The sequence below is a fragment of the Arachis ipaensis genome, chromosome B4, assembly GCF_059453495.1.
Source record: "Arachis ipaensis isolate K30076 ecotype BB chromosome B4, ASM5945349v1, whole genome shotgun sequence".
In the NCBI taxonomy this organism is placed as follows: domain Eukaryota; kingdom Viridiplantae; phylum Streptophyta; class Magnoliopsida; order Fabales; family Fabaceae; genus Arachis; species Arachis ipaensis.
The window spans coordinates 857,240-928,031 of record NC_142439.1 but is presented as its reverse complement, the minus strand read 5'-3'; the positions used below and the strand labels follow the sequence as shown (position 1 = coordinate 928,031).

General features: G+C 31.4%; 8 protein-coding genes across 21 annotated transcripts; 5 read left to right on the top strand and 3 right to left on the bottom strand.

Moving 5' to 3' along the window:
* Positions 1–1,505: 1,505 nt before the first annotated feature.
* Positions 1,506–3,174, top strand: LOC107638350 (uncharacterized). 2 transcript variants are annotated; one of them, XM_016341585.3, is made up of 2 exons: positions 1,506–2,725; positions 2,824–3,174. In XM_016341585.3, coding segments are annotated over exons 1-2 (1,137 nt in total). In that variant the 5' UTR covers positions 1,506–1,589; the 3' UTR covers positions 2,825–3,174. The 2 variants fall into 2 exon arrangements, with proteins under 2 accessions (XP_016197071.1, XP_016197070.1); XM_016341584.3 differs by having other exon boundaries at positions 2,816–3,174.
* Positions 3,175–11,822: 8,648 nt separating this feature from the next.
* On the top strand, positions 11,823–14,850 carry LOC107638351 (strigolactone esterase D14-like). Its single transcript, XM_016341586.3, has 2 exons — positions 11,823–12,232; positions 14,193–14,850. Exons 1-2 carry the CDS (start codon positions 11,832–11,834, stop codon positions 14,635–14,637), a joined length of 846 nt encoding a protein of 281 aa, XP_016197072.1. The 5' UTR covers positions 11,823–11,831; the 3' UTR covers positions 14,638–14,850.
* A 2,218-nt stretch (positions 14,851–17,068) lies between these two features.
* Positions 17,069–20,966, top strand: LOC107638352 (Putative methyltransferase family protein). Its single transcript, XM_088483091.1, has 8 exons — positions 17,069–17,515; positions 17,596–17,663; positions 17,999–18,118; positions 18,237–18,310; positions 18,401–18,461; positions 18,541–18,648; positions 19,413–19,524; positions 20,132–20,966. The coding sequence occupies exons 1-8, from the start codon at positions 17,436–17,438 to the stop codon at positions 20,259–20,261; spliced, it is 753 nt and encodes a 250-aa protein (XP_088339217.1). The 5' UTR covers positions 17,069–17,435; the 3' UTR covers positions 20,262–20,966.
* Positions 20,967–21,860: 894 nt separating this feature from the next.
* On the top strand, positions 21,861–28,955 carry LOC107638353 (Holliday junction resolvase MOC1, chloroplastic). Of its 2 annotated transcripts, none has more exons than XR_015881411.1 (6): positions 21,861–22,307; positions 22,954–23,059; positions 23,941–23,993; positions 25,686–27,199; positions 27,671–27,743; positions 28,673–28,955. XR_015881411.1 is itself a non-coding variant. In XM_016341588.3 (6 exons), the coding sequence occupies exons 1-6, from the start codon at positions 21,954–21,956 to the stop codon at positions 28,771–28,773; spliced, it is 819 nt and encodes a 272-aa protein (XP_016197074.1). In that variant the 5' UTR covers positions 21,861–21,953; the 3' UTR covers positions 28,774–28,955. The 2 variants fall into 2 exon arrangements, 1 of the variants encoding a protein (XP_016197074.1); XM_016341588.3 differs by having other exon boundaries at positions 25,686–25,817.
* Positions 28,956–29,924: 969 nt separating this feature from the next.
* Positions 29,925–42,317, bottom strand: LOC107638354 (UDP-N-acetylglucosamine transporter UGNT1). Of its 8 annotated transcripts, XR_015880856.1 has the most exons (12): positions 42,201–42,317; positions 38,444–38,574; positions 37,214–37,290; positions 36,177–36,338; positions 35,907–36,040; positions 34,517–34,647; positions 34,400–34,444; positions 33,669–33,766; positions 30,576–30,683; positions 30,426–30,482; positions 30,178–30,338; positions 29,925–30,127 (listed from the first exon to the last, which is right to left on the bottom strand). XR_015880856.1 is itself a non-coding variant. In XM_016341589.3 (11 exons), exons 2-11 carry the CDS (start codon positions 38,544–38,546, stop codon positions 30,264–30,266), a joined length of 990 nt encoding a protein of 329 aa, XP_016197075.1. In that variant the 5' UTR covers positions 38,547–38,598; positions 42,201–42,307; the 3' UTR covers positions 29,925–30,263. The 8 variants fall into 8 exon arrangements, 7 of the variants coding, with proteins under 7 accessions (XP_016197075.1, XP_016197076.1, XP_020975975.1 ...); XM_016341589.3 differs by having other exon boundaries at positions 29,925–30,338; positions 38,444–38,598; positions 42,201–42,307; XM_016341590.3 differs by having other exon boundaries at positions 29,925–30,338; positions 37,232–37,290; positions 38,444–38,598; positions 42,201–42,299.
* Positions 42,318–46,914: 4,597 nt separating this feature from the next.
* On the bottom strand, positions 46,915–50,922 carry LOC107637501 (uncharacterized). Its single transcript, XM_016340910.3, has 3 exons — positions 50,762–50,922; positions 50,188–50,427; positions 46,915–47,220 (listed from the first exon to the last, which is right to left on the bottom strand). The coding sequence occupies exons 1-3, from the start codon at positions 50,774–50,776 to the stop codon at positions 47,143–47,145; spliced, it is 333 nt and encodes a 110-aa protein (XP_016196396.1). The 5' UTR covers positions 50,777–50,922; the 3' UTR covers positions 46,915–47,142.
* A 4,992-nt stretch (positions 50,923–55,914) lies between these two features.
* LOC107638355 (uncharacterized) lies at positions 55,915–62,316 on the top strand. Of its 5 annotated transcripts, none has more exons than XM_088485949.1 (5): positions 55,915–56,503; positions 57,637–60,249; positions 60,884–60,991; positions 61,099–61,186; positions 61,901–62,316. In XM_088485949.1, the coding sequence occupies exon 2, from the start codon at positions 57,978–57,980 to the stop codon at positions 60,213–60,215; it is 2,238 nt and encodes a 745-aa protein (XP_088342075.1). In that variant the 5' UTR covers positions 55,915–56,503; positions 57,637–57,977; the 3' UTR covers positions 60,216–60,249; positions 60,884–60,991; positions 61,099–61,186; positions 61,901–62,316. The 5 variants fall into 5 exon arrangements, with proteins under 5 accessions (XP_088342075.1, XP_088342078.1, XP_088342077.1 ...); XM_088485952.1 differs by having other exon boundaries at positions 55,917–56,503; positions 57,642–60,249; XM_088485951.1 differs by having other exon boundaries at positions 55,918–56,503; positions 57,642–60,249; positions 60,884–60,926.
* Positions 62,317–64,865: 2,549 nt separating this feature from the next.
* LOC107638356 (syntaxin-22) lies at positions 64,866–68,696 on the bottom strand. Its single transcript, XM_016341594.3, has 7 exons — positions 68,156–68,696; positions 67,895–67,988; positions 67,471–67,607; positions 67,198–67,272; positions 65,964–66,121; positions 65,755–65,855; positions 64,866–65,423 (listed from the first exon to the last, which is right to left on the bottom strand). The coding sequence occupies exons 1-7, from the start codon at positions 68,341–68,343 to the stop codon at positions 65,358–65,360; spliced, it is 819 nt and encodes a 272-aa protein (XP_016197080.1). The 5' UTR covers positions 68,344–68,696; the 3' UTR covers positions 64,866–65,357.
* Positions 68,697–70,792: the final 2,096 nt, after the last annotated feature.

Below are 70,792 nucleotides of genomic sequence, written 5' to 3'. Positions count from 1 at the left end.
GCTGTGTGCCTCACCAACTCACTTTTTTCACTGTCTTCCATTTTTCCTCACATTAGGAACTTTCGTTCTGACCTCCTTTGTTGACCGAAAGCCGCAAGACATCATAAATAAATGTTTCCAATGGTAGAACCCTATCTCAACCATTGAAAGCCAACTTGGCCCCCAAGACACACTTGCGACCGTAGATGCACAACAGTGAAGAGTAGAGATCATCTTTCCCATGTAACCCAGAATGGATAGGCAGAACGTTGAAGATGAAGAGAAGAAGATATGATGCATGTATAAGGAAATGAAATCACCTTTTAGCTTCTGACTTCTTGATGCAGTTTGATGTGGGTGATTAGACTTCAACATTTTGCTTAACCTTCTCTTTCTTGCTTCTTTGATGAACAACTTAAGGACTAAGCTTTCTCTTTCTCTTTCTGAGTTATGACTGAGACAGGAAAAAGTGAACGTTGCTATGAAAGAAGCAACTTGGAGGGATTTACTTGCTAACGGGCTTGGATCGGATATCCATCAAGCAACCCGTTTGATTTCTTTGGCTTAGCTGGTTTCATTGCCTTGAATCCTTTTAGGTTGTTCAATGATTTATAGTCCACCAGCCTTGTTTCTTATTTTCCATCCAGTTGGACTGCTGTTGTATTGATTTTTGGCCTGCATCACTAAACCAAAATAATCAAAGACTAATTGGGTAATTAGCCCAATAATCTAATATTTGTCATCATCAATTATGTTAGTTAATTTCTTAACTCAACACAACCAATCGATTAAATTGTGAGATCTCATATTGCTTTGAAGCCTTCAATCGATTGGGTAACATGAACAAGCGGTTGAATTAGAAAAAACTCACATTCTAAGCATCGTTCAATGGATTGTGTCGATTGATATTTGAGAAAACCATGCTATCGTCTAACATTCAATCGATTGTTTTGGGAAACCTGAATTCCAATCGATTGAACTATGGGAAACCTGAAATTTAATCAATTGTTTTGTGAATTCAATCGATTAATTTTCTAAGAAACACGATTTCACAACCCTATATGGATGTAATCGTTCAAAGATAAAATTTTAATAGAAGATCAATAGAAGATCAAATTCGTTATTGTTTTTGTTTTTTATTATTAATAAATATGATAGGTGAATGATAAAATAATAATTTATAAAATAAAAAATAGATGTTATAATTAAATAATATATAAAAGATTAATTTATAATTAAAATTAGATAAAAACTATTTAACGTACGAGTTATGCTAAGTAATCAATGACTTTCTTAAACAACATGAACAACCACCAATTAAATAAAAACACACTATACCTCCAAATTATCCACCTAAATTTTAATATTAGAATAACTATCCGCTCACATAGTAAAATGAACATCCAATATATTTATTGTTCACATTATTTAATATTTTTATTGTTTACTTATATTTTTCCTTCACGTTATTAAAAAACTTAAAAAATATATTTTGTAATGAGACCATTAAATAGTCCAAACCGTTCTAGAACCATCAAATCCGGAGACACCCAAACCTAGGTTGCTACTTTCTTCCTTCAATTTCTGCGTTTTATCGAAACGTAGGCACAATGAGAATCACAAGGTACGCCGCCAATCTCCATTCCGCATTCCTTCTTCGTTTGTTTCCCTCTGTTCCTTTGAGGCTTTATGCTCATTCTCCTTTCCCAATTGCTCTTAACAATAATAATACTAACAATAATAACAATGTTGATTATGCTGTTGCCTCTTTCATTACCCTTCTCAATAATCGTGATGCACCCTCCCAAGTTGAATTCGATCAGATTTTAGGGTCTCTTGTTAAGATCAATCAATACCACACTGCTGTTTCGCTCTTTGCACAAATGGATTTTAGGGGAATCAGTCCTTCTTTGATCAATTGTTTCTGCCACTTGGGTCTGATGGATTCTGCTTTCTCTGCATTAGCCAAGAATATCAAGTTGGGTCATCAATTAGACGTCTTTACTTACAATGCTTTAATTGATGGATACTTTCTAATCAATAGAGTGAATGAGGCAGCAAAGATGTTTGACAGCACGATCAAAGCAGGTTTGGCACCCGATGTTCACAGTTATAGCATTATGATTAATGGTTATTGCAAGAACAAAATGGTGGACCAAGCAATCACTTTCTTTAAAGAAAGCGAAAGTTTTGTTCCTAATATTGGAATTTATACCCTTATTGATAGATTATGCAAATCAGGGAGAATATCATGTGTACAGAATATTCTTGATGAAATGCATGAAAGTGAACAGCCCCCTAAGTTAGTCGGTTATTGCATATTGTTAGATGCTTTATGCAAAATCCAACATCTTGATGAGGCAATTGCACTATTTCACAACATTATTCACAAAGGGTTTCGTCCAAATGCGTACATGTGCAGTATTCTTTTGAATGGATTGTGCAAATGTGGAAGAGTAAGGACTGCAAGAGAGCTTTTTGAGCATCTTTTGGCCAACAACTATTGTCTAGATGTTGTGAACTTTAATATTATGATGAGTGGATTTGTTAACGAGGGGCTGATTGATGAAGCAATAGACTTATTTTTAAAGATGAAAGGACATGGTTGCCTTCCAAATACTGAAACTTATTCTCTATTTTATGAAGCATTTCGTCAATTTTCTGCTAGAAATAAGCATATGCTTGCAGTAACCAAATCAAAAGAAAAAAAGATCTTTGAAAAGATCGGAAAGGATCCAAGAATATGGTGAGATGAGTTGTTTCAAAGTTAATTGAAATAGAATACATTATACATCCATTCACTTACTAAAATTTTTTTGTTCTCTTTTCTATTTAGGATTCCAGACTTAACTGTGTGGTGAGATTCTTTCTTGAAAGACGGCTACATGCTCCTGGAACCAAAATATCTCCATTGTTGCGTAAAATCCTCAATTTTCCATATCCTTAGGTTCATAAGGATAAGGATGGTTTGTTAATTTGATATTGACTACTATGGTATTCACTGAAGAGCTGAGTGACACATGAATGCTTGCTTGGAAGCTATCTATTTCTTGAGTTTCATTGTTTCAATGATGTTATTTCCCTTCTATTGAGGATTAAAACAAAATCATAAATCTTTTGTTGTGTAATAGATGACGCTTTCTTTCTATTTGAAGAAGTGAAATTACCTGCCCTTTGTAATCATTCCTAATTTAGTACCGATCCATCTATGCTGGTATTTTTAGAGTGTGTTTGGCGTTATAGAGGATAAAAGTACGTTTAAATTCTTTGAACGCTGTTCTTTGGTGTTTGGTGAGTCTTTTTCGCTAGATACAAACTGTGATTTTGCATCTAAATGTTCACTTTGAAGCAAGAAATTGTAGCTTTTGCGTTCATAACGTGCTTTACGTGGTTGTCATTATTGGTTTTAGTAGTTTTTTCCATAAGAATTTTTAGATTTATTTTCAGTCTTTTCAAATATTTTAATTTTTTATTATTTTTTGTACTTCCTTTTATATTTTGATTTTTTTATTAAATTTTTATTATAATTTTATTATAATATAAATTATTGATCTTATTTAAAAGGACAAAGTAAATAAAAAATTGATTATACATAACAATAAAGTCATAAGTAATAAAATTTTACTGTCTAAAATAATACTAAATAAAAGAATACTGATAATATTAAAACAATTATAAAATATTTTTTTGTTTGACATTATAAAATTTATCATTGTAATTCTTATGCACGGTTTATTATTTTATTTTTTTATAATATGTATTATTGTTCCTATTAGAAATGATAAATTAAATAAAAAATAAACAATAAATAATAATAAAAACATAATTAGTAAAAAGTTAGAATCTAACACAACAATAAAAATAAAATTATTAAAAGTACTTAAAAAATTATTAAAATATGTTATTTTATATGTTATTTTTAATTTAATAAATAAATATTAATTTTTATTATAAAAAGAATACTTAAAAAGTTCACAATTTTTTTATGTTATTTTTAATTTAATAAATAAATATTCATCTTTATTATAATAGTAAAACATTATAACATATTAAAATAGAGTATTATAAAAAATATTATATAAAAAATATACTAAAAGAAGTATAAAAAAATATTAAATATATTTAAAAAAATAACATTATAATTTAATATTATAATTTTTTAGTAATTAACTAATTATCCATCTAAAAGTGATTTTAAGTAATATTATTCAAACAATATTTATTTTATCAAAATCAATTTTAGTATAAAATTGCCAAATATAAATCATATTGACATAGATTCACTTTTACCCAAAATCACTTCTACAAAATTACTGCCACTCAAACTCTAGTTTGACAAATATAAATCCAAACACACACTTAGTATTGGAGTCTACTCTCTAGGCAATGAAATTTGATGTTATTTTGTATAGTGTTTTTGGAGTGGCATTAAGAATTAAATACGCAACAGAATTAAACAAGACATGCTAGAGGAGATGACAATTCAGCTATTTGTTAACTATTTGGTTTATATATATATATATATATATATATATATGTTAGAGGCACTCTTTGTTTCTCCAATTGATTTTATTGAAACATTCACTATAAACATGGATGGATAAAAGTGGAATTTAACTTCAATGTCTCATTGATATAATATGATTTAAGGTTTTTGTGAGTTGAGAATCAGTTAATTGTGCAGAATTTTCTAGATTTATTATCTTCGAAAAAAATTTATAACATGATTATCAAAGCTCTTCAAAAGTATGATAATTTTTTATATGATTATTCAATTCATTATAGCAGAGTACCTGTGCATTCGAACGGTACATGTGTATTTCTTTAGTTTTAGAAGAGATAAAACCAATTTTAGAAAAACATTGGTTGAATCAAAGAAGTATAGCATAGGTGCAAAGCATCATAAATATCTGATGATGGATCTATAACTCCAAAGAAGTATGGCATTTAAATAAATCGAACAATCAAGTAGCATATTTGAGACAAAAGAATATTCATATATCACTTCTTATCAATATTTGAGATTATATATTTTCTTAAAATAGAACTTGATATAATGTTAAATAAATTTGTTGCAAGAGACTGATTTAACCGCATGGAATCAACTGCAAAGTAAAATAAAAAAAATATATGCAAAATCTATGATATCATACATAACTAATTTGGGAAAAGAAAAAGATATAAAATATAATACTGTCTAAACAAATGACATGTTATCACTTAGTGTGAGAAGTGTGAGTTTTTTATGTTAGAATTTTTATTCTAATTGTGGTCCAATTTGTTAATATAGAAATTAGTTTGGGTGGTATTGTAATTATTCATTATTATATTGACAGTTGGTCTGTTCTTTGATGGAAAGAACACGACTGTTCATCATAAACTTTATAAAATTTGGGTCCCCAATTCTGATCATTAGAACAAAAAAAATACACCTTGATTCCATCTGGTTCTCTGTGATTCAAGAATTGAAAGTTCCAAATTAAATCAAAGAATTTATTGGCAATGGCTGAAGGTACGTAAATTACTGGTTTTATGAAGAAATCTAACATTTTAAGCTAAAACTCTTGGCTTAACAACTATAGAAAAAAAAAAAAAATCAAGAATAGATAGAAGAAATTATCAGCCACAAGATAAGATGCTTGAAAAGAACATTAGATCATTTAACATATCCTCATTTTGTAAGCTAATAAAAAAAAAAAAAAACTCACCTTTTTCTCTGTTGTAATTTTACTGCCCTTTTTTTCCTTTAAAATACTCATCCTGTTCAATCTTGTAGTAGCATAATCATTAGACATGATTTAAAATGATAACGAAACAAAGAAACAAATGGATATTTCTTTGTTTACGTAACAACTCAATGATATAATATGCTCTTTTGGAGTTCCTGCCTTAGGGGGAAAAAGCGGAAAGAGGATAATACCACTGAAAAAAGAGGAAACCAACCATATGTTTACCTTTATATTAAAAAAATGATCAAGTCTATAAAAAAATTTCATCATGTTTATTTCAAAAAATAAACTGCATAGGGCTAAAAGACTATGAGGTAAAGTCAAAGTAGACCTATGAAAACAATCACCATAAATAATTAGTTAGGCACAAGTCAAATGATTTATCAATATTTTTTTAAAGAGTAAATATCCAAAATGGTCATGAATTTTAAATCGCTATTCAATTTAGTCTTCGATTTTTAAAAATGACCAATTAAATTTTTGAAATTCGAAAAAGTGCATTTCTGTTAGTTCCTTGCAAAAATGTCATGTAAACGTTGATGATGTGGAGCGTGAACTGCCATATAGGCATTCTAATTGTATGCTGACGTGTACCAATTTTGACTTTAATTCAAATTAATACTGAAATTACTTAATAATATCCAAATTAGTCCATTTTCAATTATAAAACTCTAATTCCTAAATTATTATCTTCTCTTCTTCGACTTCTCTATTGTTTTCTTCTCTTCTTCAACTTTTCTGCTATCTTCCAATTTATATTCATCCTAAACTATAACCTCAGTACACCTACCTAAAAACTATTTTGATTGCAAGTTTGATACTTAGAAAAAACTATCCTTTCATGTCACAATCTTTTGGTTTAGTTGCTGCGTAAATGGATGGAAGAAGTGTGGCATTGTGGAGAGAAATTGCGAAAATAGGATGAGTTGAAGTTGATGCAAATCTAATTTGTTGCTTCTCATACTTGTATCTTAGCTACTAGGAATGCTATTATTGAATAGACAAAAAAAGTAGTTAGTTTTGGTTGCTGACGAGCCAAATGTGATTAATTTGGTGAAGCGAGGACCACTATGTCAGCATATTTGGAAGAGGACATAATTGTATGATTAATATGGTTGGATTGATTTTAAGTTTAATACAGATTTAAATTATATGTATTTTTGTAGGTTTTTCTATTAAGCTAAAATATATTTTTCTACTTTTAAAAAAGTAATCATTGTCATCATCTTCAATGTCTTAATATCACTTTTCAAGTTTATCATTCTTCAATTGAATTCATGCAAAACTTATTGTAAAATAGATGTTGTACAAACGAGTTCTTCACCTCTATCAATCCAACAAAAAAATTACAATGGATTCCATATTGTAAAGTAAAAGATGCAGGTGAATCCAAATTCAAAGTGAAACATCTTAACATTTTTTTAGAGCCATAACCTTACCTCATAGTTTGGACAACTATAAAATAGTCAACTAGGATTTTTTGTCGTCGTTGAGTATTTCATTACTATTCGAAGTCCGCAGTTACAGAAAATGGCGTTTTTACCTCCCTTATTGCGCATTCCTTTGCTGTCACAAGGTCTCCTTGCAGAGTTATTCCTACTTGAGCTACTTTGGCTTCTCTCTCCACTACTTATCATCACTCATGCAGACGAGAAAACAAGATGAATTGGAAGATAGCGGAGAAGTCGAAGAAGAGAAGACAGCAGAAAAGTCGAAGAAGAGAAGACAATAATTTGGGGATTAGGGTTTTATAATTGAAAATTGACTAATTTGAGTATTATTAAGCAATTTCAAGTACCAATTTGAATCAAATTCAAGTTTGGTACATATTAGCATACAGTTGGAATGCCTACATAGCAGTTCACGTTCTACATCATTAGTGTTTAAACGACACTTCTGCGAAGGGCTAATGAAGATATATTTTTTCAAATTTCAGAAATTTAAAAAGAAGAAAAAATAGAAAAAAAAAGAAAACATTTTGATGTCTAAGACAAATGTATCTATTTATTTTTATTATATAAAAATTGATACTAAATTATGAGATGATCTTATATGATATAATTATTTTTTATTGTATTATATTCACTATTTTAAACATGTGGCAATCACTAAAAAAATTCATTTGCTATTAGACCATGTCATTGATTTAAATAGGTGGCATTATAATTTTTTTTTAACAAAAAAGTATTCCATCAATTAATTTATTTAATTATTTGAATTTACTACAAATCGTTAAATATTTTAATTACGTATTGTTATGATATACTTATATATATAATTAACAACACCCGTATTACTATTAGACCATTACTTTATCCATCTCATAATTTCTCATAGAAATTGCCAAAAATCTCTTCCGCCACTTTTAACTTTGACACAAGATCAAAATTACAATATAGAATATTATTCAAGGCGAAAGCTAGTGCACTCCAGGTAAAGTAGAGAGTGCAGCACTCTTTAAAAGTTAATCTACTATTAAAGGTTATCAGGTAAATTAAATTTATTTATTATTGTTATTATTTTTTTGTGATGGGCTGAGTAAACAAATTGATACCGACAAAAAAACTAATTCCCACGTTTAACACAGGACCTTTACACCACAAAGGTACTCAGAAAAACTTGATCTAATTCTTCCATTACTTTGTTATTGTCGATGCAATGTCTTCAAACATCTTCACTGTTTTGTTTGCTGACGGTGCTTCCATTATCGTTCTGGCTAGCCACAGAACCCACTCCCTTCCACCTCTGCCATGAAGCCGAAAAATCGCTGCCATAGAAGAGGAAGAAGTCTTTTTGTCGCCGCTGCTGGCTGGCTAACTCAAAACACAAAATCGATTCTGTAGAAGAATCCCGATCTCCATAAAGGTGTCATAATTCTCAGATGACGGCGCAGTCAAAGCACAAAATACATAGCAGTTACAACAAGTCTATTATCTTTTATTTCAAATTATCCTCGACGTGTGCGTAATAGAATGAAAAATTAAAATACAATTCTATTTAAACAATTATTTGTATTACTTTTTATTAATTTATTCAAAAAATAATTAAACTTTAAAGCTAATTGATATAAAATATTACAGATATAAAATTAAGAGAAATTTTTATTTGTATAAAAATGAGTTAATAAATAATTATTCTATTTAATATATAATTAAGAGTATTTTTTTGTTTGCCAACGAGTTATAATTCAAATGGTATAGTCTTCTTATACTCACTTAAAATGTTGCGGATTTGAGTCTTCCTATTTTGGGTAAAAAAAAAATGAGTACTTCTTTCTTTTATTAACTTATATAATATTTATTGAATAGTCGCAGTTACGTAAAAAAATTTTTGTTATAGTATTTGAACAAAAAAAAAGAAAATATTATTTTAAAAAAAAATAATAATATATTTTTAATACAAAATAATAAATTTTAAATATAGTAAAATAACATATTTCAATAAAAAAATTGTTAATAAAAAAATTATATAAATATTTTTTTATATGAATTTTTGTTTCACACAAAATAAGAGAAATTTTTATTTGTATAAGAATGAGTTAATAAATAATTATTCTATTTAATATATAATTAAGAGTATTTTTTTCTTTGCCAACGAGTTATAATTCAAATGGTATAGTCTTCTTATACTCACTTAAAATGTTGCGGATTTGAGTCTTCCTATTTTGGGTAAAAAAAAAATGAGTACTTCTTTCTTTTATTAACTTATATAATATTTATTGAATAGTCGCAGTTACGTAAAAAAATTTTTGTTATAGTATTTGAACAAAAAAAAAATATTATTTTAAAAAAAATTAATAATATATTTTTAATACAAAATAATAAATTTTAAATATAGTAAAATAACATATTTCAATAAAAAAATTGTTAATAAAAAAATTATATAAATATTTTTTTATATAAATTTTTGTTTCACACAAAATAAAATTATTATATATTTGTTTACTTCTTACGTTATATATATGTTTTTTAAATTAAATTTATATAATACAAAATATGTTATCATTCACTTCATATTTAATGTTATAATTTTGTTTCACATAAAATAAAATTATATATATGTATTAATTAAATTTATATAACACAAATTTTTTTATTATTGTGTTTATATTTAATATTATAATTTTGTTTTACACAAAATAAAATTTATTTAAATTTTAATATTATATACATAATATATATTTAATATTATTTTTTTTATGATTCTAATATATCTTTTTTTATGAATTTAGTACATAAATTTTCAATTTATTTTTCATATATTATTTATTTTAATTCTAAAGTCCAGTAATTTTTTCTGTTGTATATACATGTTGTTTTTAATATTTATATACTTATTTTTTTTTGTTTGGACTTCAGCTCAATATCTAAAACTTAAAAAAAATCTAAAATTTATAAAAAAAAATGGTTAACCTGATTAACAGGTTACCTTTTTAAATTCAGACCATTCAAATAAGATATAATAAATGAAGAGTTCAGATTTAACGAATTAACAAGGTGTGCAACACTCCATACTTAGCAAGGAGCGTTTAAGGATGAGCCATTATTCAACAAACAAGTCAATATTTGTATTTATTTTATAAATTTGTTTAATGTTATATGTACAAAATATTCAAATACAATAATATTAAAAAAATAACGAAAAATTGCATATAATGAACTTTTTTATTATGATACAATTCTTTAATTTAAGAGTTAATTATAAAATAAAAACGTATCTATTATTTTTAGTTATCTAAAAAATTATAAACAAAAAATTTAGTTATCGATTTACGGTTTGATTGACCAATTCGAACTAATTTGAATAACCATGACTATTTGATGATGACAAAAACAATAAGATGGATCTTCACCTGCTCATGCTTTGAAGAAAATAAAGAATATTCCCTCTCAATGTAATTCGTATTTCGTAACATTGAAGAAAAAAAAAAAACCAAAATTGTTTCTTTGACTTATTCTTCATTCGTTCTACTATTACACTTGCTTATTTTTTTATTAAGAGAAAAAGAAAACATAGAGGGGGAAAATGTTTGCACTCTAGATTTGCATATACATAGACAAAAAAGTACCAAAACAATAATTATGACATTCTACGAGTACAAATTAAAAATGTAATCATATAATATTAGATTGGATTTTATATTTTATATTTCTTGAAGGATGCACAACAACAATCAAGCAAGAGTTTACCAAAAATAAAAAATAAAAACATCTCTAACTGTCATAAAATTATAATTTTTAAAATTTAAGTCGTTACGCAACCATGTGAATTGTGCTATATCTACGGAATAGCAGAGGTTGGAATAGAATCCCTGGTGAGACTTAACTCTGGCTTCTGTCTTGGGAGTGTTCTAGCCTTCTCTTTTTGCCGAGGCTTATTGGTTGTTCAATTCAATTAGATGCCAAATCCGAAAAGAGTGGTTGTGGAAGATGTTTTCTTGTTGTTACCCCCCTTTTTTTGAAGAAAGAGTTGAATTGGTTAGTTATCCAGTAAAGTAACAAGTAAAAAAAATAGCAGTAATAGATACTTTCTATTTGATGATAGAAAAAAAAGACTCTTTCGTGGTTGAGTAACAATTCAAGAACAAAAAAGTTAGATAATTATCAGAATTTATTATTTTTTATCATTAATTAATTATTAATGTTTAAAAATATAAGATAAAATCTGTTGTTAGTTTACTAAATTAAAATAATTAGACTAAAAAAATTGAATTAATAACAAAATAATAACAAAAAAGTAATAAATTTCGATAGTCTCGTAACATTTTTTATTCAAAAATATTTACATACCTGACGTCTTTTAGTTTAGAGGAATGTTAGCGGACAGTAATTTTTGTGTTTTGTAATCATTAATTGGCCATTAATAGTGTTTTTAATAGTGTAAAATTATATCTAATAGTGAGAGATCACTTACTTTTGTTTTGATGGTTAAATGCTGACCAGAAAACACAAAAGTTGCTGGCCCCTAAACTTTTCCTTTAATTTATAGTCACTGTATAGATATCAAAACCTTGCATGCACATGTAGCAAACAAAACCATAAATCCTCTAAGGAGTAGTTTGTTGTTGGCCATTTCTCCCTTAGCTAAATTCTTATTACTTACTCAGCCAATTTAAATTCAAACATGGTGACACCAGAAAAAAAGAACCTCTCAACAGCTTTAAATGCCAGGACCATACAGTCATCATCGTTAGGGACCGAAACCATAATTTTATGTCACGGATTTGGAACAGACCAATCGATTTGGGACAAAATCATTCCTCTTTTGTTAGCTGAAAATTACAGTATAGTTTTGTTTGATTGGCCGTTTTCTGGAGCTGTTGAAGATAAGAGCCTGTATGAGCACTCCAAATACACATCCTCCTTTGAATCTTATGCTGATGCTTTTATCACTGTTATGGATGAGATGGGTCTCAAAGATATCATTTTTGTTGGGCATTCCATGGCTGCTATGATCGGTTGCATTGCCTCCACTCAAAGACCTAACTTATTCAAGAAACTCGTTCTTCTTTGTGCTTCCCCAAGGTACTCTCCCTTCTTTCACTTTCAAATTCACCCTAACTCCATTTACATATATATGTTCTATATATAGAGAGAGTGAGAGTTGAGTTCCATGTGATTCTCATAAAATGAATGGATTATGTTCTTTCGCTTTAATGCTCATATGCTTGTATTCTCTCTTTTTGTGAGCATGATATAAAACTTGATGCACGTTTCAGTTAAGGTAAAGACTTAGCTGCGTGCTGTTAATTTTATGGAAAAGTATAGGCATATTATTTGACAACTTATTACTAACAATAATTAATTATTATATTTTAAATACATATATAAAGAGACACATCTAGAAAATATATCTATAAAGACACTTCTATTAAATATAGCCATAAAAAAGACATTTTTATTAGACACATACACGAAAACACTTCCATAAAACACAATTATAAATAAGAGTTGGCAGATATGCTGTTGGTAACGTAGCGGGACCGTAATTTTATATATGAGGAGTGATAGGGGTCATCAATTTTTGTATTTTGTAACCATCAATTGGCTATCAATAGTATTTTTAATGGTGTGAGATTACATCTAATGGTGGAAGATCACTCACTTTTCTTTTAATGGTTAAGTGCTAGCCACAAAACACAAAAGTTGTTGGCCCTAGACTTTCTCTATAGATATAACTGAGAACTTTAAATAATTTGATATGTTAACTAAATTGTTATTTAACGATTTTTTAATTTTTAACTTCATAAGATACCTATATATGAATTTTCACGTTAGATTAACAAGAGAAACCAACAAAGTTGACACCTACTACATACTCTACTAGGATTTTTTTAGTGTGACCAGAATGCAAATTGAAACTAAATTTGATCCTCGTAAAGGTGTTATAATTATTTGAGAAAGGATAATATTAATTCATAAGATACGTTCTCAACAATATAATCATTAATAGTACTGTTTGAATAATTCTATTGAAGTGTTTAAACTTTAAAGTTTAAACTTATTCGTGTACACATACATGCGGGACTGAGTAATGGTCCTTTTTTTTTTTCTCTTAATTTCCTTTTTTATTATTTCTATCTTTTAGATATCTACACTAAAAAAGTAATTCAATTAATTATCATTTCTCTAATAAAGTATTTGAAAGCTTGGTGTTCAAACTCTAACAAATGAGTTTAGCTAAGAACACATATTAAAATTACTATTAGTGGATATTTTTAAAATTTTTTAATAAATATATAATAAATATATTAAAATTTAAAGTTTACATATCTATTTTTTTTTCAATTGATAATAATATAATATGTCTTTAGCGAAACACACTCTCTCTCTCTCTCTATATATATATATATATATAAAGGCCGGCAGCCAAGTCAACTCCCGTATTAAAAAAAAAAGAGAGAAAAGTTTTATGAAATCAGTTAATTATATGATTAGTATATGTAGAGGTCGTATTATTACTCCAACGTAAGCTTCTATAGTTTAATAACAAGCTAAGATAGTAGTCAACAATATAATTAATGCTTAAGATCCTTCTCAAGTGCCGGCTTTCTATATTGTTTGCCATGGACGACAAATTAGTGATGAGATAACTTATATTGTCGTCCTATACTCCTATCACTAACGACGACTTATAATACTTAATAAAAAATAATAATAAAATTAAAAGAAAGAAGTAAATATTTATACATAAATATATTAATAGCTGATTTTAGTATACAAAGAGTATTTTTGATAATTTTTATGGGTGTCATTTCATGTATTTTTTTAAACAAAACAATCATTTATAAGAATAATCAAAGGTGGAAATTCAGGTGCAGTCGATTTCACGTGAAGATAGTTGAGAACTGTGATATAAAAATTTAGTTAAATAATTCAAATTATCTAACGACTCTCAGTTATTTACTTCACGTGAAGTAGATTGCACCTGAGTTTTCACCATAATCAAATATATAATAGAAGAATATATTGTATGATTATGCAGGTACATAAATGATGAGGACTATGAAGGTGGGTTTGAGAGGGAAGACGTTGAGCAGTTAATATCAACAATAGAGGTGCAGTTTGAAGACTGGGTTTCAGCATACGCTCCAATTGCAGTGGGTCCCAACGACTCTGACGCCGTTGACAAATTTGGAAGCTGCTTGAAAAACATGGGCGCACAAGTGGCGGTGTCCTTGGCCAAGACCGTGTTTCATAGCGACAACAGAAAGATACTGCAAAACGTTGAGACGCCATGCACCATCATTCAGTCAAGTAACGATGCCGCCATTCCGGTGAGCGTAGGGCACTACTTGGAGAGGATGATCAAAGGGGTCTCTGCTTTGAAGTTCATAGACATGACTGGCCATTTCCCTCAGCTTACTGCACCCCATAAGCTGGCTCAGCTGCTCAAAGCTGTTGTGGAGTTTGGTCATCCACAAATTTAAATCCCGCTAGGGAGCCAATAAAATATTTGTATAATATGTATAATAGACTCTGAGTTAAAAAATAAACATCACCCATACTTTTTAGAATAATAAACATCTCATGTCATGAAACTATTTATCGCAGGGTTTACTGAGAATCGAACTCTTAACTTTTTGGATGTAGAGCTTTAATACCATGTCATGAAATCACTCATCACAAAAATTTAAACTAATAGGAAAAAGTAACACTAATGGTTATATCTCTAATACTGAATCAGACATCCCTAAACATCCATTGTCCACATTGTACAGATATTCCATTAGCTCCCTATACTCCCTCTAAACATTGTTTCACTTGCGTGTTATCAATATTTATGTTTCATAATGATTGTCTTTTCGTTTTTTAGTTACCTTGTTTATCTAAACCGTTCTTGTTATAAAATTGATGGAATTATGAAACATATTTTATGTTTTTATGCTATTTTATTTATTTGAATTGATACAAATATTACCAAATAACATGTAACAAAGAAAAAGAAAACCCTCTAAATTGGAAAAAAAATTAATAAAGTCACAAAATAATAAATTAATCATAATTGAATTTATAATTTCCGTTATATACAAATTCTACCATCTTTATTTAAAATTAGTATTTTTACTCGTAATAATATTATAAAATTATAATTTTTTAGAAATTATATAATATATACAAATTAAATTATATTTTTAAAATTTATATTTATTCATTATAATTTAAACAACTTAATTGATTAATTTATCAATTATCAATAAACTAATAAATCAATAGTCTAATTAGTTAGATCACAGATTTGGTAACAACTATGCTTACAAAGTTGGTATTTTTTAAGGTTGTGAAAACCAAACTGATCAATAAATCGATAAAATAATCGGTTCAATAGTTCAAAAATTCAACCAGAATTTAATCGAAATTCAATCGGTTTAATTAAATATAAAATAAAATTATTAAAAATTTAATATATAATTTAAATAACAAAATTTCATATATAATATAAATAACTCAAAACTAGATTCGAGCATAAATAATAGAATGCAGTGAAATATTGCAACATAGTCACGTCAACAACTCAAATCAGTAACTAGAATCAACAAATCATAAAAGTAATCATAAACAACACAGAATCAAAATCATAGCATAATTCAAAATCAAAAAAATTTCAACATAAACAATAAACAATGTAAAGAAGCACTGCCTCATAACACTATCAACAACTAAGAATAAAAAAAAAAACAGCAACCGGCAACTCAAAAATCAAAATAAATAAAATTAACAAAATAACCAAGCAAGGTGACCGTGCAGCTAATATTCCACAACCGAGCAAAGAGAGACGTCGCCATAAGAGAGACAAAGAGAGAGGACGTTGAGCTCAAAGCCTCGGACAGAAAGAGACGAAGACTAACAGATCGAGCGACGATGGAGCTAGTAGTTCTTCGCAGTAGCCATGCCAACAGCTCCCGACTCGACGTCGAGGAGAAGAGGATTGAGGAGAAGTGACGACAATAGATGTTGACTTCGAAGAGAGCGACAGAGAGAGATCCGAAGAGACGACGACCGACTGACGACGACGAGAAGAGGAATGATCCGAAGAGATGACGACCGATTGACAACGAGGAGAAGAGGAAAGATCCGAAGAGACCGATGGTGGCTGGGTTTTAGGGTTTATCAGAGAGAGAAAGGGGAGGGGTGGGTAACTGGTAAGGGTGTACATGGCCCGGCTCGACTCGAAGACTCGGCCCGGCCCCAAACACTTTAAGGACTAATTCAGTGTGATTTTATCGGGTCTAGGGCCGGGTAAGGGTCTCAAAAATAGATCCGGTCATTATTTCGGGTCGGGTCCGGGTCATAGCTCGAGTCACCCGAACTCGGCCCGGTGGCCCGGTCATCATACACAATTAATATTTTGTGTTATTAGTGATGGATGATGGCTATTCTTATGTGAAATTTAAATATTATAAACCTTAATATTTTGTGTTATTAGTCATTATAAGATTATAAGTTAATGTTTTATGTTTAAATGCATAAGACTTTAGACTAATGCATAATATTGTGTTATTTGTATTGATTTAAATATTTGGTGTTATTAGACAATATTAGTATTGATTATGGTTATGCTTTAATTTTAGAGAAGGGTTGATTCTTGTTATATTTTTTTAAGTGAATTTTACTATGTGAATTGTGAAATAATGATTGGAGATTAGGTGATTTTTACATGTTAAAGACATGGTTTTCACCCGATTTTTATCTAGTTTTCACCCGGCCCGAAGGTGCGTAGGTTTCATCGGGTCTAGGACCAGGTTAGGGTATAAAAATTAGACCCGATCTATGTTTCGGATCGAATCTGAATTAAGCCAAATCCGATGTGGCCCGACCCATATACACCCCTAATAATTAGGTTGGTTTCTTTTCTTTTTGTATATAAAGCAAACCGATAACTCTAAAAAAATCCAATTGGTTCTAGCAATTTATCGGTTAACTATCGATTTATCAGTTCTTAAACCAGTTTTTACAGAACGGTTTTATGCCTTAATCGAATTAATTACATGATTAGTTTTTTCTATTAATCCAGTTGAACAGGCCAATCCTATTTGGTTTTTGAGAACATTGGTATATTTTAATAGTTTAGTGCCATTTTCACCAACTCGGCTTGCATTTGCACAGTGCTGGTAATGACGTAATCTTAGTCTCACCCAGAGATTCATTTGAAAGTTGGAACACACAACGGGGCGGCTACTGAAGAAAGAAGAGCAGACGCCGTCGTATTAATCCCTAAGCGTCGAACATGGAAGCAACACCAAACACACAACAACAAGACGATGATGATATCGTTTGCTTAGATGCGTCCTTCTTCCTCAATGACAAGTAACCTCTCTCTCTCTCTCTCTCTCTCGTGAATACACTGTCCTCACTCTTACTCTCAAGTTCTTTCGTGGAATTTTAAGTTACCAGCTTACGAACTTCACATTTGGATCCCAAGACATTCAGCTCTTCTGTCTCCAATCCGCTTCAAGTGAGTTTTCTTTGTTTATTTACTTACATGATGACTCACCAATCATATTTTTAGGTGCTGATTGTAACTACTGGCTCTTTTTTAAGTTATACTTGAATTGATGGAAGCTAAAGGAGCGTATTGGAACTAGGGTTCAAAGAAATTTTATTGCATTCTGAGTTGTCTCAAGAAATTTTAAAACAGCGCCAATGTTTTGACCTTGTTATACTTTAGCCAAGTGCTTCTTCACACACAAGATTATTCTAATTTTCAGAAGTATGCAGATTGGGTGTGGAATGGGTTAATTGTTTAGGATGAAAATAACCGTCAGCTACACTAATTATGTTTCGGATCAGCTGATTTTGATTTGACAGGGCAGCTGGTATGGCCGGGAGCCATGCTGCTAAATGATTATCTTTCAAAGAATGTTGAAATGCTGCGGGGTTTCACTGCCATCGAATTGGGTTCTGGTGTTGGTATGTTTTCACCTTGATACGAAAATATCATTTTGTATGCTTAGAATCTTAGACTCATTTCATTTTAATTGGGTTTTCCATTTGTATTGCTCGCAAACAATGATTACCTTTATTTTAGGTATTACTGGAATACTTTGCAGCAGATTCTGCCATAAAGTTGTGATGACGGACCATAATGAAGAAGTGCTAAAGGCAGGATTATGAAATCTGTTCCTGAGCTGTTTAGTAGCACATTCCAAACTATCTGCATTGTAGACTAATTATTATGGTATCTCTTCTCAGATTTTAAATAAAAATATAGAGCTCCATTCATGTTCCGACAATACTAGTCCTTCTTCTCGCGGTAAGTCCTAAACCTTATGAAGAGATAGATATTTTGATGCATTGAATTAGACATTCTATTTAAATAATATTTGATGCAGGATTATTTGCCAATAAACTGGAATGGGGGAACTCTGATCAGATCAATGACATTTTACAAAATCATCCAGGAGGTTTTGACCTTGTCCTTGGAGCTGACATCTATATCCTAATGAATATAATCTTGAATTTATCCATACGTTTCAATATTTCCCATTCTTACTCATTTCCCATTTGCTCATTTTTCTACTTCAATTCTCATCTCCTTCCTTGTAGGATATGCCTAGGTGCTGGGGAACCTTGAACATTCTTCTTTAATAACCATATGCTATTTTTGTCTTAAGTTTCTTAGTCAAATTTCCATGGTTTTCTTGCACTGGATTGATACTTTTAAAATATGGGCCATTGCAGAATGGCATGGCAGAAAACCAGGGACCGCAATGGTGGTGACGCCATGGCATTTCCTGACAGAAATGGCTGGATTCTGTGGAATGTATTTTGCATTGGAGGGCTGTTTTTGTCATTTTAAAAACCATAAAACTAGTGTTAGGAACACAAAACCTTCTCTGACTTGATTTCAGCCTCTTCACCAACCCAAGGAAGCAAGGAAGAGGAAGTTATAGTGCTACTCCTACTGCAAAAAGGTTTTGTGTTGGTGAAGAGGCTGAAATCAGCCAAAGAAGGTTTTGTGTTCCTACATTAGTTTAGGGTTTTATAATGACAAAAACAACCCTCAAAAGCAAAACAATTCCACATAACACCGCCATTTCTGTCACGGAATGCCACTGCTCTCAGTCCCTGATTTTCTGCAACACAATGTACTCCCAGATGGCAGCAGCCACAAAATCCGCCATGTCATTCTGCCATGGCACCGCCATGGCCGATATTTTAAAACTACGAAAAATATCATTATGGAGACCTTGACAATGCATAAGTTTTCAGCAGTCAAGCGTCCCTATGCTATTCAATACTGTTGAACAACTATTGTGGGCTGGAGAGGGCAGGAGATGCAAATTCATACTAGCCTATGTATCACGAACTAAGACGTAAGTAACCTAGCTTGTTATGTTCAGTGTTGTGTTTATTTTCTTGCCTTAATAAAATTTGTTCTGCTACTTTTATGTTTTACTGGCAGCATATTTATCTTGTAGAATGACTGGATCCAAGTTTGCATAGTTAATGTATCTAAAATCTAGTGTTATTGGATAGGCTTAGGAACAGATATTATGTTGCTTAGAATGCGGTTGAAACTAGTTTTGTAAAATCTTTACAAATTTACATTATTTTGAAAGTTTTCTTGGTTTTGTGCTACCTTGATTAATTTTCTTTGCAACTCCAAATAAGTAGAAAGACATAGTGGAGGACCATAAAACCTGAAACCTTCTTCATGAATATTCTTAAAAAAATTGCAAACGCTAGGAACAAAAAGTATACTTTACCCTAAAACAAAAGTAATCTCTGAATTTTCCTTCATTATTTTATTTTACGCTCTTCAAATTTGAACAACGAAAATCATTTTACCTTTCTATTGCAGACATCAATCAGGTACATTTTAGCATAAGCATTACGGTATCTAATTTTCAAATTTCCATTTTATTCAGTCCGTGTCACTGTCGGTTTAAAGTTATAAGCATTCTGTTTCCCTCCTTGCAGCATGGATTCAATGATTCTTATCGAAGCCTCTAAGCACCAGATGCAGATGAAAGAAGTGCCTGGAACTCGGCGCATTGTCGGAAATCTTGAAGGAGTCATCTACGAAATTACACTCGGGTCAAAGCATTAAATATATTTTAGTTGGAGTGACATGGTGTATGATAACCAAAACAGATTTGAGGGTTTGGGCTTTTGTTCAACTGTTTCTTTCTCGATCTGTCTAACCAGCAAGGCGTTGTTGAGGACACATGATTTTCTTCAAATAGATACAAGGCAGATAAAAAGGACATGATAGGAAGGTTGCTTTTCTTGTTTCAATTTGAAGGGATCCACAATAACCATTGGAGTTTTTCAGGACACTAGATTGGAGTATAGTCTTTCATAAAGCTCTATATACACATGCCCAACTATGTAGCATGCCCCTAGTCCCTTTACAACCGATGAATCTTTGAAGTTTGAACTAGTTCATTGACCAGGTTTCATGTACAATTTTATTTTCTTAGCCTTGCGCATAGTCAAGATGGATATGTCTTAAATGAACACAGTTGTAATCTGAAACTTGATGGTCTCCTTGAAGAAGTTTTAAGAATATGAAATTACATTCAGACATTGAAAAGGTCATCCCCATTGACATGGACGCTTCCAGGGTCTATATCCTAGCAATTCAACTAGCTTGGCGAGCTAACTGATCATATTTTGTATTAGTGCCAGCTGTGATAGGATTTATTACTAAAATCATTTGTAGGATCAATATATTCACCAAGTTATGGTGACTTTCTACAATTTGCTATTGAAATACTAGTATACTACTAAGGATTCAGTAGTATTTGTTGTTGTTGGTTGATCTACTAAGGTATCTCAGGTCATATTTGGGTACGGGAGTTGGTTATTTTAATTGACTAGCAAACTGCACTGGAACTCGTGAAATACTTCCTAAGTTGTTTGAAGGTAAAAACTCAAATGAAGTTGACTTTACGTGAAGTTGATACTTGAGAGCCGTTAAATGATTTGACTAATTTGACTAAATTTTCATCTAACGGCTCTCAGGTATTAACTTCACGTGAAGTCGACTGCACCTGAGTTTTCACCTTGTTTGAATTACCTAATTTTGAGACTAATTGAGTTGCAATCTAGGAGGGAGACCATACTAAGGCCACCCAGCAGTTACAACTAGATTTTGGGGTTGTGTTTGTGTTCGAAATGCCATATGACGAGAACTAGGATTGGATATTTGATTATTATTTTAGTTTCTAGATTATTTTTTTATAAGATTATAAAAAAATTAAAAGTACAAATCTACTAATTTATTATTTCTAATAACAAGATAAATTCGCGAAAGACATTGGCATTTGCCTGAGATGAACTGCATAACGTATAGTTGCCCTTAATTATTTGAATAACTTGGCCATATTTAATGCTCGTACTGATACACACATTTTTATTTTTAATATTAGGTTAACAATGGTATTTTCTTAAATTATAATTTATTGTAGTATTTTTTTAAAATGTGGAATGATTTAATTTACGGAATACAAATAGAACCGTGTGATTTTTAAGAGGTACAAAAATCGAATCATCCGATTTTTAAGAGTACAGAAATCGAACCATCAAATTTTTATACTGGACCAATTTATGTTTAAAAAATTAAAAAAATTTAGAATACAAAATTTGAAGTACCGAATTATGTACCTCCTGTCGTTTTAAAAAACACAGAAAATTATAACACTCCTCCTATTTCCATATCCAAATTTTTTAGCTTACTAATACACTGGTTGGTGCAAAAATCTGCAAGTATCTTTTGTTTCTTGGCTCCTCCCAATTGATGGAATCCCTGCAATTGACTCAAGACTGGCACTCAACTCATTTCAGTTTCATGAACAGCCTCTCTTCTCAACTCAAACTCAAACTCAAACTCAAACCCATCAAAGTTAAGGCCTTCTCTGCTGCTGCTGCTGCTTCTTCTCAAATCAGAAGATGCGGCAGGGCGAAGGCCTCCGATGCTCAACTGAAAGAGAATTGGCTGTCTTCACTGTCTTACCCTCTTTTGAGTGAAGACACACGGCAACACCAAAGTGATGCCTCCAACTTCAAATGGGTTCTTGGAATCGACCCTGACGTCTCTGGCGCTGTGGCGCTCTTGAAAACTCAACATTCTCATTCTGATTCTGCGCCTCAGGTATCCTTCTTCTTTTTCGTTCGCTTTACGTGGCTTTCTAGTTTTTACCTTATAAGTCAGAAGGAGGTGTTCCTGTAAAAGGAACAAGTGAATTCAGTTCTCAGAAGTCTGCTAGATTCCTTATATAGTTTGGAAATTACCTCTGACGATGGTGGGATTCATTTAGGGCTTTGGGTTTGAGAATTTGGTGTTTTATGCAAGAATTCATGTTTTCCTGTCAATACATGATATTAAAAAGAGATGAAAGTGATGCACGTTGGAGATAGATTTATGAAGGAGCAAGATTGTTGATAGTAGAAAAGGTGCTGTTTGCTATTAACATGATCAGAGGCTGCTATGCAGTGTGATGTGAAATGCAAAAAGGCATAGAGGGGTTATTTAGTCTATCCATTCTTAAATTAATGTCTCGTGGATTGTGATAGTAATTGATTAAAGTTGTTCAGCTATTGTGCAGTGTTACTATTAGATTTCTTGGTTTCTTCATAAAAGGAAGAGGCGATGAAACTATAAATCCTTTCTATTTTTGTGGATTGGCATTTTATCCTTTAATTATATTGATTTCCTCTTTTTAGATAGATGATGCTCGGAATTTCATTGCTCCATATGTTGCCAAAGATGTCATATAATTTTAGTCCAATATATGCAGGTATTCGATTCCCCTTTTGTGAAAATACTTGTTGGGAAAAGAACTCGAAGACGGTTAGATGCGAAATCCATTGTTCAGTTGGTTCGTAGTTTTGATGCTCCAGTTGGTATAATATGGTTTCTCAATCTTTATCCCCACATAAACATGCAGGCATCTTGATTGCTTTTCTTTTGGGCTCTGAGCTTCAACAAAATGTTTACTTCTGATTGATATTAATTTGCAAATTGAATCATCATAGGCTTCAGTCCAATTGTCTATTTTCTCTTGTTATTGGTGGTTTTAGCCTGAAGTTTTAAATCTTGACTTCCTTATCTTTTCTTTTTTCCTTTCCCCACTTTTTTGTTTCTATTCTATCACCTGGTTTGCAAGCATAATATGTTGACAATTCTAGCTGATGTGATTTAATTTATTGCAAGCATCTTAGTAAACTTGTACGTTAATGTTTAGTATTTTATTTCTAAATTTTCTGCAATACAAAAATGTAGAGTTGATGGAAACTTTGGATGGACTGGCTGTTAGTTAAGTACATTAAGTTCATGAATACATTTGGGAAGCAGTGGATACTGTACAGAATCATTAAGAGATCTTGTTACTCTAAATCCGAAGCTGCTGTTAATGTAAGAAGTCAAAATTTTGATATTTTGAGGATCCTTTGTTCATAGGGTGCCCCTTCCATTTCCTCGGTTCCCTTGCTACCAGGAATAATCTTAATGTGTACTTGTTGAATTACAAAAAAATGAAATATCGATTGTGTTATAAAATGTTTTGATATTTTGTGTGCTTCTCCTATCAGTATTCTCAAAATGTTGGTCTGATATTGCTTATAATTTCTATCATAGATGATGTGCCCTTAGTTATAGATTGTTGGTAACAATTCCTCAGTTTATTACTGTAATTTTGGAATCATTATCTTGCTTTTTCGTATTTCTTTGAAGGTTGACAATGTTTATGGTTGGCTATTTGCAAATTGAATCTTGATTTCATTAGGAACCACTGCATACATAGAGCAATCACTCCCTTATCCACAAGATGGAAAACAGGTTTGTATGCTCACTATAACTTGAAAATCTTTGGAGTTTTATAATGAAATTAGTATTTTGCCAATGGGTAATAACTTGCTACTTTCTTTAATTTCCCATTCCTTTTGAAAAGTTGGTCAACTAGCCTTCTCATAATTCCCTTGATTTGGCTTCAAATTGTCCCCTAATGGGAAGAAAACCCTGCCTAGATCTCAAGAGTAAATTTGCTTTCCTTTCATCGACCAAAATAAGGTTGCTAAAGTGTCACATTAACCATTTAACTCGTACTAGATGAGTTACAAATCCAACTATGCAAAACATGCGAATTCATATATAAACTTTCTTTTCTATGATACTCGTGATTTAAGTAAACGCTAATGAAATCGGTTAAGTCTCAATTCTACTAGAAAGTTTACGAGTCTAAATTAGTTTTTGTCATTTCTATTGGGAACTTGAGTTTATTGTATAAATTTCTTATTCTTATTATTTATATGTTATGTCAGACTGTAAACTAATATACATGCCAATTACGTATGGTATAATAATTAAGTTATGGGTTAAGTTATATTTTTACAATATTTAATACACATGCCTTGTTACAAAGTTAAATAATTTAAATATTAATAATAAGTATTTTATTTAATTATGTTTAGTTTCCAAGATATATTATTTAAATGATATGTTTTGAACAGTTAAACTTTATGAGTTGACAAGTTGGCTTTATGATTCGAGTTTATTGAGACGTTTTACTGAATTCTCGAGTTGGACAACATTAACTAGAACCTTTCCCTTGAGTACCATTAAAAAAATTATACTATTGCCCTAGTTTCTTGTAGTCAACATAGAATGAGAAGATCTGGTTGAATGATGTGAGCATTAGGCTAGTCTCCTATTAGTTGATATATGTAAGGAAAGCTGTCTGCTTATTTAAGTTGAATGGTTTGTTCCTCTTTTGAATGAAACCCACTTTGAGAAGGAAAATGTCTTTTCCTAGTGTGTTGTTTCTTGCAAATTGCCACTGGTTGTTTGAGCCATTATTTAGAGAATTCAGAACAGAGAGAGAAAGAGAAAAAAAGGGGGGAGGGGGTTCGGGTTCAAATTATTAAAATTAATATTGGGTGCCACTATTTATAGAGTAATTTAAGAAACTTTGCTGATGTTTGCTAGTTAGAGGGAAATTAGTATTCAATGGTATTGAGAACACATCTCATGTTGGTATGAGTTCTCATTAGGATCTCTAGTTGTACCTTATGTTGGTGAAAATCTGGTATAAGGCAACTTCTTGTACTAATGAAATATGATCGAAACTTGATCTATAAATGACAGTGATGGATTTTTAATGTTTAAACTTTTAGATTATGTGATTTATCTCTGAAGAAAAGCATGCACCATGCCTTGTTCTTTAATCTCTTTTTAGTCTAAATGTTTAAGGAAAGAGAGAGAGAGGGGAGGGTGGCAAGGGGAGGGGGGATTGGACTAGTCTTTTGGGAGCGTTTTGAGCCTCCCTAATGCTCAGAAGTTTCCTTTTCAATTTCATGCAAGCTTTGTTTTTCTTTTTTCTCAGATCAACTAATCTGGTTCATCTTACGAGTGTTAATACATTTAGTTTCTCTTTTCCAAGTAACTATTTGTGGTTTCTGTTAACAATTACATCATTGTCTTTGAATTTTACTTAACTTTGGTTAATAGTTTGCCCGTATTTTGTAATTTAAGGGCTGGTGGAGTGGAGGATTCGGATATGGACTGTGGATTGGGATCTTAGTTGCTTCAGGATTTTCCGTTGTTCCGGTGCCATCTTTTACTTGGAAAGCAAAATTTGAACTCTCTGGAAACCGGTCCACAAAGGTTGGTTTGTTTTAACTATGCAGATTTGAATAGCTATAAGCAAAAAACTACTATTTTCTCACCCCTGGTGCTTTCCTTTGCTTATCTTCTCTGTTTCAATCTGTAAGAACTGGTATCAAATACCTAGAAAAGGTGAATGTGACATTACGAGTGACCTGTATTTGAGCATGAGCGGAACGTGTAGCGCTCCTCCTTGTGTTGTGTGATCTACTGAGAAAATAGAAGAAAACAGTAAAAGGTTCTTCAAGCTCTCCAGAGGTCCAAATTTATCCTAATTCCAATTCTATTCCAACTTTAGATGCTCCCATGCATTCTTCCTCACCCTAAATCCTAAACCCATTTATCCTTATTTGGATCACTTTAATGATGCGGGTTCCTAGCACAATCATTCCGTAAAATTCAAGCCTTTATTTATTGTTTCTTACACTGCCGTCTTTCATTAAACAATCATACTAGCTTAGAATCTGCAGATATTCTCATCCTGCACAATTTCTGGAACAAATAATAATTTTGTTTGAATCCACTGTGAGCTAACCCCACTTTAGGAAAAAATATTTGGTTGTAGTTGTTAAGTGGTTTCTCTTTGATTTCTTAACACGTTCTCTTAATAGCAAAGAGTTTGCCTTTGATAAATGTATTTGAAGTTTCGAATATTCTAAGGAAAATCTGGTTCTTTGGACAACCATTTTCTCTAATGTTCGATGTAGTCAGGAAGATTTGAGGACTTGACCATTTAATCTTATAAGTCTTTTGTTTGCATGATCAATTTGGAATCGGCTATATATCTGTTTGCTTGGGGAACAGTGGCTTTGTCCTGATTCTCCAGAAGCTCTTTCTAGAGAATAATGAATTAGAGAAAAAAGTTTCTATTATTCAAATAGTCTTCAGCTGTCTTTAGATTTGTTGTGAAATAGAATAAGGTCCTTGACTTTTCTTTGGAGCTAGGGTAGTGAGTTTTTCAAGGGGGTCCATGTTACAGATCTCCATAGGAACTGGGCTGCCATTGCCCATGGATGTTATGCAGTTTTATCTTCTGGGTTCTCTGTAACTTTTCTATTAGCTTTATACTTATGGACATCTTATGATTCTTATCCTCCTCCTCTCTACCTTTCAAGGAGTTCTCTTTGTAGTAACTTTGCAGCTCTCTGTTGTTGTTGTAATGAGTCTTTTTCCTTGATAATAGGCTGTAAATGTAGTGCTACATTGACGCTGTCTCCTTATAGCGGTAAAGGTAGTGTCTGACCTGAAAGCAACTAATATTTGGTTTGCTTTAGTTCCTTCCTCTTTCCCCTGTTTCACAGGAACTGTGATTGAAAGTTCTATTGGAAAATCACTTGATGCACGCACCTGCTGCATGCTATGAATTGTAAGGAGGGCAAAATGTATGTAGGCTTATCCTCAAAAGTGAAGCCTGCTTTGTTTGTGAAACCATTTTTATTTTTATTTTTAGCTCTTTTGTTTTCAAGGTTTTATGAAGGAAAAATGAAAATGGAAAACAAAATTTTATTATGTGCACTGTTTTCACTTTTTCCTATATAAAATCCTACAAATCAAAACATTGAAAATGAAAACAAAACATCTTCAAAAACTAAACAGTCCCTAATCACCCTCAATTAATCCTAGTAGATATAACTTTTTCATGATTCTTTTTTATCAAGATACTATGCATTCTGCACCACCATTTATGTTGTTTTTAGAAACAAACTCATGTAACTCTCTAAGGATCCCGCTTCATTGGAGGAAATTTTAGCAACACTGTCTGTTGCTTTCTTGTTGATATTTATAGATCTTGTTTGTTGAATACGGTAAACTTTCCCTTTTCAATGGCAGTCATTGAATTTTTTATTATACAGGATGACAGCAGGAGAGTTGCGTCTACATTATTTCCATCACTGGAATCCCTGTTGAGTAGGAAGAAAGATCATGGTACTTATTTCTCTTAATCAATTATTTAAAGTACTATGCTGATCAGTTATCCAAATGTAAAATGTAATGAGTCTCTAAGATCCCCAAAATCATATATTGCTTCTTAGTAATTGTGAAATTCTGCCTTTGAAGTTTTCAATATCCTATTTTTAGACATTAATTTAAGTAACAAAATCCTAGAAACCATATATTGCTTCCAACAATGGTTTTATTTGACTCTCTTAATTTTTGGCGGGTTTCTGGGGTAGACCGGAATTGTAGTTTTGTAGGTTAGTGTGGTGGAACAGAAACTGGAATACCTATGATATTTGATAGAATTTCTTTGTTAATTTTGTCTAGTCAGTAGTCACCTTCTATGTGATGTGATCTTTTATTGTCCTTAACTTTAAGGGTGAACTACAAATTTGACCCCCAAAGGATAGATCTGCTGACAGATGAGTTTAAGATTTTTTATTAATCAATGGTATTCTAATGATGAACTTGGTTATTAATAGTTATTTTTGTTGGTTTTCCTAATATCAACGAAATGTGTCGAAAGAACTAATTTGTTGTCAAATTGATCTTTTAGAAACTAATTAATCGCTGTCAATATTTTAATGACAAAATTGTCATTTGTCAATACATTAATCATTCGAACACCATTTTAGAATAAATGCTTATGAAGCTAAATTGTGAGCATCTTGATCTTTTTCAGGGTGCAATTGGTGATTCATTCTTTTTATAAATTTACTTCATTTCCACTATTCTAAATGATCAAAATTTAGCATAGTAGAACCTCTACCATATCATCTGAAGCACCATAACTAGTTCACTACAGTTGCATACCCACTGAAAATTTTTCTTATTTGATGATTAATCTTTTAGGTTCTACTGTTGAATGTATAAGTTACTCTTGCATTGGTGCTTTAATATCATTTTGATGAATGCAGGAAGGGCAGAGGCTTTACTAATTGCTGCATATGGGAAAGATCAGAATAATGTTAATAACTTGGGATCATCTTGTGACACTATCTTAGAGAAATTGTCTTGAAAAGTTGGCATGACAATTATTTAAGTGCCACAGTGCCCGATTCTTTTCCTAATCTTGTAATTTGAATACCATTATTGTTGTAAACTATATTTTAGTTCAGGACAAATGATATTATGCTTGTCTCTTTCTACTTTTTAATATCTTGTTCTAAAATATAAAATTGGATAGCCAAAACAAGCCAAGTCTAGAAATTTTCCCTCACAATGGTTAAAATGTGTCGTAAATTATTTATCTCAAAAGTAAATTATTTATCTCAAAAGTTAAGTTGATTGGTTGAGTTTGCGTAATCTTTTATGTAGGTATTTTTCTTTCTTTAATATTGTTTATAAAAGTTTATTTATTTTATTTTACACAGGTATTTTTTAAATAGGTATTTTTCTTTTTCTAAAATAATTTATTTTAAAAGATAAAATTAATAAGTAGAGATCTATAATCAACAACATACTCCTCTTTCCACGTAAACGTGCATCCATGTTCATGTTGATTTGATTGTGAATATTTGTGAATATTTATAGAGAATTCTGTTATTTTCAAGTGCTAAGATGACAGAAAATAACGAAGAAATGTTGGAATAATGAGTAGGGGTGAGCACGGATGGTTTGGTTTGAGTTTATGGTAAAATTAGAATCGAACCGATCAAAATGTAATTGGTTCGGTTTGGTTCGGATTTGCATTTTTTTGTACATGTACCCGAACCAAATTAAACCAATTAAGAACGGATTAGTTCGGTTCGGGTAATTGGGTACCCGATGACTTTAAAATTCATAAAAAAAAAAAAAACAAATTTTTATCTTAAAAATTCAACAAGTACAATAAACATGTAACATCAATAGAAATAATCCAAACATGTTAAACACCAAATACATTAAAAACTAAACTCATTAAAATCAAAACATATTAATAATGAATAATCATTGTCTAATAGAAAAGTCATATATATTTTTTATTTTTTTATTTAATTAATATATGATCGGGTTTGCGGGTTGGTTCAAGTTCTGCACCCCTAAAACTGATATCCGAGCCAATCACTAACAAAAACCATCGGTTTGGTTCGGATTGGACCCGATTACCCGTTGGTTTCAGAACCAATTTAATTGGTTCAGTTCGGTTTCGGACGGGTAATCGGGTACCCACTATCCGTACTCACCCCTAATAATTAGACTTAAAACATATGCAATTTTGACCATTTCTAATTTATTTAAGAAAAGAGATAAAAATTTGCCAAACATCAAATAATATAATATACCTTTTTTCTGCACGTGTCATAGTCTTACAGGATGCTCATCTATAGCCATATTAGCCACCAAAATTTTGATGCCACCACATACGACACCTTAAATTTTGTGTATGATTTCTATATTTAGTGAATATTAAATTTGAAAAAGACCAAAAATATACATGTACGTTACACAATATTGTAGTGTGTTGTGATGTTTCGAAAGGGTCTTTCTTGCCTTGCATGCACGCCTTTAAAATATGGAACATGTTCCTCATTTTCCTCTTGTTTTGCAATAAGCATATAAGCATGACCCTAGGAAGCCAATTGATTGACCAAGAACATTGAACTACAAACAAAATTAACTTTAATAAATAAATAAATTTAAATAGGACACTAATGAAGAGTTCATGATAACAAGTGAATTTATCATTACCAAATCATATGGAAGCCCACCAAATAGTAGCCAACCGAATCCACTAGTAAAGACATCCTGTAAACAAAGTATAGATCATTAAATTCTTAATCATTGTTTCTTAAAGATGCATGCACGATGTTATAAAATGAAGACATGTCATTGACCAACCTTTAAGTTACTACAAATTGCTTGTGTAAGGGCTGAGTTGATTGTTGTATTTAACACAACAATGTAGTTCATAAAGAAAGTAAAAGCACATGACAGAAAGATCAAAGCCTGTATAATGATTCCAATAAATCAAGTCAAAAAATGTCTCAAAATATTGAATTATCAGTTTGCCTGTAATTTAAAAACATATAAATCACATACTACTAAATCACAACATTGAGGTTATAAAGAACTTTGGTGCTATATGAAAGTATTGATAAAATTATTTAAACTTTAATGCAATCAAAGTAGGACAACCAAGCTCTAAAGCCATATATATATATATACACTCTCTCTCTCTAAGCTCTAATTGGGTATATACTAAGCTTTAAGACATTTCACATATTTGCTGAAAAACTCATATTTACTGATTTATTTAAAATTTAAATTTTGTACTATTTTAAGTATTATGTTATGTTATTATGTAGGTAAGTACTATTTCGCAGTCAAGAACTACGCAATGGAGGAAGAGCGCTATAGCATAGTTCTTGCCATAGCAATAACAGCGAAGTGGGTATCCCACAATAGCGCAAACACTGTTTACGAAATTGCTGGGACCACTATAAAACAATGCAGGCATTTTTAGAGATTTGAGCAATTGCTTTTTACTTCGCCATCCAAACCTTTTACACTTTTACCATTTGCTTAGTTTGGGCATTTCAGAGAATAGAGAGAAAGAAGGAAAGGAGAAGAAGACCTACTCCACTTTTACCATTTGCTTAGTTTGGGCATTTCTAGAGATTTGAGCAATTGCTTTTTACTTTGCCATCCAAACCTTTCTGTATGACAGTTCAAATTTATATCTCTACTCCACTGTCCCTTATAGTACTCTAATCGGAATCAAAGGATTACCTAAATTGATTACTATATCAATTAATTTTAGATATCTTACAACAATAACATGATAATCATGTAACCATTTTTTCACAAACAGATGCAAATTTTTAAAAAAATTTACCTTCTATCATGGAAAAGATCACTCTGCATATCAGGTTACTGACGAGATTTGAATAATCTTGGAACATTGTTGGCGCCAAGCACGTGTGCATAGCCCCGTATTTATGAACCTCCTAACAACCAAGATTCTGTCGATATGCAACCCAAATGCTCCACTGACAATCTACAGCATAATATCTGCACCAACAATGATATTTCAGATAATCATATTCAACAACCTAATACTCTATACTCCGACGAATGCTGTAGTTCTTAATGGTAAGGTGAACGAACTCTTTGCTGTAGAATCTATGGCCAACCCTTTGCTCCATGCTCCCATTTGTGTTATAGTCGTCAGCGCCCCTCGGACCACATAGTATTCAGGTCTAATGACAAATAATGGCTTAGAGCTTTGGCTCGGCTAGAAAGTGGTAACGGTGGTGGAAATATATGTTGTAAGGAGGTAAAAGACAATAGTTGAGTTTCTAAGACAAATTCTGTATTGTCATCGCTGTCACTATCAAAACCAGATTGGACCTACCTTCGTCTGCCTCAGACTCTTCGAAAAACAAATTAGTTATAGGTTCAACCATTTGTAGAGAAGACCGAATTCTTATGGGGGGATTCGGTTCTTCCCACCTAATTAGATCTTGCTGCACAACCTATTGAGACTACACGTGAAGTAGAATAACTACTGCCAACATCCACCAACTCAATGCAAAGTTCCATCACTTGTTTAGTCACAATCTTTCTATGGCAATCGGACATAGCTCGCACCTGATCATCATCCTTTAGTCACAATACCTACACCGGATATTTCTCATGGTGTCCAGTGAAATGAGCCGATATCCAATTTTTTTAACATGCTTAATTCCAAGCATTTTGATATTGACCGGAATCAAATTTTTAAGCTCTGTCAAAGAATGCAGCCGCCAAGTGTATATAACAACAGAATCACTACATTCAAAATGTGTACCATCATCCTTCATAATATTATTGCATTCGGATAAACAACAAACTATTATACGCCTGTTAGCCATTTTGGAGAATGTTTGTGAGAAAGAAGAGAGAATAGATGAAAAATGAAAGTTATTGGTAGGATGTGATATATATAGCAATTTTTCGCGACAAAGCTACATACAATCTCACACGCAGTAGGTGCACTATACCATTATCTCATTATTTTGCTGCCAGTGAATGCACAATAATAACGTACACCACTATTGCGCTGACAATATTAATGACTAATTAATGGCCAAAAACAATAAATTCCGATGGCCTTCTAACATTCTTTGTAAACATATTGTTTGTATGTATACATATCTTTCCTATGAAGTTATCTAATATGCAGAACTAGCTATGTTGTAAATCTAGAAGATTTTGAAACAACAGAATATCCTTTTCACTGTAATATTAGGTCTAGTATAAATTCGATTCAACATAAGGACCTACAAGTCTAAACCACTTTAGAAGCAGTTTAATATGTACACTAAATGTCTAATGATCAAATTTGACCTAAATATTAATATTTGGAGCAATAAATACTCATCTATGAAATATGGACATTTCGTTGAGTTATTGTGCCTGTGTGTCGGAATATTTCTAACATGATATTCATCGACATTTGTCCAAAGCGCGTGTCTACTGTATCCAACCGTGTTTTAATAAAAATAAAAAATTCTTTTCCAAACGTACTTGGACATACCGAATAAATACTATCACGTATCAGCATGTCCAATCTTATTCTTAACATGTATTCTTAAAATGAGTTTAGAAATAATATATATTATTATTTATTAAAACAAAAAATATTTTAAATATTTTATATAATTAAAAAAATATTAAAAACAGTTAAAAAATTATTTTATATTATAAAATCAATAAAATATCAAAATATCATTGTAATTTATCTAAAAATACTTTATATTTTATATATATGTCGTGTCCCGTGTTTTATAAGATTTAAAATTTGTGTGTCTACATGTCATAGTGTCGTGTCCCGTATCCATGTCAGTGTCAATGTATCAATGCCAGGTGTAAGTATATAAGTACAAAAACGCAATTAAACAATATGGATGATGGAAGTTCAAATTAGACAATATGAGTGCTTTAACTAACCTGAAATCCAGGGAATAATAAGTAAGGAAATTTCAAGGTTGATTGTAATTCACCTCTGAGTGCAGACCACAGCAGTAAGATTGGTCCACAAAGCACAACTAAAATACACAAAAAAAAAAAGTACAGTGATAGTTTAAGCACAATTTGTAGTATATACATAGACTAGGGCTGGAAGTGAGTCAAGCCAGCTCGAGCCTCGTTAACAGCTCGATAAGCTAAGCTCATGAGCTGGTGAGCCAAGCTTGAGCCTGGAATTGAGCTCATAAATTAAATGAGTCGAGCTTGAGCTTGGATAAGCTCAGCTCATTAGCTCGTGAGCTGGCTCGATTATATATATATATATATAACAATCTTAATTATTTAATATTTATATTTATTTTTTACATATAATTTTAATATAGGACATAAATAAAAAATTTATAATTTATTGATAGATAAACAATATATAAAATTGATCTTTTCAAATATTTTTTAAAATATATAAATTATAATTTATTGATATAGAATTATAGATTATGTATTTATGTTTCTCTTATTTGAGCCAGCTCGTGAGCTCGAGCCAGCTCGTGAGTTTTTTGTGAGCCGAGCCGTGAGCCAAGCTCAATTTTCGTGAGCCGAGCTTGAACTTGGTCTAGCTCGGCTCAGCTCGACTCACTTCCAGCCCTATACATAGATAGAATAAATGAATATACCTAAAGAGAAAATAATAAATCTTGATGTTTTACACTTACCATTACACCACATAAGACCAAAAACATTAAGTCCAGTGGATTTGCCTATTAAAATAATCATAAAACAAGTCAAATATTCTCACAAGGCTGAAAAACAAGATGATTTAGGATTCTTACCAACACGAGATACAGAAGTAAGGTATACTGCTTTACACATGTTTTCAATGAAAACAATTGAATAGCCATAGGAATCAAATGCAAGGTCTCGAGCTCCAGCAATAAACGCACCAAATATAATCACTCCAACACTAAAAACATGAAATACATCAGTTTGGCAAAGTAGGAATATATATTTATATATATACTAAATTAAAACAATGTCGAATGAATACTAAAACTAAATTAAACTGCTCAGATATGTGGTATGACTTTGACTATGCAAATTGAAATGGTTTTAGTTAAAGTAGCTAGGAATTAAAATGCACAAAGATCTTCAGTTGGATTATGCAGATGTCTATAGACATGATGGATTACTGACATGATGCACAAAGATCTCCAATTAATTGTATTCTTAGAGTTAACATCGTTAACAAAGATTTAATCACGTTTTAATCTATTCTAATATATTTTAGCCATTTTAATTAGGGGTAGCAATAGATAGGGTACGATGAGAGTAGATTTTTTTTTTAATTGTTTGGTAAAGTGTGATTTTTTACTATTGAATATCTTTTCTCACATGTTTTCTTTTGATTTCACTTGAAAAGTGTAAAGTGAGAGATCACACTTTACCAAACAATTGAGGAAAAAAAATTAAGAGAATCTATTCTAAGATAATCCTACTTGCAAGTTAAATTTGTTACTAAAACTCAACCTTATTCTACTTACAGATTGAGAACAAGTCAACCCTACTACGATTAACCTGCGGGTATCCGACCCTACCCTTGAATTTTCATAAATATATAATATTATTATATATATAACCTAATGAACGTGCAAATAAAATGTTCAACTCTACATAAAAAAATTTATTTAAATTAATAGCACAAACACAAATAAAATGTTGTGATATAATATTATATTTATATATCCTTAAAATAGAATTGATTTTTATATAAATAAAAGTGTCAAATTATTAATTGTTGATCTTTATTCAACAGTAGAGACTTTTTGCACTAAGTGAAAGGGCCTTAGTTTAACACTCATTTATAATATATTTTTATAATATATACATATATAGGATGTGAATTGATCGGCTAGGATTAACACTCAACCCGTATTTTATTCGATTTGCGCTCGAATTTGCTCTGCTAGCGAATCAAGTTGACAACCCTATTTAACCGAATAGAATAAAATTAAATACTCGTAAATAGAATCCATGCTATCATCCCTAATTTCAGTTGTAGTGTCGCAGAAGAAAGAACATAAAAAAAATGGAATAAGTTGTTCTTTGCATAAATGATCACATCTTCAAAGTAAAAAATATTTTATTAAACGACACCCTAAACAATAGCAAAAGAGAATTATCCAACATACTATTTAGTGAAAAAACACAAGAGGATTTCCTTACCTTATAATAACAATATTTGAATGTCTCTTTCCACCTATAAAATACTCCATCATCATTGTGAAGGCAATAGTAGTTCGCCTCAGGGTAGTATACATAGGAACATTTATCCCACGGACAGCTTCCATCGTCACAACCTTTCACCAATTTGTCCAATTAGTAAAAACATATTTTTTATTATCTATAAAAAAAAATTTTTAATTATAAAATTCTAAGCTAAAATTTGATTCAATGATAAAAAGCTACCAAATAAGCAAATGTATGAATACTTACAACATATAGCAAATAAGGTAATGCAAGAGGAAGTGTTTGAGCTAATGTCCTAGATGGCACAAACATCACTGGATTGTAAGAACTGCTCTTAGATTCCGCAGTTGTGAAAGAAATTATCATCAACGATTTCAAAACATAGAGAATGACAAATGCACACGCCATCTGAAACCAACATGGTGAGATACAAATTATTAGGTGGAAAAAATTATTGAGAGAAAAAAAATTGATTAAGAAGAAATGTATAAAGTTTGTTCCATGTCAAATTTAGTCCTTTATTGTGAAAATTTGATATCTTTGCACTAAAATATACTATAAGTAGGCTACTAATATTAAGTGAAATAAACCATAATAGAATTATTAATTTAGTTTAAAAAGATAAAAAATTAAATTTGTTATTAGTCAAAAAATTTTTACTATATATCAAATATTGTGTTCATTAGTTTCACTTTATTGTGAAAATTAGCTAGATTATAATACTAATAGTATATCATAGGGTTATTATTATTAATGTATTAACTAAATTTTAATGTTTATTATTTATATATTTAAAAATTATTTATTTGGTTTCATAATACATGATATTTTTAAATTTGAATAATTTATTAATTAGTTTGTATTTATTTATTAAAAAAGAATTTGAATAATTTATTAATTAGTTTGTATTTATTTATTAAATAAAGAATATTAACACAATGAATAAAAAATAATTAAAAAATATTGCTTAAAGAATAATAAAGACAAATAAACTCCTAACCAATTTAAATTTAGAGACAACTAGGTCCCTGTCCATTTTTGCACCTGACACGTCAGCAATTTTCGTCGAATTTTCGCCGTGAAACTGACAGAAGGACCGGGTTGGCAGACGGAATACAGGGTCAGGGATCGTAATGGAAGGGGTTTTTGGTTAAGAATCGTCTTGTCATTTTGAGAAATGGACAGGAACCGGGTTGGTACTTTACTCTATGAAACAATGCAATAATATAGGAAAAGGATAATATTCATAGATATAATAACCCATAGTGAATTATAAAAAGCACCTGAGAAAGTGACATTACAGTTGTGAATGGGAACCTATATGAAGACAGGGCTGCTTTATTAAACATGATCAATAGAACTGCATAAAATAAACAAAATCAATAAAGAAAAATAATATTTGCATTATTTTCTTATATTTTTTTATGATATAAAAGAATTTTTTTTAAGTTGTTTTATTAATCACTTTTAATACTAAATTAAAAGGTATAAAAAAAATATACACAAAAGTGTACAAGAGAATATACAAAAAATAATACAAATAATAAGATTCTTCGTCAATAAAATATGAGTCAATTGCTAACTATTTTTATTTTTTTGAATTTTTCAGTGCTTAATTTGTTAAAGTATGAGTCCCTTGTGTCTTTTAATGAGTTTTGAGTCCAATCATATATAATGATCTTCACTCTTATAAAGTGTTGAGACATGAATCAAGTAAGGGGAAAAAAAAAACGAAATGAGTAAAATAGAAATAAGATGGTCTTCTCAAAAGGCATTTCTAACTAATTGTGTTAGTCACAAAAAAAAAAAAAAAAAAAAAAAACTAATTGTGTGTTGGAGGATTTTGGTTAATTATTGAAAAATTAAAGTATTGGAGTTATAGAAGTAGCATGCTTACACATAAGTTGTGAATGCATTTTTGTATTCGAAAATGTTTGATAAAAAAATAGTTAAATACAATGAGAACTTGTTTTATCTAACATTCATTAATTATTGTTAGAATTAATAAATATTAAATAAGACAAGTTTAAATTATTTTTTTTCTAGTATTACTGTTTTGTATTATTTATCTTTTCTATATATTTATTGTCTGAAACTTTGTTCCATACTCTATTTTCTGTTTGGGATTTGAACATTAATTATTGAAAAGGATAGTTAGCTTATTAATTATTACTAAATTTTTGAAATCTCAATTCAAGATAAAATAAAGAAAGATGTAACTACTTTTTTTTATTAATTCGTAATAAAGCAGAAAGAATAATTTAATTTGTAGGATGTTCCTTTCTTAACGTATATACTTTAAAAGATTAGATATTAATGTGGTGGAAATTCAGGTGCAGTCGACTTCATATGAAGTTGATACATGAGAGCCGTTAGATGAAAATTCAGTCAAATCAGTCAAATCATTTAACGGATCTGAGTATCAACTTCACATGAAGTCGATTTCACTTGAGTTTTCACCTATCAATGTACGTAAATATAGAACTATATGCTATAAATGAAAGAAATAGAACCTGAAGAGACCATATAAGATAGTGCAACATAGGCTCCTTTTCTTGTCATAGATGAACTTTTATATGGTATTTCATCAGAAAGTGGCAGCTTAGTGTGCTCCATAGAATCCCTTCAAGTGAATTGTTTTTCTCTTTTTGATTTTTTTCCCCTGAAACTTTAAAGGTCAGAGAAGTGATTACTTTGTAACAAGTCATAGTAATTATGATTATTGGGTTGATGGGATTGCATAGGTTTACTTAAGTTGGGGCTAATTAATGTTAATGGATGACAATATTAGTTCATAAATATTTTATTGTCTTAAATTTGGTTACAAAACACCTAACATCAGCCACTAATTATTTGTAATAGAGGATATAATAACATAAAGTAGTTATTACCTTTACAAATTTGTTAAGAGTCTTGGTTTTCTTGTTTTCTCTCTACTGTGATAACATTAGTGCAGTTTGTTACAGTCTTGTCTTTTTCTTTTTGTTTTCTTGCATTGCAAGCTAATCATGTAAACTCTTTATATTGCTGCTATATATATCTGCAACAATCTCCCTCTCTTGTACACTTAACAATTCACTCTCAAGCCATATGCTATGTTCATTTTTGTCAATTCTCACTTCCTATTATAGCTTTCTCTAGTTGTTGTTTCTTTTCTTTAGTCACAAACTCTATCATTTTGGTTCTGTTATTTGATCAATTGGAATCAGTTAGATAATACACCTATTAATGGTACTTTCGAGTAATGCTACGGTGAAGACTAAACACTATAAGAAAAATGCTAACTACCTTTAGATTTTTTTGTTGGATTTTGCGTCGGAAATTAGCGGCAGTTTTACCGTCAAATTTACCAGTAGCAAAGGCGACAAAGTCGTTAGGTCAAAGCATTATCGGTGAATTTTTATTTCTGACGGCAAATTTGCTGGTTATAATTGGAGGAAAAAATAAAATAATAGGCACGAAAGCAAGAGGCAAATTTACTGACGGATTCTCATTTAGTGGAATGGTGCATTTTGGTGAACTTAAAAACATTACCGTCAGATTAATCCGCTGGTAAATCCGATAGTAAGGGTGCCCTAAATTCAAAATGCATGGTCCTCCTTTCTCAATTTCAAAAAAGCTATTCTCTCTCCACTACTCTCCTCTCTCTTCTCTCTCCCCTACAACTACCTCTGGCAGTCCCTCCGGCCACCCTCTGCCAGTGCCAGCTACCTCCATTCTCCTTCAAATTTTGCGTGGACTCGCCTTGATTCTATTTCATCGCCTGAAACGAAGCTGCTCTCTGTCTTTGGCGTTGGTGTCACTGTCGCCACTGGTCCCTCTGTCGTCGCTGGAACTGCGTCTCTTTTTCCTCCTCTAGGTAGGTTGCCCTAATCCCTCTTCCTATTTTATCCCCATTTTTATTTATTTAAATAGAAAAATCTAACCCCTTTTTGAACCACTACCGCACTGTCATCGCTATTACCACGCCGGAAAGGTATGCATACTCTTATTTTGGCATTGAGATTTGAATAATGGGTTATATTTGATTGGGTTATATTTAATTTGATAATGGATTGATTCAACTCAAATATTAGATAATAAAAAATATTTTAGATGCATTGAGGAAAATTAATAAATTTTTTTATGGAGGTCTCTGAATTAAGGAAAAACTTAGCTGAATTTTCATTAAAATTATTTAAAAATATGTTTGGTTTGCGAAAAAATGAAAATTACATTTAGTGGAAGATTCTAATTATAGTAAAAATTTTATCGAAATTTTTAAAAAATTAATCAGGAAGTTAGAAGTTATTTCGGAAGAGGATGATGGACTAGAGAAAAAAGATGATGAGTTCGACTAAGGGTAACCTAAATATATTTTAACTAGCTTGTTATACGTTTATACTTTAATTAGATTGTTATATAATTACAATGCAGGCTAGCTTTAATTCTATTTAATGTGTTTATTTATTAAACTTTAATTAGATTGTTATATAATTACATTGCTCGCTAGCCATATGACTGTTTTTATTCTTATTTCAGGTAGATATAACAACAAATAGAAGTGTTGTGAGTCAATCTTATAGTCGAGGTAGAGAGAGGGTGAATAGTAGCACCCATGGAACTTCTCAGTTATTGCCTCTATCTTAGTTATTCCTAAAACATCATATGCACTGGGTGCATAGAATCAGCCCTTCATCATGGTTTCTAATCCTAATCACGTGGATCCTACTTGAGTTATTATTATCAATTTTTTATATTGGGTAATTGTAGTTTTTATTATTCTTGTAATTTATTATAATGCATTATGTTTCTATTTTCTAAGTGTTTAATGAAATACCTCACTTAACTATAGAATATATTTTACTGGTAAATACCTTGTATTGTAAAAAATATATAAATATGTGTAATCTAAATATGAATCACCCTAATATTTTACTATATTTTTAAAAATCAAATTTTCTATTTTAAATTATCCCAAAACAAATGGGGTTAAATTAGATTGATCTGACAATTAATTAATTAGTATCTATAATTTTACAAATTTTTATATGATAAATTAATAAAATATGACGTTTAAAGGATAAATTTAATAAATATTATGTATAATTATATCAAAATAAACCATTTTAAATGTAAAATATTAATTAAAATATGAAAAATATAATATTTTAATATTTATTATTAATTTCATAAATATGTATTTTAGTTAGAGTAAAGTGTCAATTACATCCTAAAAATTTTGACTTCAAGCTAATTAGCTCTTTAAAAAATAATTAGATTTTCCACGATAATAAATGGTGGACATGTAATTTATTGAAAAAAAAAGGTGGACATATATGTCCTTTCGTCAATAGATAGTGTGAAACGAAATGGAGTTGTTCATATATTTCGTTATCTACAGTGATGTGTTTCGTTATTGCTATATGAACATGAAAACAATATAATTTTGGATAATAAAACATTCATTATTTTTTGAGTTTTTATATATTCTTTATCAACTGCTCTTTATTTATTATGAATCCTACTAAAACATGTAAAATTTCACTCTAAAAATGGTTATTTATATGATAATCTTTCATAAATAGACACATTACAATAGTTAGCGTCTTAGTGGTACATATAAGCATTATCTTTAAGTTTTACGTAATGAATTAATAGAATAACATAACATAACGTATTTATCGTTTATTATCTTAGAGGATTATGTTACTATTTTTTTTTAAATACTAATTAGTCCGAAATCAAAATCTATGGACATAATTCTCACTTTACTATTTTAGTTAGTTATTTAACACCGTAAACTACCGTTTCGTAAAGTACGGGTGATAAGACTATGATGGGGCATACGTTAAGATTTCATGATATCATGTTTTAGCATTTGATAAATTTAAAACAGGAAAAGAAATTTACATGAAGCAAAATATTAAAAGAAAAGTATAGGAAAAATTAAATTTTCTGTGTTTTTCTTTCGTTTTAAATAATGACTTTTTTTTTATTTACTCTAGAGAGGTAAGTTATAAAATGCATAAACAGAGGGAAGCAGTCACGGCGGACCAGCAGACCGCCGCTAGCTTGTGCGGCGGTTGGCGAGCTCGGGATGAGCTGCCGCTGTTCGATAATGGACGAGGTTAATTGATTGTATCTTCATATGGTAGATTCATTCTGGGTTCAAGCTTTTGGGTTTGGTTTTCATTTTCTCTCTTAAGTCTAATTCAAGGTTACTTTTTATTTACATGAATAATGAATAAGACCAAAAAAATTATAGTTCAGAATAAGAAAGAAAATTACCTGTCAAAGCTTCAAAACTAGCTAAGAGCTCTGAACTCTCCTTACTTGCGATGATGATATGATGGCTTTTTAATTTTTCTTTTTATTTTGTGATGTTGGTTACTTTCATTATATTATGAAATGCTTGATACCTATTTATACTAGCTTATAGAATTAATAATGCAATACTTGATTATAAAATAATTTAAGTGATGAAGTTTGATACAGGGTAGGGGATTAATTAGTCGAATATATAAATTTATTCAATAGTAAAAACTCAAGTACAGTCGACTTCACGTGCAGTTGATAGCTGAGAGTCATTGGATGAAAATTTAGTCAAATCAGTCAAATCATCTAATGACTCTCAGTTATCAACTTCACATGAAGTCGACTGCACCTGAGTTGAGTGGAAACTCAAGTGCAGTCGACTTCACGTGAAGTTGATCAACTCAGGTGCAATCGACTTCATGTGAAGTTGATAACTGAGAGTCGTTAGATGAAAATTTAGTCAAATCAGTCAAATCATCTAACGACTCTCAGTTATCAACTTTACGTGAAGTCGATCAACTCAGGTGCAATCGACTTCATGTGAAGTTGATAACTGAGAGTCGTTAGATGAAAATTTAGTCAAATCAGTCAAATCATCTAACGACTCTCAGTTATCAACTTTACGTGAAGTCGACTGCACCTGAGTTGAGTGGAAACTCAAGTGCAGTCGACTTCACGTGAAGTTGATCAACTCAGGTGCAATCGACTTCATGTGAAGTTGATAACTGAGAGTCGTTAGATGATTTGACTGATTTGACTAAATTTTCATCTAACGACTCTTAGTTATCAACTTCACGTGAAGTCGACTGCACCTGAGTTGAGTGAAAACTCAAGTACAGTCGGCTTCACGTGAAGTTGATAAACTCAGGTGCAATCGACTTCATGTGAAGTTGATAACTGAGAGTCACTAGATGAAAATTTAGTCAAATCAGTCAAATCATCTAACGACTTTTAGTTATCAACTTCACGTGAAGTCGATTGCAACTGAGTTTCCACCTTATTGAATTGGCTTAATTTGTGAGTTGGCGAGACCGATTTGAATTTGATAGGCACTAAGCTAATAAAATATTAAATGGCTGCACTATTGTTGATGATGAGAAGAATGCCCGAAAGAAACAAAACGAAGAAAAGCACTAGTTGGTCACATCAGCATCAAGAAGAGAAGGAAGAAGCTATAATAGTGGGTTTTATTTTCATATTATTGTATTTCACATCTAATAGTATATTCCACATACATATGCATGGTGGCAACAAATATATAATAATGGAGCAACTTTCAAAAGAAAAGATATCTAAATGAATCGTGAGGAATAAAGTAACATAACAAAATAATTAATGTGGGTAAAATAATGTATAAATAAAGAACTTTCTGTTTGATTGTGATAATATAATAATTAGCTGCTATCCACTGAAAGTGATCAATAATGAAATAAGGGAAAGCTAATCTGTAAGCAGTAGCACAGAGGAGTCCTTTAACGATTAACACTATGAAAGTAGAAACAACCTTTTATTCTTTGGAGGGTGAAGTGGAAGACGTGGCTTATGGAACCCATTATGAAATCCCCGTACACTAAATGAATCAACTTTAGTCAAAATTATAATAATAACATATGTCTATATATGTAGATATATAATCATAAAAGTGACTAACTTAGGGTTATGTGTCGTTTTTTCTATGAGCTATATATTATATATAAGTGGGTAGTGGACGTATAAGTATTAATGTTGGATTACAAGTTTTATTATTAGTTAATGAAGTAAATCAATTCTGTTGGGTAGGCAACAAAAAATGTAATCAATGTAAGTAACAGATTATATTATAGGTTCATTAAACCTGAAAAAAATATATTATCCATCTTTACTCTTAATTACACTTTTCTCCTTTCTCATTACCTTATTTTCACCACAGTTACTCCACTCCTCCCTCTCCTATTATGCTGTCAATATCGCCGGCAATGCTGGACCTTACCGCCGCAATAAAAAAATATCTATGTACAATAAAAAAAAACATCCATCGAACTTAAAAAAATATTCATGTACAATAAAAACGAAATATCCATATACAATAAAAAGAAACATACGTGGCCAATGAGTAATAGCTCAAATGGCATAAACTCTCCATACTCAATTAAGAGGTTGCGGGTTTGAGTCTTCTATCTTTTCAAATTTTTTACCAATGAGTAATAGCTCAAATGGCATAGTCTCCACATACTCAATTAAGAGGTTGCGGGTTCGAGTCTCCTATCTTTGGTAAAAAAAAAAAAAGAAACATACGTGATGTACAATAAAAAACAACATTTATCGAACTTAAAAGAAACGTCCATGTACAATAAAAATTAAACATCCATGTACAATAAAAAGAAATATCCGTAAGGTTGTGCGACGCGATGCATGGAGAACAAAGTTGGGCTACCTGCAGCGGTGCAATGGAGGCGTGACGAGATTGGGCTGCGGGCGGCGGTTAGGGAGGTGCGACGAAGCATGGATGTGTGCGACGGTTGTGGACACATGAGGGAGCCGGAACGCGTACGGTATTTCGCGAGAGTCCGGCAGGAGATTGTGAGGAGCAGAGGTAGGGTACGATGCGGGTATGGGGGAAGGGTTTGTGGGTTGGTCACGAGGAAGGGGGGAAACGTTATTATGGGGCGGGTATTTTGCTAATCCTTATTCCGTTAATGGCATAATGTGTTGGCAACATACATATTAACTTGTTACATTGGCCGTTAAAATAGGCCAAATTAATCGGATCAGTCCGTTTATCTATTTAAATGGATGGATTTTGTCTCTAAAATTAAGTCCGTCTAAATTTCAGGTTAAATGGGCTGAGTCTGATTAACCTGAAAAAATTGACGGATTAAACGGGTTAGTTCCAGGCTAAACGGGTGGCCTGTTTATTTTTTTTACATTTTTAAAAAAAATAGCACTTGTAGCCAATATTTCTCTCGATCCGACCTGAAAATCTAACCCATCAATTTAAAAAAAAAATACTATTTGTTTATGGTTTTTGACCTAAAAGTGATTTTTTTTTGTCAAAATATTTTTCAAAAAATAAAATAAAATGATAAATGGACCAACCCGTTTAACCCATCAAACTGACTATAAATGGTCTAGATTAAAAAAGTTATAGCTCGCGAATGAAGCAGGCTTAAACGGGCCAAATCTAAATGGGCCGGACTAGCCCGTTTGACAGTTCTACTAGTCAATCTGGCTTGGCAAATGTCAGGTAAAAAGGACCAACAGTTCACTAAAATGGTAAATTTAGTTTTGGCTTAATTTAAACATTTTAAATTGAAAGTTATAAAATGAGTTGAAGAGAAAAGTTGAAGCAAAGAATCGCATTTTTTTATAATTTATAAAATTGAATATACAGAACTCATGAAATAGAAAATTATTTTATTTTTTTTGTCTCGTTTTAAAGTAGCAGAACAAAAAATGATAATATAATAGATATATAGAGAATGAGTGACATCACGATATATTTTGTTTCGACCACGAAGTATAATGTGACTTATGTTCAGTTTTTACTAAAAATTATGATAGAATTTTTACTATAATCAATATTGATTATAAATGCCAATTTCAAAAGACTTACACTCTGTCATTTATCTAAGCTAACTCAAAATTAGTAACTTTTAAGTACTAACCCAACTTAAGCAAGAGAAATTAAGTGCACTCTAATTTCAATATATTTTTGAAAAATAAATATTCAAATAAAAGTATAAAATGATTTGTGTGTGATCAATTTCTTTTACTTTTTGTATGTCTTAGTATAAACTTAATTATAGACAATATAGTTATTGAAACATACTCAAATAATAAGTAATAAAGCTATATCATTAAAGGTTGTGTTTTTGGTTGCGTTTTTTCTTGAATGATTCCTTCATATATAATAGTTTAATCTCTTCTTCAATAAAAGAATCATTTTCTTATTTATTAAAGTAGCGATTGCACGCCAATGAGTAATAACTTAAATGGTATAGTCTCCCCGTACTCAATTAAGAGGTTGCGGGTTCGAGTCTCATATCTTTGATAAAAAAGAAAAAAAAAAATAGCGATTGCACCTTTCAATGTTATAGCTATAGCTATTGGCTTGATTGAGATTCATTTCCTTGTTTACCTTGATAGTAATGTGCAAACAACTTTTCAAACACAACTTAATATGATCTTTAATGATATTATTTCTATTATTGCTGTTTTTTACAATTTAAATTTGCTTGTTTGGTCATCTTTGATTTTTTTTTTTTCTACAATGCTCATTATAACAAATTAGTTAGAATAAAAAATTATCAATTATTTTTGTCATCACAAAAATTAATGTCCACATCTTAATTCAACAATTCCACATCTTAATTCACCAAGCTTGAACAACATAGTATACAATGTAGGAACACTCTACTGTACAGATTAGGGTTGTATAGAAAAAGAATTAAATTCTTTTTATAATTATTTTTTATTATTTTATTAATATTCAAAATATGAATTCCAATATTTTTAATCTCTCTTTCATCACATAAAAGAAAAAATCTGTAAATTTACATCTTTACCTTATAATTCACCTACAATGTATACACAATGCAAGAGTTGAGTTTTAGACCATCCTTTTAAGCATATTCAATGGTGGATAGAAAGTGTATTCATACTTTCTTCTAGGTAGTGCAATATAATATTTTTTTTAGTTTACCTAAACTTCAAAAAAATGTGGTTAAAAATAATTTTAACCGTATTATAAAAGTTTAGCTAAACTAAAAAAAAAAGGTTATAGTCCAAGGGTACACCATTGAATTTCCTAGCCCATGGTATTGCAAGCACAACCCCTTCTCATTGTAGGATTTGGCATTGGATTTGTCCCTTCATTAGTCCATTTTATATAATCCATAGATTTAATTTCGAGATATTGTATAATCAAGGATTGACTTCAAGGACGTACAATATCAGGACTTGATGAGCAGCAAACGAAATAGTTATTCACACCACTTTTTCTCCTCTGCAAATTCTGGGAAAAAAAAAGAAAAATAAAAAAAATGAAAGAATTAATTAGAAAAAGAATTCTAATATTTTTATGAGAAACAAATCTTATTAACTTTCATTGAAATATAATAGGTAACGAAGGAAAAGATCGTTGAGTAGCTTTCATTTAAAAAAAATTATAAATAATTTATTGAGTAAAATATTATTTTTGTTCTTAATATTTGGACAAATTTTAAAATTGTACCTAATTTTTTAAACGTCTTATTTAAATTTATAATATTTTAAAATTATTACAATATTATTTTATCGTCAATTTTTTTAATAATTCTATAATCAAGATGCATTGGTGGGATGTTACAATCCACTGTGAAAGACTAATTTCATATTACTGTTAATAAAAAAATAAAAAATTAAATAAATAAAAGAAAAATTATACTAGCATATGACAGAACGAAATGTAATTAGAATTTTGTATTACTAGTATTATTTTTCTTTCATTTATTTATTTATTTTTTTACTAATGGTATAATATGAGATTAGTTTATCATATATAGTATAGATTATAATATCCACGTATGTATCTCTATTACATAACTGTTAACAAAGTTAATGGTAACATAATATTGTAACCATTTTAAAATGTTAAAAATTTAAATATGACGTTTAAAATGTTAGGTGCAATTTTAATATTTAAATTAAATGTTGGGGACAAAAATGATAATTTATTTATAATTTATTATTGCAATAATTTAATGTAAAATATTAAAAAAAATTTGTTACTCTATAACTTTAAAAAAAAAAAAACAATTCCCAAAACTAATATTTGAACTCTAAATATTATTGTATAGTTTGTTAGAATTTTTTTATATATTTAATAATTTACTAAATTAGCCAAAAAACCATAATTCAAATGGCATGGCATATATCTTTCTCCTACTTAGAAATCTCGAATTTGAGTTTTACTTGATGTAACTTGATCAAAAAAAATATATTAAACTAAATATTCAAGTTTCTTTTCTTAATATGTGATATTATTTAAATTTTTATTATCATAAATGCTATATTATAAAGGTGGTCAAACATTATTTTAAATCCCAAAATTTGGACTAAATCTTAATCTCGTTTCTAATTTTTGAAATGTCATATTTTGTCACAAACTTTTTATTTTGTTTTACTTGTCTTTTATTGTTATTTTTCTCTTTCTGTTATTTTTTTATTACTTTCACTACCAAATTACTAGAAGCACCACTATAACTAGGCGTGTTGCCCCAATAATGTAGAAGATGAGAGTGGAGAAAATGATCAGAATATTTTTGGAAGAAAGAATTTTGATTTTGATCAAACTTTTAAAATTAGACGAAATAAGACACTTCCAACAAAAATAGAACATTTCAATTTTTAGGAACGAAATTAAAATTGAACCAAAATACTATGGACTAAAACAACATTTTACCTTATTTAAAATTTTAATATGTTCAAGTTTTATTTATATACTATTTTATTAGTTTCTCTAACATTACACTACTCAAATTATACACTTATTTGCTAAATTAAATGGTATAATTAATACCGATGCCTTGAACAAGTGATGCTAAATATGTATTGAACAACTAATGCAAATATGAAATTATATTTTAATATTAGGACAAGCATATATAAATTAAAGAGGTATACGTAATAGAAAGATTAAAATTAAGCTTGAATCAATTTATTTTTTCGTTTGGTTGCATATTATATGAATTTAGAAAATTATAAACTCCTATGTCCAAATCCAATATAAATAGATACGTGTTGTAACATATCTTGCCAAAAAAAAAAATCACAAACATCATTTAGCCATCCAGCAAGGAGTGCATCGCTTCTAAATTAATGAATGATTATAAGTTATATTTGCATATAATGATTCTAAAGAAAAAAATTTCTGCAATATATATACTTTAAGCCATACACTTTAAATCCTTGAAAAAAAATTGTATACAAAGAAAAAAAAAAGAAGTTTTACAATATATATTGCATTATAACTCCAGCAAACATTAAAGAATTTTATAAAGTTTAAAGACATAAAGAAATCTTAGGCTTCTCTTGCATGTTTATTGAATATATACTATTTTTTTCTTTTCTGCAAGTTTATATACTAGTTATTCTATAAGCATTTCATGATAACTAAAAATTTTTAAGAGTAAAATTATAAAAAAATAATTTATTTAAAATAAAAGTAATATGATTAAGTATAATTTACTTAGATGTGATTAAAAAATAATTGAATACTATGTATAGTAAAAAATTGAAATTATTGAAGGATAAAATTAAAATTTATTTATATGTATCATTTTTGCTCCAATGTTTTCGTCCTATTTAAGTCTCTAACGTTTCAAAATCGTCTCAATTTTGTCCCTCCGTCAAGGATCCCTAACGGTAGGACAACATTGAGTCAGTTTTGAAACGTTAGGGACTTAAATAAGATGATTGAAACGTTAGGGACAACTTTGAAACTTACCCCAAACTTTGGAGACAAAAACGATACTTTACTCTTTTTTTTTTTATTTGAACAATATTACATGACCAGCAAATATTATCATTTTTAGCCGGTATTTAGTTAATAATAATTTACACAAATATTTACAAACGTTTTACCCAATAAACATATAATTTGTACATAAATTTACTAGAATTTTACACACATAAATTAATACAAGTTGTATTCGTATTTTTAGAGTTTGTATATATAAATTAATAAAATTTATTTGTTAAAGATAATTTAGCATTTGTGCTGACAAAATAATAATAAAAAAATACTAAAAATTGAGTTTCTGTTTTTACTTTTAGTTTTTGGGTGCATGTATCCCACGTGCAATGATTAACCCATAGGTTCATTAGAAAATCAAAGACTTTACCTAACAATGATCCATGTGTGTTTTGATTAGGGGGTATGGACCAAAGGTAGGTGAAGCACTGAAACAAAATTAAAGAGGATTATTGTGAGAGTACTTACAGTAGGAGGAGGAGGAAGAGGAGGATCTTCACTAGCAAGAAGAGCACGTGCACGATAGGGATGGAAGTGATGATTTGTTTCATTCCCAAGGCTTAAACGCCTCACTTCACTCAAATCTGTCTTTTGATTCTTCTTCTTTTCACGAACTTGACCAAACACCATTGAATAATCTGTAGGCGCTCCTACTGCCTTCTTCTCCCATGCTCCAAACTTCGGCACCGTTGCCTTTACTGCTTTCTTCTGCAACATAATTAAAAAAATCAATACATAGTTTTTTCATACTCAATTAAGAGGTTGCGGGTTCAAGTCTCTATCTAAAAAAAAAAAAAAACTCTGTTTTATGATGCCCTGAACGTGTATTGGTTAACACCCCCAATCATCAACCAACACACATTAACTAATACACGTTCTAGGGTTTCAAATTAGGCATATTCTACAACGATAAATTAAATCATCAACCAACACACACATAATCAATCTGATCCAAGATAGCAAGAAAATTAATAGGCTAGAAGCATTTATTGGATCGGATTTTATCCAATTTCTGTTATGCTATGCAGATTTAGGAACTTACCTCTCGTCTCTCCATGGCTAGATCATCAAAAGTTAAGGTTCAAATATGGAATGGAAAGCTTCAATTAAGATTCTTCCAATAGAAGAGGATGAATGATGGAAAACTAGGAAGACAACTGAAAATTTATGTTTTGTGATTAGTGTTCAAGATGTCCTAGCCTCAACGAAGGGTTAATAGGATTCATATATTTATTCTTGACATGTCTTGATAAAAGTAAAAATAGGAGAAAAACCATATTTTCCTCCCTTTAACTTACTTTTGTTATGAACTGTTAAAACCATATCCAAAGTTAGTTTAGATGCGCACAATATAGATGGTAAACAGAAATGTTAGGTTCACAACCACTTGGTGTACACTAATAATACACAATTAAGGTTTTTTTGTAAATTTAATCCAAAACTCCCACAAAATACAAGTATTTGCAAGGCTCAACATAAGTAGAGAATAGAAAGAAAAATAAATAAAATAGAAATATTGGGTGACCAAACTTTTTTTTTTTTACCAAGTGAACTAAATTAGACGATAACCAATAGTCCAAAACCTTCGGAAAGCCTTCTTAACGTTAATACCAAAAAAATTCGTAAATCCTTGTTTTCTTAACATTCATAACAAAAACTTTAATAAACATTTTTTATAAGGTGGAAACTCAGGTGAAGTCGACTTCACGTGAAGTTGATACCTGAGAGCTGTTAGATGATTTGACTGATTTGACTAAATTTTCATCCAACGACTCTCAGGTATCAACTTCACGTGAAATCAACTTCACCTGAGTTTTCACCTTTTCATAATCCTGTTGTTTTAATCTCTTCAAATTTCAACTCATTATCTCCATAATTTTGTCACTTATGTTCTCTTGAATTAAAATCCTTAAATCCGTTACTCGATCAATTTTGAAGTCATTACTCAATCTCATTTATCTTTGAATTTCTTCTTTAATAAGGATGATTGTAGTTCAAATTAAATAAATCAAGGGCAAATGGTTCTTTTCTTTCCAACAACTCAAATAGAACAAGTTTGGATTTTGGCTAAATTTGATTTATTATAGTTTTAGATGCTTTTTTATGCATGATTTTAGAGATAATCTATTTATTTTTTGTATTTATTAAAACATAATTCAGAATTTTTTATTTAAATTGGAAGTAATGAACATCACCATGTCATGAAGGAAGCATATACCAGTTTTGTATTTAATCTTTGAAATTCTATAACCTGCTTAGACGTTGCATAATGTTGGTTCTTCAATATAGAAAATTTCGTCATGTCAACTGTGCCAATCAATAGCATTAATGTTATTAACTAGCACAAGTTAGGGACATTGTCCTCAGGACTTTAACTATAGAGAAATGGTAGGAGGCAGCAATTTTTGGGATTTATAGCCATTAAATAATCATCAATGAGATTTTTAATGGTATGAAATTAGTGTGAGATTTCATCCAATGGCTCACTCTTCTTTGATGGTTACATGCTGGACAGAATTTGATAAAGTTACTGGCCCTAGACTTTTTCTTAACTATATCCTGAGGAGAATTTGTTCGGAAATGAATTATCTCCAGTTTTTTTAATACTTGAGAAAATGAAGTGTGATTTTTTATCATTAATTTTATAAGTGAGACCAAAATTAAATATAAGAGAGAGAACAATAAAAGATGAAAAATCACAATTAACATCATCCATTTTTTTTTTCACTAGAGATCCATTCCGAAATTTGTCCTGATTGGGTAACACTCATTATCTTTCTTGAAGAATACTCGTGTACCAATACGCATTGTTAAGAGGACAACTCTTATGTCTTGACCACCGTTAAAAAAATGACAAAATATTATGCATTACATATTATAAAAAAATGACAAGATATTATAAACTGTGATTCTTGAATTTTTGCGAAATTCAATTGTAAAATATTCGAAAATCACTTTTTTCGTAAAAACCGGGTTGTTACAGCATTTTCATGCACGGCGAAGTTATTAATGGTTGTATTCCAAGTAATTATATCCTTCTTATGCAGGTGATTAAACACATTAACTACTTTCTCTCTAACCTCACATTTTGTATACATATCAATTAAGGCATTTCCAATAAACAGGTTCCTTTATAACTAATTCTTTATGGTAATTCTAGGTAACCAATAACTTTGTTGAACAATATGAACAACCACTACAACTACTAATCAAATCAAAATACACTATATCTCTAAATTATCCACCTAAATCTTAATATTAGAATAACCATTCGCACACCTAGTGAAATGAACATCCGATATATCCATTATTCACATTATTTAGTATTTTCATTATCTACCTATACTTTTCCATTCTTTATGCATACACATGCACCTATGGATGGAAAAAAAATCCGAACTCGTGGATACCCACAGAGTTTATGGGAATAAATCCTTTCAATTGTTAAAAAAAATTGAGAGTGTAAAGTGTTATCTCTAACCCTTCATTGTTCTCTCTTTTATATTTATTCTTGGTCCCACTTATAAAATTAATGGTGAGACATACTTTACTCCCTCAATTGTTAAAAAACATTGAGAGGATCCATTTCCTAGAGTTTACCCGTGACGGAAAGAAAAATGAGGATTCACAAAATTCTCACGGGACAAGAGGACTCTCCTCGTGAATAAACAGAAACAGAGACGAGAATTGAGGTACCCATTTTATGGGAACCCGCAAAATCTCCACTAAAGTAGAATTACTTATATAATCCTCTTTTATACACGGATCATTTTAGTATGACTATGTTATGGTGACTACTATGACTATAATGTTTTAAAAAGTGTGACTGAAATTAAATAATACTTTTTTATTGTTAACAATGTTTTTTAAAGTAATACTTAAAAAAAGTATTACCAAAATATAAAAAAAAAATATAATTTTAATTTTAACAACACTTGTATAGTCACCAGCCACCATAGTATAGTTATACTAGAATTCGTCTCTCTCTCTCTCTCTCTCTCTCTCTCTCTCTCTCTCTCTCTCTCTCTCTAGATGTACGATATTCTTTTATCTATACATTTTCTCTCTTCAACCACACTCTAGCCCTCCCCCCTCTTCATCGGCGATACCAACTACGTCATCGCCGACTTCAACCACACTGTCACCATCTTCTGTCGCTGAAGTCTAAACTTTTAGTCGTTCTTGTGTGTCACTGTCGCTGGAGGTCTCCTGTCGCGGAAGGTCTCCCGTTACCGTCGTTAAACCTCTCCTGTGGCAGTCATCGAATCTCTCCTGTCTCCCTCACGTTGCTAAACATGTTATCTCCGGCAAACACTTCCAAGTTCATCTTTTTCTTCTCCTGAAACTATTACTGTACATTGTGTTGTTATTATGTTGCTATTAATGTGAAACTGTTAGTTTCTGAATGTTGTTGGTAGTTATTTTTTTTATCCTATGTTAATAAATTTTATAATTTTATTTTCTAAGTGTACCGAAACTAGAAATGGCAAACATCAATTGAAGCTTATCATATACTATATTCATTATTAAAGTCATCATCCTCAACTTTTAATTATAGTTGAAAAACCGAACCAATTTAGACAATTGGACCGAAAAATTGACGACCCAGTATCTAACCGGTCTAGGTAGTGCATTGGACCAAACAAAAATAAAACTAGTAAAAATCGATTTGACTCGGATGAATTTTGCGAAAACCAGTGAATCGACTCAAAAACCCGGACCAATTTAGATTTTCTTTTTAAAAGAATCCTGCCCTAAATCACGTCGTTTGACATTTTTAATCAAAAAAAGAATAAAATATTATTTGTACTCATGAAAGCTCTAAACGCTCGTGTACCCATGAAATAAGAAAATTAAGGGTATATAGTTTTATAAAATATATAAACCCTAAAAAATTACCTAAAACCTCCAAATTACCTCTCTCTCTCTCTCTCTCTCTCTCTCTCTCTCTCTCTCTCTCTCTCTCTCTCTCTCTCTCAAAGACCAATCTATTATCGCTAGATCAACCCTTATCGCAACCAACTCCAATTCACTTTTGCGGCGTCTAACAAAAGATGAAGGAACCCATCTGGACATCGTAATAGGAGAGAGAGGAGTCGAACCACCTCGGGTGGGACGCGACTACAGTGAAGTATTGAACCCACCTTGGCGCCACACGAAGGCAATGAGGAATCGAATCCACCTTGACTCTGAAATTATTGGTAAAGCTTTTTCTTTTTTTGAAATTGTTTCGGTTGCGGTGGATTTGGGATTTTATTTTTTCTTTCATGTGCTATGATTGAAGAATAGAAAAAGAAGATGAGTTGGCAGAGGGTGTTAAAGTCTGTGCAGACACTTGCTGGTGATGGTAGAATTGTGCATCTGTAGTTGAATATGAAGAGGGAGAAGGGATTAATAATAGTGGAAAGATAGAATTGTAGAACTGAAAAAGTGGTGGTGATAACGACATCGCAATTAATGTTAAAGTGAGTGGTTAAGATTATGAGAAGCTATGGTATGGGTGGTTAAAATTGACAACAACAATAAAAATGGTAGTTATTAAAAAAAAAGGGACAATAGATTAATAGATTGATGTTAAAGAATAATTTAAAATTTTTAAATAAATTTTTAGGATTTAAATAATTTTATCGTATGATGTTAGTCTTTTATGGGTACAACTTCAATTTTATTATTTCATAGTTATTGTTACGTGGATAATCTGAAATTGGTGGATTGGGCTCAAATGGAAGGCCCAAACGTTCGAGGAGGATGGTCTCCGACTCGCATTGCGTCCGAGAGCCGCCGTCCGAGTTGTATATGTTTGAGAGAATGTGGGTGGTACTTGCAAAGACACTCCAATGTCTAAGTCAGCAAGAGTTTAAGCAGATTTAGAGAATCTTGAAACCTCTGTTTACCTGTGTGTGTATCAGTGTATTTACAGGGGATGATCCTATAACAACTGTTGGTATAGTTCTACTTCTAAAGGTGGATAACCGTCTCCTTATCTTAGAGTTGTTGATATCTCTTCTAAAAGTGGATGAGAGATTTTAGAGAATAGTTACTTATTTGAATCTACTAGCTCATGTTAAATCTGACCTATTTGAAGAGGTCGAACAAGTGATAAAGACCAAACCTTTGATTTGAGCCTTTTCACATAGTTAGACTGACCATAGCTTTCGGACAGGATATGAACAGTTATATTGTCGACGTTTAAAATTTTCTTCATAGATTGTACAAATAATAGTTTATTGTTGAAAAAAACAGAAAAGAAAAGAAAAACCCTGGTTCTGAAGTTACCTACCCTCACCCCCACTCTAATTCTCTCTCACTCTCACAAGCGGCACACCACCCTAGCTCTGAAGCTACCCACCCCAGCCCCATCTCTCTCTCTCTCTCTCTCTCTCTCTCAGTTCACCGTCACCACCGCACGCTCGCCGCCGGATGCTCGCGTCTCGCCGCGCCTCCCTCCGTCAGTGAGTGCTCGAGCTGTGCGTGTTTGTTGCTGCTCGTCGTCCGTGGTTGTTGCTGCCTGCACTGCAGCGCCCGTGGTTGTCTCTGCTCGATTCTGCCTCTCAGTCTCACTGGAGTCTCGTCTCAGTCACATTGCTGGCATCTCGTCGTTCGTCTGCCGCGTCGCCGGCGTCTCAACGTCTCGCGGCCTTCCCTGGGCTCCTCTTCGCCGGCGGCAGAAGCAACTCGTGGGGTTGTCGCTTGCTTCGTCACCTTCCTTGGGGTCGTCGTTGCTCGTCGTCTTCTGTTTTCGGATTCTCGCCGTCGCTGAGTCGCCGTGGACAGTGGAACGTTGGTGAGTCCCTGCATCATCGCTTACCCTGTTCTCTCTTTTCCAGATTTCCCCGTCTCCTGTATTTTTCCATGTCGCTGAATTGCTAATCAATTAATTTGCCTTGTTGCTGATCTAAATGTTGCTGTAAATCGTGACTGAACTAGGATTTGTTGAATTTGTTGCTGAAAGAGCTAATATTTTGTTGTTGATGAAAATCATCAGGGTTGAATTTGTTGCTGACTTTCCCAAATAATCACTTAGCCAATTTTTTTTGGCTGTAAATCATCTTTGGAGTTAAATTTTTTGTTGTTGAAAATTATCAATGAGCTGAATTTGTTGCCGTAAGAATAGATTTGATTCTTACATAGGCAGTATTGATTTGGTATAATTAGTTGAATTTAGTTTTTGAGTTTGTTAATCATTATTTTATTGATTTATATTTCTGTGTTGTTTTTTCCTCAGAATTTTTATACTTGATTGTTATTAATGTGTTTGTGAAGACATGCTTTTGAATTTTTAATTTTAAGCTTCTTTTTTTTTTTTGTAATTTTATATTTATATTTAGTTGTGACTGGGTCAACCAGTTCAACTAATAATTCACTGGTTGACCCAGTTGTGTGATTGGGTCGATTCCCAATTCGGTTTTGATAACTATGCTTTTAATTATTGATGATGATTGAGGTTGCTAATCCCATCAACAACCATGCATATATAAGGTCATTTTCCGAAGCAGGCAGCACTTTTTACCTGAATGTGTTGCTTGATATTTAAGAGTTTAGGTGATTAGGTGAAATGTAAAATGAACGAAAGGGATCCACATGCTGTTTTTAGTTTATGCATGTAAGAATGAGGGTAAAGTTGGTCTGAATGATTGAATTAGGAGTGAGTGCCCTGTTTTGTAGTTTATTTATTCTTTGTGCCCTGTATGAGTGAGCATGGGATATGGAATTCGCCCATTTTAAACCAAGCTATGATCGTTGACCAAGATTTGTTATGTTGTTTTGTTGGAAACTTTTCTTTTTCGTTTTATTTTAATTTGTATGTTAGAGATTTAATGTCTATGTTATTATGTTGAATGTTGTTTTGCCACCAATATGTTTCACTGTTTAACTGCTTGTGGCTTGAAGTTTGAACATGACTATGTGTTTTGTTAGAGCAGTTCCAACTCCACAATACTGTCACACGGTTCTTCTTCTCCAACTGTGGCCGCAAAAGCCTTCGTGTTAAAATCTCCGTTCTCAGCAACCACTTCTACAACATACATGCTCTCACTTATACGCTTCAACTTCACAACTCTGTCGATAAACCCTTGTGCCCGCATGGTTGGAGAGTTCTTCTATCGTTTCCCCTGATTCTACTCCGATACCTCGATGTGAACCCTTCAAGGTTCGTTCGAATTCATATCTCCATTAGTCTGTGCTTGTTATTATTTTATTTTCTTGTACCGGGCTGTTCTGTATTTCCTTGGTGGTGAGAGTTGGGTTCTGATGGGTGTATGTTGATGTCGTTAACATGTTTAAATGGATGTATTTTTCTCCGAAGCAAACTGCACCCCGGACAGCGATGTTTATCGAGGTTGTATAATTCTGCATCCGGGTCATTGATGTTGGAAGACCAAGTGTTTGATGAAAGTCCAAAATTTGAGCCCAATGCTGTGGTGGATTTTGGGGTAACCCGGTCAGTTCCCCGTGTTCCCACAACAGGGAGCGAATTGTTTCCTTTAGTGGGTAAGGTGTTTAAGTCCTTGAATTTTAGGGTTGCTAGGGAAAAAAGGTTTGGGAGTTGGGTTGAGAGCCATGGGTTTTCTCATTCAATCAACTGTTTTAGGATTATCATTCACATATTTGCTCTGGCGGGGATGCGTTTGGAGGTGTTTACTTTGCTTAGGGATATTGTTGAGTTCTGCAATGAGTCTGAGTACGACGCATTTGAATTGTTTTCGGCTTTGCTAGATTCACCCCACCATTTGGAAAGATCAGCTATCGTGTTTGATGTGCTCATGAAAGTATTTGCATCAAATTCTATGCTTGAAAATGCTTTCAATGTGTTTGTGAATGCTAAGCATGTTGGGCTTGAAAGTGATATAATGTCTTGCAATTTCTTGCTGAAATGCTTGGTTGAAGAAAATAGAGTGGATTTTGTGAGGCCATTTTTTGAAGAATTGAAAGACTCTGGTCCATCACCAAATATCTACACCTATACAATTATGATGAACTTTTATTGTAGAGGTGGTCCTGGATGGGATGTAAATATTAGACGGGCTACCGAGATTTTAGGAAAAATATATAGTAGTGGGCAAAGGCCAACTGTTGTGACATATAGATCTTATATTCATGGACTTTGTAAAGTTGGTTCTCTTGATGTTGCGTTCAAGTTAATTTGCAATTTGTCGTATAGAAACAAGCCTCTCAATAGCCATTGTTTTAATGCTATAATTCGCGGTTTCTGTATAAGAGGTGCAGTTCAGAAAGCTTTTGAGGTTCTAGAAAAAATGAAGATCTCTGGAGTAGTGCCTGATGCTTATAGCTACAGCATTTTAATTGATGCACTCTGCAAGGAAGGCGATGTAGAGAAAAGTCTCGTCTTGATGGAGGAAATGGAACGCTACCAAATAAAACCATCTGTTGTTATCTACACTTCCCTTATTCATGGTCTTTGCAAGCGTGGGCTGATGGAATGTGCAATAGATGTTTTCAATGGAATTGGTGCTTCTGGTTGTGAATATGATCAAACTGTGTATGAAACTTTAATAGATGGATTTTGTATGGATGGTGATAAGAATTCAGCCACCAAGCTTTTGCAGGAGATGATTATAAATAATTTGGTTCATACTACTTTTGGTTTCCGCTTTCTAATTAGAGGATTCTACAAACTGGGACACTATGATAAGGCATTTGAAGTTTTTAATATCATGCTTCGAGATGGTATCTCGCCAGATACCATCGCTTGCAATTATGTTCTTAATGGATATTGTAGGGATGGACGCTTGGAAGAAGCATTAAAACTGTTGGAGGAATTATCAGATCATGGTGTTACCCTGAACTCACATTCATATAATGCAATAATGTACAGGCTTTGCAAAGAAAGTTATCCAGAAAGGGCATTGGAGCTCTTGCCAAGAATGCTCAAGAGGAATACAGTTCCCGGAGTTGTTAATTATAGTACCCTTATATCAGGCTTTTTCAAACAGTTGAATTTTAGAAAGTCTGTGATGTTATTCACAAGAATGGTAAAGGTAGGGATCGCTTTCAACAACATCACATACACGATTCTTATTAACATATTTTGCCGTAGTGGTAAAATGCATGAAGCTTATGCCATTTTTAATGAAATGAAAAAAATAGGTTTGTGTCTGGATGTGATTACATATACATCTTTAATAGCTGGCTTTTCTGACGCTGGAGAACTGAAAAAGGCCTGGGCAATATTTGAGGAAATGTCGAGGGAGGGCTGTTGGCCAAATGTAATTACATATACTTGTTTGATTGATGGATGTTGCAAGTCAAACCGAATAGATTTGGCCTCCTGGCTGTTTGATAAAATGAACAAAGATGCAGTTAAACCCGATGTTGTAACTTATACTGTGCTGATTGCTTGGTATCGTATGCATGGATTGACAGATCAGGCACATAACCTATATCGCGAAATGATGACAAAGGGTATTTTTCCGGATGATAAATTCATCAGGATCTGTCGATTTGATCTGAATACTGGCACAACACATGAAAGTTAGGAGGCTGTACAAAGATTTCTATGATATCCAGCCGGTATGTGTTTTGACATAATTTTACTTGTAGTTGACATCCCGAATATTAATGCCAGTTTAATAAACTTGCCTGCTAACTGCTATTTGGTGTAACCCATTTAAAATAGTACAATGATAATTACGTCTGTGTTTCCCATTAGCTGTATCACTCTTCTAGATCCATTTTATTTTGTGGTTATTTATCATTATTTTACTGATACATCTAATTGCCCCACTTGCTAACAAATGTAATATGTATTCTTTGACTAACATTTCAACTACCATCTGAGATTCATTTTGGTACAGAAGAAATATTTTGCAAGAATGAAATATCACATATCTAACTACAGCATTTGATTCTTGTTTGTGCATGACATACATAAGCCATTGGCCAACTTACTAGCTTTTGCATTTGCACAATAGCACTTTAACTGATGGATTACCAAATTTGTTGACCTTTTCTCATTCTAACTGGGCCAAATCTATATCATTGGGTTTAAATAGTCTCTGATTCCTGGTCAATATGCAATGTTGAGATATATAATTATAGTTACAGAAATAACAGTAATATGGTACTGAAGCAATAATAAAACTATTATTGATTCATTTAATTATAATTTCATCATTATCATCCTTGATAGCTATTTGTGTTGCAGACTAAGAAGGCTGAATGTCTAGTGTCCAGTGCCGTGATCCAAGGTAGACATGTGGCCGTTCAAGAGAATCACATTTCGCAAGTCAAATGGGATCTCATTGGCATTGCTGTAATATTTTTGCCGAAAAACAAAATGATGTGGATTTTTTATGTACTTTATTTTATTTACTTCATTTGAGTCTTATTGTGATGTAGCAAATATTACATTTATGATAGGTCAGGAGGATGAATTCACTTGAGGAAAAGGCTATACCTGTCACGCAAATGCAGCTGAATGGAAGTTGTAATCACACCAAAGATGGGGGTAGTTTTCTGTTCATATTCATAAATAAGATTGCTAACACACTTGACATGTAAAATAGGTTGTTAAGAGGCATAATAAGCAGGATGAATATTAGTCAAAGTCAAGGAGGTGCATAATTATTCAATTAGCATTTGTTTTGAGGTACTGAGACAGAGACTGAAAGACTGAGATTCAGTATCGTGTTTGTTAGTTCAGAGACTGGTATTAAAATTTCTGTCTCTGTCTCTAAAATTTCAGTATTTCAGTACCTCCAAAAAGTAGGGACACATGGGACTGAAATTTTTAAAGATGGATACTGAAACTTTAATAACATTTTATACCTAAAATACTTTCATTTCAATTAATTAATTCCAATTTTACCCTTTGTGCAAATTAAATTAGAGTTTCATTCTTGTTTCAATTCCTGTCTCCCATTTTGCACAAAATAGAATATTGAGATTTATTTTAATCCCTGTCTCTTAGTCTCTGTCTCTCCGTCTCAGTCTTTCCGTCTCTGTCTCTCCACCAAACACTACCTTACGGATGTTCAAAAAAAATTTAAAAAGAATAAGTAAGTAAATAAGGGCAAGCATGAAATGAGTACCATGCATCTGTGTTGTGTTTTAGTCTTTTGTTAAGTTCTTCCTCTTGTACTTTCGTGGATGGGCTAGCCCGCTTGTTTTCTATTTTTCTTTCGATTATGTTGTGTACTTATTATGAAGCAACATTTAACAGGAAAAGACATAGCCGAAGGTTTGATCATCTAAGGACAAGGCAAGATGGTCAAATCAGAGAAGCAAGCAGAATGGTGCTATCAAGTGGACTCATTGGATATGGAGAAACTTGGATAAGCCTCACAATGGGGTTTTAGTTTTGACATAACCATAGCAGATCTCAGAACTCTTATCAAAAGTGGGGAATGATCACAGGTGCTTTTTGCTGTTAGCAGAGAAGGCCCAAATTGTAACTGTAGCATGGTAACCGTTATTAGGTCAGCATCTACCATCACAGCTTCCCTCAGAGGATGGCTAAAAAAAAATATTCTTTACAAAAATATTATTTATACATTAAAAATTAGTTATTATATATTTATGTATAAATATATGTATTATTTAATTAACTTTTAATAAATATTTTGTATTTCAATATATATTTTATTATTTGAGTAATTGAATTAATAATTGATTATTTTTACTTTTTACACACAGCAGAGTTGTATTTATGAGTGGCAAATAATGTGCATTTGATTCAACTTTTTTAGCAATATTTGCATAGTCATTTAGAAAGTATGCCAAAAGAAAAAAAATTTGATCTCTAGACTTGTTTATATATATATTTTTTAAGATTTTCAATCATTCACTAGAAATAAAATGAAAAAAATTGATATAAAATGATCAAAATTTAAGGATGAAAATATTTAATTTGTGTGTATATTTTCCATTTGTTTTTCAAATGAATACTATCTTTTTGGAGTATTTTTTTATACACTTTTTATATTTTATTTTTTTATTTAAATCTATTGGATGCATTTTTTTTAAAATTTATCCCAAAAAAAAAAAGTAATAAGGACTTTTTTTTTTCTCTCTCCCGTGAGGAGCTACAAAATAAAGATTGTGAATTTGATTCCATTTTTTTGTTTGGAAATCTCCAAGTATCATGGATATGATGATTTTCTTGTTTGGAAATTTCCTATTTCTATTTAGTTAAATAATAAATAATGGATTGTTTCCGAACCAAATATGCTTCTACATTATTTCAATAAAAGGTAACAAAGTCGGCTTAAGAATCAAATACCAACTGTCTTTCATTAAAGAAATCCTAATCAAATAAGGCAATCGAGAAAAATAGGGTAAACATTAATTGGCATAACTTTTATATTTGGTGTCCAAATAGTATTTTTGATGATTTAATTAGGAGAGTTTTGGTTATTGAGTCTTCTTATCTTTTTTTATTTTCTTCTTCATTATGAGATAGGTGAGATGTGAACATAGTACTCGGCTTTTGTGTTTATGGTTTTGGGAATACACTGGATGGTGAATTTGAAGCTATCCACCTAGCGGATTCTGATGCATGACATACTTGAAAATACCTGTTCCATATTCATAGGAAATTCAGTTTGCCCTAGACATTTTCTTCAGATCTCAACATAAACATCACTGTAAAATGAAATTTGAGTTTAAAGTTTAATTCAGGTGAATAATTTTTAAAATAAACTTATTGAAAGCTAGGTGTTACATCTTTAGCAAGTATAATTATCATCTTATTATTATATATTGAAAAAGAAAGAAAAGATAAGGGGTATCAGCAAATTTTTATTTCCTTGCTCAGGTTAAACAAACACAAAATGTAGTTGAACCTTTTCTCATTAATAAATCTGTTTGAACAAGCCTTATTCAAAACAGAAATATTAATTCAAGACATTACTCTAAAATACAAGTCTTGGAACAGCCAAATTGTCAATAACCATTGATTCTCCAAAACTAGGGACATTGAAAGTATGATACAACATTTTCTAACTACTAGAAACACTACCAAATGGGAGCAACCTATACTGGATTCATATAACACTTCACACAACCAATCAATCTTTTCATAATTTTATTTCTGTGAGCAACTGAGCATCTTCTTAATTAATTCCTTTATTGTTTCCATCGAACACCAATTTCTTCTCAGCTTCAACGCTACATTTTTCCGTTCGTACCTAAGCTATGTCCATTGTGCTGTGCTAACTACTAAGCTATTATATGCTGGTCTCAAAGTAAATAAGTTATTATACGACACATGCATGCTTATGTATAAGTAGAATACAAGTAGAATTTCACAAGAACAAGCTTTTTGCTTCTTCTATATTGAAATGAGCTAAATCACCAAATTAGAACACCATTCTGAACATAAACTTGTGGTGTTCATGTCTCATATGTCAAGTCAACACTTAACAATACATACCAAGATTGTATTAACGATAATTGAAATAAAAACTAACAAAAAATTACAAAATTTAATTTCAAAGACCAACTTAATCATTTAGAAAAGCTAGAAAATAAAAACTATTTTGATTCACATGCAGAAATCTAAAAACCAAATTGAACATTACCACTGTTTGAAACGATAACGATAAAGTTAAAACAATCAAACATTAAAAATATTTTTGAAATTTTTCAATAATTTTAGAAGACAAAAAATATACTTTTATTATTATTATTATTTGGACTAGACTTCAATTGTTTAATTCTCAAACTTGTTTATACTGTAAGTCTATAAGATGACGAGAACGACGAATTGTCAAGCAATCCACCTAAACTTACAAATTAGCTTAATTACTTTTCTAATGCTTGCTTAAAAAACACATTAAATTAAACCCATTTAACTAGTTCTTATTGGTTATCCAAAGTTAGTTTCAATGTTGGGTATAACAAAAAAATAAATAACTAAAGACTATTCACATAATTTTCATAGCCGTCTATGAACCGCTTGTACAATAGCAAACATCGAAGGTAATTGCAATTCGAGCATTTTAGTTTTTATGTTCCGAGAATGTCGCACTTTCTGAATTATTGAGTAAACCTCATACCATAGTTATCTTTTTTGTTACTTTTTGTTGCCAAAAAAAAAAAAAATCAAAATACTAAAAGTATAAATGGCAATTGTCTATGACTTCTTTCTTGCCTTAACAGTTAACAATGCACAATAAGTATCAAGATTAATGAGAAATAAACACCAATTATCAATTAAACTCTCAGGAATACATCCATTTTCCTTATATACAGCAGTCAAACCAAGCACAAGAAATCTAAGCTCCAAATTTGTGAAAAGAGACTCAATATATAAGGTTACACTGAATTAAGGTATTGCTAAAATTTTAGCAATAGGTGCTGCATTTACAGGTAAAGGAAAACCCAAAAGAATTAATATTTCTTTTATTAAGGAAACAAAAAGAGAAAATAGACGAGAAGTACGTTGTGATGCATCCATAAAACCACTAAAACCAACACAGACAACAACACAAACCCCAAAGACAAAATCACGATGTACTTGTGTCAAATTATGAACTGAAACCAGACGAGAGAAATCCCAGTCATTGACAAGATCAGGGGAAAATCACCTCAGAGAGATCATCAGCATGGAAGATCCTAGCTGCACTTCAATGGCTCAGTTTATATCATTGATCGTTAACAGAACTGATAATCTTTGACTAAGCAGCCAGAACAACAATGACGATTAGAAGCACAATTCCAAATATCACCAAAAGCAAGCATGTCTGTAAAAGAAAGATCAAAACAAAGTATGAGATTACCTAAGACATATACATGAAGGTTTATAGGAGGAAAAGAAAATAAAAAAGGAAAAAGAAAGAGAGGGGGGAGGGGGGGAACGTATTATGGACAGCAGAAAGTAATGCATTATGCATACTAAACCAACCATGCAACCAAAGCCCATGTATAATGACAATTGTAGAAGCCAAGATCTTTCATCACTAAAATTATATAATATGAACTCCACGGCCATATAAATTTATTGAGGAAATCCAACATCTAAAACTACACGTGAGAGGTGAAATCTTAAAGCAAATATTACACAATGTATATTACCAAAGAAGAATTTGATCTTTGAGTCTTTGAAGCTTTAGCAAGTTGCGATCTTGCTTGTGCAGTTGCAGCATGGGAATGCTCAATGTTGGACCCAATATCATCTAAAAAAAATATAAATTCTTGGCATCAGATCACATGAGAAGTTCTGGACAAATAAAAAACTTGGGATTAAGACAGATGTACTCAATTAGAATGGAAGTGAAAGTTACCAATCATAGCTCCCTGTTCATGCACAAGCACAGCAAGATCTTTAAAAATTTCATTTACTTCACCAATTTGGTGCTGAATTTCTTGAATGCCTTGCTCTCTTTCTTCAATGATAGCCTCATTGAAGGCAATCTCATTATCTAAAAACAAGACCTCCTGCCTGCAGCAAGATAATGAGCCGAGATACTAAATATCACATCATGTCAAATCTAAAAATGTCAAAATACCATTTTGGTCCAAGAGAAAATTGGAATTCAATATTAGTTCCTAAGGTAGTGTTTGTTTCTAGAGACTGAAACTAAAACTGGGAGACTGAAACTCAGTATTGTATTTGGTGGTCAAAGACTAAAACTAAAATTCCAATCTCGAGTCACAAAATTTCAGTCCATTCAGTACCTTTAGAAACTGGAGACCGAGAGGATTAAATTTCTGGCACTGAAGACTGAAACTTTAATAACATTTCTTTCAAAAAATACTCTCAAACTTTTCAAATTTATCTTAAATCAAACATGATACATAACTCAGTCCGGCATATTTTATATCAAACACAATACAAAGACTTAATTTAGTCTTAGTCTCAGTCTCTGTCTCCCTTCCAAACAAAACCTAAAAGAATTTGCTAATACCTGCAACCCTAAAATAAACATGTTATAACAAGTTAGTACTTCCATTTGGTGCGTTGGGCATTCATTATATGTATCATTGAAATGCAGAGTGTTTCAATTAATTACAGATTAGAATTTCGAAATAATTAAATTCTTACAACATATTTTTACTTAGGGGATGAAAGCATTAGCAGATTTTCTTTAACTAATATGTAATTAACTCATTTTCAAAGGGGCAGCCTTCTATTAACACTAAATCACCAAAAAAGTTTTTCAACAAATTTTACAACTTGTAGCAGAACCTTGCCAGTGATTCATCAACTCTTCGCACAGAGCCACAGAGAGAGAGAGAGAGGTCGGGGGTGGGAAGAGGAAAATAACAAAGAAAAAAGATGCATTTTAGCATCAACGTGATTATAGCATAATTTCCGATGACAAATAGGTTACATTTAAGAAGTAATCTGATATACATTATTCATGTTAAAGTTTACAGATTTTCATCAAATTCCCACAGTCTTGTCATTTATAATGTAAATTCCTCCACAGCACCAGAAGAAAAAAAGGGAAAAAAAAAGAATGTGCTTTTCACTATCAATTGTATTTTAGTTTCATGTAATATACAAAAATTTACCTTCTGGATTCCACAAGAAGGGCACGCTGTTCTGGAGTCTTACCAGAATTAGCATCTGCTTCATTAGGTGTATAGCTGCAAAAAGAAAAGCCCAAATAATAAGTGTTATGTGCATCGATGGCAGCCAGTAGAGAAGCAAAATTGATCACCAATAGTAACATATTCTTCTTTAAGAATGAGTTCAATATATAAAATCGTATCAACATAAGCATTAAGCCACACAAATAAGCACAGTCTTCCACTGTAAGATTCCACTAATGGTTGACTGGTCACCTGGATGGAGCTGCTTGTGGAACAAATGGGGTGTAAGCTGTTTCCCTCTCTGCCGCAAGTCGCTGTGCCTTCTGAAATTCTTTCAACACGGCCTGAAAATCTTTCGCGAGTTTAGCATCTGCTATCTTCTTGTTTGCCTGCAAACACACACAATAAAGACATTAAATGCCTCTCTTATTTTATTCTGGTCAATGTAAGAGAACTCAGGGTCATATCAACCAATACATTTAACATATAATTATAACTAAAACTATCTCCAACATGTCCAGCAAAAAACATTCATTCAAAAACGAATCCCAGCGAAACCATCCCCCAAAACAATCTGGGAAACAAAAAACACAATTTCCGGAGAGACTCATGATAACAATTCCATGGATCATAACAATTAACCTTCTCTGCACATGCAATTGAGGTAAAAACTTACATTGATATTAGATTGGTGATCAATTTCACTAGCTTGTTTAAGCTTCGCTGACGTGTCCTTCACCAATTGTCCAATGTGCAGCCTTGTCTTGTGCCTGCAACGTCCATAACGCCGTAAGAAACGCAAACCTCGATCCAATTGTTATCTCAAAAGCATCATACAAAACACAAATCCAATCAAAAAACAAACCACAACCACAAAAAATTCACACCAAAACAGTCAAGGCACATAAGAGGGAGAAAGAGGGGAACTTGATCTCACAGCTTCTCGCGGAGCTCGGGGGTGTCTTTGGGGGTTCCTAGGGTGTTGACAAGCCTCTGGAAGGTGGAGACCGCGGTGTTGATCTGGAAAATTCCGGCAGCCACCGCCTGCGTGGGATCTTGCTTGCCGTTGATGTGGCCTCGGCGGGGAGCGAACGGCCGGCCGGCCTCGATATCCTGAAAGCTCATTCTATATTATTGAATTTCTCTCTCTCTCTCTCTCTCTCTCTCTAGAGGATTGCGCGCGCGCGTGCCTGCGTAACCCTAAATAATTTTCTCGAGAAAATTGAAGACAGAGTGTTTCCTTAGAATTGGGAATTGAAAGAGGAAAGTTGTTGCCGGTCTCGGAAGATCGATCGGAATTCGGTGAATTAGGGATGTTATGAATCTAAACGTGCAGCACCGAACCCGATTTAGAGAGAGAAGAGAGAGATTTGACGATATGATGAATGATGATTGCTTTTAGAGAGGGAATTTATTTTTAGAGAGAGAAACTGGAAGCGTGCCTGTTGTGGAGCGTATCGTATGAATGTTTGATGAATGATGCTTAATTGCTGACATGGATTCTTCCTTGCCGGCACGTTGACGTGGACCCACGCTACACGTGGCTCCTCAAGATACGACACACATACATGAAGCTTCATTTTCTTATAAGTTACAAATAATTAAACAATAATAAACAAAGGTATAAATATGGAGACACATAAGTCCTTTATCAACTTCTAACTAAATTAAATAATAAAATTTAAAATAATAAAATTTTGCTTAGCATTAGTTATTAGTTATAAGTATCAGCAACGCCTTAACAATGTATTGACTATTTTTTAATCTATTGTGTTTTGAATATATATTAAAATCAATGATCAATTATGTATATTTTATAGTAAAATTAGTTATTAATATAAATATGTTATGTTAAAATAAATATTAAAAATATAAAATAATATATTTAAATTTATATAAAATATTTTATTACAATTTATAACTGATTTTTGTGTAAAAAAATATAGTATTATTTTAGAAAAGTATAGGGTACTAATATATTATCTGTCAATTTATTGTCAACAATAATTAATTATTATATTTTAAATACATATATAAAAGACACATCCAGAAAATATATACACTTCCATTAAATACTGTCATAGAAAGATGGAATAATTTTACTAAATTCTAATTAACTAATTATTATTTATCCAACTTTTTTGTTTTATGTACTCGATTATTATTATCTTATGAATTTAATTTTCATATACTGGCAGTATATAAATTTTATATATACATTTAACTATGTAATATTATATCAATAAAAATAATTATTTTTTACATTAATCGCATAAATGATCATTTAAAAATACAAATATAATTATACAATTATATAAAATATTTTACACTGTTAGTGTATTAAAATTAAATTCATTATCTTATTATGTGTAATCATTATCATTTTTTTTATAACATATAACATCTGATTTGTTTTGACATGAGCCAATGAGCCCACTAAATTCGTTTTCCAGATCAAATTGAATAGCTCAGCATCTTGAAATCTTATGACATGATACGGTTTCAACTGATTAAGACTCATGATCCAAAGTTAGTTGAGTTGCCTCCTAGATAACCACACTATGTTTGAATCCCGGCAATAGTTGAGTTGTGGTTATAAAGTCTTTCGTGTGAGTGGGTGAATGTGTCCCTATAATTAAAAAAAAAAAAAAAAAAAAAAGTAAAGTCTCGTTTTTGTCCCCAACATTTGGAGTAAGTCCTATTTGTATCTTTAACGTTTAAATCGTCCTATTTGTATCCTTAACGTTTATAAAAGTGATTTAGTATTATCCTACTATCAATTATACTAACAAATCATATTATATTTTTCAATTATTCTCTCTTGAATGTATTCATTCTCAATTAGGTCTCACTTGGATGTGTTCGATTTTAATATTATACCCACTATTTGTGTTTAGATTCAATTATGTCTCTAGAAGAGTGAATTATGTAAATATTGTAGGAATTAGTTTCAATATTTGATGAGCTATTTTTCGTAGTAGATAATCGATTCTATTACAGACATTTGTATTCTAACTTCAAGAAGAGATTTTTAAAACTCAAACTAAAGCGCTCATGATGTGTAATTGACGGCAGGATAACATTGAATCACTTTTACAAACGTTAGGGATACAAATAGGACGATTTAAATGTTAGAGATACAAATAGGATTTACCTCAAACGTTGGAGAAAAAAACGATACTTTACTCTTAAAAAAAATACACGGGTTCAACAATTGTCGCTACAAGATTCAAAATGCATACTAATGCACTTAGTCACTTACATGCTACATGACATTTCTAATAATTATAATCTCCAGTTTTTTATGTGCTTGATTAACATGAATTTAAATTTTGATTTAGATCTTGATATTTGATCATAATTAAATTTTTAGATAGGTATTTAGTGATTATGTTCTTTTGAATATTTTTTTCATCCATTTATTTGAATTTTGTGAGTTGTATTCAAGTATAAAAGAAATATTCTATAGATGCTAAAATGATAAGTTTAGAAATTGTGGATCAATACTGTCGTTGCATTAAAGTATCATTGAATCATCGAACAAGTATGCTTTTCCAAAATCAATTTAAAGGAA

What these genes read in the sequence shown, in the direction of transcription:
- LOC107638355 (XM_088485949.1), top strand. Translation starts at nt 57,978, where the DNA reads ATGTTGATGTCGTTAACATGTTTAAATGGATGTATTTTTCTCCGAAGC.
- LOC107638354 (XM_016341589.3), bottom strand. Translation starts at nt 38,546, where the DNA reads ATGGAGCACACTAAGCTGCCACTTTCTGATGAAATACCATATAAAAGT. An exon ending in CTGTAATGTCACTTTCTCAG is followed by an intron (nt 36,339 to 37,213) that starts GTGCTTTTTATA and finishes TGTTGGTTTCAG; the next exon opens with ATGGCGTGTGCATTTGTCAT. An exon ending in TGGTCTTATGTGGTGTAATG is followed by an intron (nt 33,767 to 34,399) that starts GTAAGTGTAAAA and finishes TGTGTATTTTAG; the next exon opens with TTGTGCTTTGTGGACCAATC.
- LOC107638350 (XM_016341584.3), top strand. Translation starts at nt 1,590, where the DNA reads ATGAGAATCACAAGGTACGCCGCCAATCTCCATTCCGCATTCCTTCTT. An exon ending in GGAAAGGATCCAAGAATATG is followed by an intron (nt 2,726 to 2,815) that starts GTGAGATGAGTT and finishes TTTTCTATTTAG; the next exon opens with GATTCCAGACTTAACTGTGT.
- LOC107638356 (XM_016341594.3), bottom strand. Translation starts at nt 68,343, where the DNA reads ATGAGCTTTCAGGATATCGAGGCCGGCCGGCCGTTCGCTCCCCGCCGA. An exon ending in ATCACCAATCTAATATCAAT is followed by an intron (nt 67,608 to 67,894) that starts GTAAGTTTTTAC and finishes GTGTGTTTGCAG; the next exon opens with GCAAACAAGAAGATAGCAGA. An exon ending in TGAACAGGGAGCTATGATTG is followed by an intron (nt 65,856 to 65,963) that starts GTAACTTTCACT and finishes TATTTTTTTTAG; the next exon opens with ATGATATTGGGTCCAACATT.
- LOC107638351 (XM_016341586.3), top strand. Translation starts at nt 11,832, where the DNA reads ATGGTGACACCAGAAAAAAAGAACCTCTCAACAGCTTTAAATGCCAGG. An exon ending in CTTCTTTGTGCTTCCCCAAG is followed by an intron (nt 12,233 to 14,192) that starts GTACTCTCCCTT and finishes ATGATTATGCAG; the next exon opens with GTACATAAATGATGAGGACT.
- LOC107638352 (XM_088483091.1), top strand. Translation starts at nt 17,436, where the DNA reads ATGGAAGCAACACCAAACACACAACAACAAGACGATGATGATATCGTT. An exon ending in CGAATTGGGTTCTGGTGTTG is followed by an intron (nt 18,119 to 18,236) that starts GTATGTTTTCAC and finishes CCTTTATTTTAG; the next exon opens with GTATTACTGGAATACTTTGC. An exon ending in TACTAGTCCTTCTTCTCGCG is followed by an intron (nt 18,462 to 18,540) that starts GTAAGTCCTAAA and finishes TATTTGATGCAG; the next exon opens with GATTATTTGCCAATAAACTG.
- LOC107638353 (XM_016341588.3), top strand. Translation starts at nt 21,954, where the DNA reads ATGGAATCCCTGCAATTGACTCAAGACTGGCACTCAACTCATTTCAGT. An exon ending in ATTCTGATTCTGCGCCTCAG is followed by an intron (nt 22,308 to 22,953) that starts GTATCCTTCTTC and finishes CAATATATGCAG; the next exon opens with GTATTCGATTCCCCTTTTGT. An exon ending in GAGTAGGAAGAAAGATCATG is followed by an intron (nt 27,744 to 28,672) that starts GTACTTATTTCT and finishes TGATGAATGCAG; the next exon opens with GAAGGGCAGAGGCTTTACTA.
- LOC107637501 (XM_016340910.3), bottom strand. An exon ending in CTCTTCCTCCTCCTCCTACT is followed by an intron (nt 47,221 to 50,187) that starts GTAAGTACTCTC and finishes TTTTTTTCCCAG; the next exon opens with AATTTGCAGAGGAGAAAAAG.